Genomic DNA, 60,948 nt, shown 5'->3' on the forward strand with positions numbered 1-60,948 from the left:
GTGTTCCCTTTCCTAGTTCATTCAAGAACAACCCTTCCTGTTTTGTCATTAATGATGTTGCATGAATTCGAAGTAAAACTTACAGAGTTTCCTTTGTCACAAAATTGTGATATGCTCAGCAAATTGTGCATCAAACCCTCGACCAAAAGTACATTTTCAATTGACAGGGAACTTGACCTTCCAACTTTTCCTTTTCCAATGACTTCTCCTTTCTTGTTGTCTCCAAAAGTCACAGTTCCTCCTGAATAGGTCTCAAGTTAGAGGAATTTTGATTTGTCTCCTGTCATATGCTTTGAACAACCGCTGTCGAGGTACCACGTGTTTTTCCCCCTCACTAGGACCTGCAAAAGAACTCATTGATTAGTTTCAGGGACCCAGGTTTCCTTGGGTTCCTTGGACGTTGAAGCAATATCAGATTTTCTAACCCAAACTTGCTTAACGTTCTTACTAATAGATTGTTCCTTCTTATAACAAGTATTCACCAAGTGACCTGTTTTCCCACAAAAGGAACAAACTTTATAGCTAGGTAAATCAACATATTTCTTTTTACCTTTATGCTTAGATCGAATGTATCCTAGTCCTTCAGTTCTTTTGGTTTGAGCATTCTCAATCCATTTAGGTACACCAAGCAGACTAGTGCTTCTTTCTTTTCTGATTGCAAGTTCCTTTTCTAAATTTGCCTTTTCAATTCTTAACTCATCAAGATTGTGTTTCAATTTTTCAAAATCTTCATTAAATTTAGGCAATGATTCAGAAGAGGAACTTGACGATTTAAAGTCAGTACAGACAAGCTTGTATTGAGTTAGTTCCACATTAACCATAATATTTTCATACTTGAGCTTTTCATTCATTTCTTTTAGAAGAAGATTCTTATAAAAAAGATCGAAGAATCTGCTTTAAACATCAGTACGTTGGTTCTCAATCCAGGTACTGTGTTCCTTGCAGGCTCTAGCTTTTTCACATTCATTAAGCTTTTTGATATCAATTATCCAGTCATCTTCCATTTCTCAAATAAAATCAATAAGTACCTCTTTAGGAAGAGTTCTAAGATGATTTGGATCAACACGTACCTCTTTAGCCAATTCATCATTGTAGACCTTTTCATCACGTTTGGCCATTAGACATAAATTGGTTGTTTCTTCTTCAGGTTGTTCCTCCTCATCATCACTCTCAGAATCTCCCCAAGCAGCAATCATAGCCTTCCTAATGTGTGTTTTGTTGTAAGGAGTTTTGTTGCTCTTGTTATGTTCCTTAGCCTTCCCTTTACCTTTCTCAATTTCCCACAAGGGGCATTCACGAATAAAGTGATCTAGGGATCCACATTTGTGACATCCCGAATCGGCTTTTAAGTTAGAGGACTTTTTGGTGAAGTTCCTTGTTCTATTATTTCGATTAAACATTCTTTTGAACCTTCTCACCAACATAGCCGCTTCTTCTTCATCTACCTCAGATTCTTCTTGATCACCAGCTTTGAGAGCTATGCCTTTTCCTTTGTTTCCTTCACTATTGCTTGTTCCTAAGTGCAACTCATGAGTCATGAGGGAACCAACAAGTTGCTCAATGTTGAATTTTGTGAAGTCCTTAGTTTCTTGTAGGGCAGTCACCTTGGCTCTCCATCTTTCATCTTGAGGGAGGCTCCTTAGAACTTTCCTAACCTACTCATCAATAGGTATTTTCTTTCCAAGAGAAACAAGCTCATTAATAATGTTAGTGAACCTTGTTAACATTTCCTGGATAGTTTCTTTAGACTGCATTTCAAAACGTTCATATTTAGACATAAGCAGATCAATTTTAGAGTGTTTCACTTCATTAGTTCTTTCATGTGTTACTTGTAGTAAATCCCAAATTTCTTTAGCATTTTTACAGCCCATAACACGATTGTGTTCATGGGGACCAAGACCACAGTGAAGTAATTTAACAGCAAGTGCATTAATTTCCAATTTTTCAAAATCTTCCTTATCAAACTCAGACATGGGTTTAGGTACTTTAGACACCCATTTTTGTCTCCCCAAAACCAAATCCGGTGATGAGTACCTTTCATGTCGAATCATAATAGAATGGAGGGAAAGTGTGGAAAGTCTAGTGTTGCGGATAGTTTTTAATTTCTTCTCTCTTCTCTTTGTTTTTGAAAACTTATTTTAAGAAACAGCCAATCCAGTTTGGTTGGTCCATGATACGGGTCCAATAGTAGTGTAATTGGGTGGGGCTTTCCAAGAGCTTTCCAACGATATATTATAAGCCCAATTCCGATGAATATTGAGGAAGTTATGGCCAATTTACCAAACTGGGCCCGGTTTGAGCCTTATATGCGGCCCAATGATCTAGGGAAGGGCCTAATATGATTTATCATTCCTAATGCAATAAGAAATGGTTTTAGTCTTCTAGATTCTTCTAGAAGGTTCTTTTCATTCCTAATTCAATTAGCATTGATAAATTGACTTTTGTTGACATTTCAGAGTTTTAATTAAAATCAAAAAGCGTTGGAAAGCTCTTTGCAAGGCCCTCCCCTAGATCATTGGGCCGCATATAAGGCTCAAACCGGGCCCAGTTTGATAAATTGGCCATAACTTCCTCAATATTCATCGAAATTGGGCTTATAATATATCGTTGGAAAGCTCTTTGCAAGCCCCATCCAACTAAACTACTATTGGACCCATATCATGGACCAACCAAAATGTATTGGCTGTTTTCTTAAAATAAGTTTTCAAAAACAGAGAGAAGAGAGAAGAAATTAAAAACTATTCGCAACACTAGACTTTCCACACTTTCCCTCCATTCGATTATGATTCGACGTGAAAAGTACTCATCACCGGGTTTGGTTTTGGGGAGACACAAATGGGTGTCTACAGAAGCCCCCACTTTGACTGAGTTTGGAGAAACGCAAGTTTCGAAAACAAAAGTCAAAGTATTAATAGGGACGGAGAATGATTTAGAAAGTTCTGCAATCCTAAACCACTCTTGTAACGCTGATACCTGCAAAACTAGCGTTAGTTAAATAGATAAAAGAGTTAAGAAACGCGTATCTTGCACCGTCGAGCACACGTCTTTAACCGATTTGCTGCCGCTTTACTGTCGTTTTGATGACCTTCTGCAAGCTAGAGAATGCCATCCCGCTTGAAAACCGCTACGCCCGTAACTTCTTCCAAATTAGAAGATTGCTTCGCCTGAAACGATCTTCCTCCGCTATGATAGTATTCCACGTCCAAGGAAATACCATCGAAGATTGCTTCTCTTGAAACAATCCTCATCCGTATTGATAATATTCCACGTCCAAGGGAATACCATCGAAGATTGCTTCTCTTGAAACAATCCTCAGTTTGTTTGTGACAACTCTCCACAATCTAGGGAATGTCACCTTGCTGTTTCGATGTTCACTCGTCTTTGAACAAAGAGCTTCTTTTTGATATGTTCACCAATTTCCGCTGTGATAGTCTTCGAAAAGATCACTGCTTTTTTAATCCTTATATGCCAGTACGTCGACGCTTTGCTGCTTGTGAACCAGTATGTCGGCAATCCTCTTTTATTTGGGAATAGTTGCCAAAACAACTCTTGTATGATGTATGACAATCCGATTTAGGGAAAGTTGTCAATGCTACGTAACAATCCATCCTTGGAAATGTTGCTACGATGAAGCGACAATCCGTACCTCGGAAAATATGCCAAATTCCAATTTTGGGAAAAAGTTGCCAACGCTTCGTAACAATCTTTCATAAGAACTTTGCTACGATCGACAATCCACATCTTGGAATATAACTCTTGAAAGCAATCCACCTTGGAAATTTGCCAACGCTATGCGACAATCCTTTTTGGTAAAATATTGCCACTATTGACAATCCGCGTCTTGGAACCATTGCAAAAAAAGAGTCGACCGAAAATCAATTTTGGGAAAATTTGCCACTTACTGAAATGAATGACAATCCACGTTGAGGAACTTTGCCGAAATTTATGATGAATAGAGACCTACAATAATCCTTTGGGAAATTTTACCATAGGAAACTGGGTGTATGACAATCCAATCTCGGAAAACTTGTCAGCGATTTATGAATGTGTGACAATCCGAACTTGGAAAAATATGCCAAACAAAGAAGGAGCACGACAATTCACGCTTGGAAACTTTGCCAGAGATGACGATCCAATCTTGGAAAAATTGTCGTTTAAGAAGATGCACGACAATCCATTTTTGGAAATATTGTCAGTTGGGGATGACAATCCAATTTTTTGAAAACTTTGTCATTTAATAAGAATGCGCGACAGTCCATATTTGGAAATATTGTCGTTTAAGTTCTTGCTTTTGAACCGATTGTAATGAGCCAGTGTTTTAGGTGCTTAAGCTAAGTGAGTCGATTTTTTGTCAGGTCAATCACTTACTACGATTGTAATCGAGCCAACTACTAATCATGTCAAATTGCTTATAGGGGCTAATTGGCGTACCAAGGAACCCGAAATTGCTGCATGAGGTCGAAATCACCTTTCTGAGAGGCTTCGAGCTCTGTCGTTGCTGAGATATTTCTGGCGCCAGGAATTGTAGTAGGGTCCTCCCTATTCTGCTGCACCTGTATTTATTTAGACTATAGTTCTTTGCTAATCTTTTTAATTATCTTAAGGTTGACCTAAGGTTTAGCATTGCTTGACTCATTGACTTGACACGACTCAAGGTATAAACTTGAGTCACTGTGATTGACTAACTCGAGGTTTACTCGACTTGATGTGACTTGTGTGTGCGTAGTGTTGACTCATGAAACTCGCTATGTATATGACTCGAAATGCAGAAAAACAAAAATTTCCGACATTTATGTGGAGGGTACCGACTTTCTCCCGAAAAAGAAAGACGCGAAAAAAGAATCGAAGTGTTTGAAGGTGCATGTTGAATGAGCTTAGTCAAATGTTGTGCAAGGATTAATTCATCCTAGGCTTTCTCAATTGTTGACTCCACGATGAAAGTATTTGGGTAACTTAGGCACGGAGGCTAAGCACTTCATACTTCGTGATGCAACGATGATTGATAAGTGATGAGCGATGTGACAAGGCATGCTTTATGTTAAGATTCCATGACAAAGGGTTCTTAAGGGAAGTATATTTGGTCATGTATCTGTGCATTGTGTAAAAGTGACACTAAAGCTAGGCCGCAAAAGCTAAGTGTGTAGGGATCAAGCCCCCAAGTCTAGCTCTAAGTGAATAGGGATGAGCATTGGAGATCCCTTGATATGATCATGGTGTAAGTGTGTGAATGTGAATGTGAATGCATGTTTATTACGGTCGCACCTCGATGTGAGGTTGCCTACGTATCCGTTAGGAATCAGGCCGAACGTAGCTCTAGCCGAACCTCGCACAAGTATGTGTATACCTCAAAAAGGTATTTTTAAGGGTTGTAACGTGGTTAGGCTAAAGGTTATAGAAGAAAGGGATAAAGGCTCAAGACCCTAGATAAGCCCCCAAGGTGTGCAATCTTGCTTTTTAATCTTTATAACTTTAAACGAAAACAGTAAACTAAGTCTAACAATTTGAAGCTAAGCAATGCTCCTAATCTTTCTTTTCTTTTCTAGCCCTTTTCCAATTTTTGTCTGCTTCCTCCTCCTCATCCATAACTTTAGCTAGTAGGCATCCTTTAGAGGACCTACATTCAATCTTAGAATAGATAGTCTCCCCTTCAGCTAGTATTCCATGTTTCTTTTCTACCCAAGCCTTTTTATCTGTGGTGTCAGCTTTCCTTTTCCCTTTATCTTTGGTAACACCTTTCTTCCTAGGCATTGCAGGTGTTTTGAATTCAACTCTTGCACCTAGGCGTTCCTTGGCAGGAATCACCCTGTCACGTAGACGACTCTTCACATCAATTTTACCCTGATCTTTCTTCGAATCCTTCGAAGGCTTCTTCAGCAACCACTTCTTCACATCATTGGGCAAAGAAGGAGGAACCTTTTGAGTAATCACTTCCCATAAAGGTCTAGCACTCCAGTAAGCATCACATCTGTCTACCTCTTGAGAAACAGGGTACTCATAGGGAGGACAAAGATCCCCGGAAGGAATATTCTGAAGCAAGCCGTATTGTCTTTTTACCCTGTAGGGGTAATAATAAGTCATACGAGACAAGCTTGGAAGACGGCAGGAAGGTTGCTTGTTGACACCAACCATCCTTTCTATTTTCCACCATGGGACGACCCACTTGATAGCAAAATCACGAGATTCGAAGACCTTTCTCCACGTTGCCCAATTTTAGGGAAGCGTTTCTTCCTTCTCACGAAACAATTGGGAGTATACTTCTCAATATCGTCCGGAGGGCTAATTAATCCTAGCCTTTCCATTAGCCACATCTGTAAAAAAAAATTGCAATGCAAATAAATTATTAATACAATACAAAAATATATTTTTTGATTTCTGTAATAAAAATTATTATTTTTCTACCTGTAATAAAATTGGAGAGCCGCAAAAAGGTGCTTTTGGGTTCCTTTTCAGTTCATCAAGACTAATTATAGTCTCTCCAACTATCAATGGCATTGGATTTCTCCCTGATTCAATTTGTTCTAGTACGGTGGTTATAATTGATTGACCTTCATTATTTTTACCACTACTAAGAAAAAATTGATTAAGCATGCAAAATACGAACGCCCTTCTTCTATATATATGAAAAGATTCAGAAAGAGGTTTATCAAAATAATGGCGTTCAAATTCTTTCAAATTCACTATGTTGTCATCTAATATTTTTGATAAATCCCTTTCTTTTAAATTAAAGAAGCGCTCAAAATCCTTATAATAGTATGCATCTACTCTAGGGATTACTGTGAGGTCTATTTCAGGGAAGCCTAAAATAGCACCAAATTCTTCTGGCAAAGGGCTAATCTCATCATACCCTATTCTAAAGCAATGAGTATCAACATTCCAAAATTCTAGAGCGGTATGTATGAAATCTAAGTCAAGATCTACCCATTTGATGCCATAAATTCCCCCCAAGTGAAACAAATCTAATTCTTTTCTGTCTCTAACATTAAGAGATCCACACCATTCATGAGTGTATTGGGTGAAAGTTTTGGTGACTAAAGACATGGTATTATTTTTCTAAGGCAAAGAATTATTTTATTTGATGGAATTATGAGAAGAATCAGCTGGGCAGGGGGATATTTATACACAAATTGCGAGAAGTTTTAATCAGAATGAAATACGGAATCAGCGCCAATTGGCGTCGGACTCCGTAATTGGCGCTACGCGCCATTGCGTGGCGCCAGCTGGCGCCAAGTTGCCACATCAGGCGCGCTTGCTTAAATTGCGTTTTTATCCTAAACTCGAGTCGGCTAATGACTTTACAGCTCCGTTTATCTTTTCTAAACATATTTTTATCCTTTTTTTAATTAATTAAAATAGATACTATATTAATCATATTATTCCTTTTTGGATTTTATTTAAATTAATTTCCAAGTTTTTCTTTTTTTATACACCCGAAATTTATTTGATTATTTCCTTTTTTATTTTTTCTTTTTTGGGGAGAGAGTCTGATACCCTCCATCAATAATAAAAATGACGGAATTTTTGCGCAAATTGTTTGTCACACTTCTCTTGAACACACAAACATACACATAATAATAGCAAACAAAATAAACTCATAATAGCATAAATATACAAAATATGTCTAAGAAAAATAGTGAGTCTACGGCAAAGTTCTATGAAAAATAAAAATAAAATATACACCGGAACAAACTACGGCGCCGGAGGACGTATACCCATCATATCGTAAAATTGCGCCGTACGGGGAGTTACCTCTCCACCAGCTCCAGCTCCAGTCTCCGCAGGAGGAGGAAGACACAATGTAGGTCCACTCCACCCAGGATCAACCTGAGGCTAAGACTGCGGAGGCTGCTGCGATGACGAGCCTACCTCATACATCCCACCACCTACCGGTGCAGCATGAGCACCCTCAAAAGAAGATCCCGAGTCCTCTGCAACGTCAGCAGGAGCAGCCTCAGAGCGACCACCTCTACCCCCTGACGTAGTACGACGACGTCTCGAGCTAGACCTCGCCGGATCCCTCCGCACCTCAGGTCTCGTGCGGGTATGAGAAGCAATAGGCTGGCCTTGCAAAAAGAATGAAATAAGAAACAAGGCAAAATCGAAGTGTTAATGCAAAAAATATATATAGAGAAAGACTACCTCTCGGATGACGTCATCCCGACGGCAGGTGGCCGCATTCCTCATCCAGACGAGCTGGCTCCGGAAGACATCTATACATCGTGTCATCGCCGAAACTACCTCACGCGAAAACTATTAGAGAAATAAGTCAGTAAATATGCATGATATATGAACAATTTTTTTTTGAATAACTAGGCTTACTCGAGTCTGGTGGCGAGGAATCGACCGCTCTACGAAGCGCTCGCCCTCGGGAGCCGTAGGAATCATCTCCTCGATCGGCCTATATGTCCCCTAGTAGTGGATGGACATACGGGGTGGCACGAACTTAGTAGCACCATCCTGATAAACCAAAATAGTTAATAAAACATTACTTGGGGGCTACTTGATGGAAAGTAAAAGCTGAAAAATCTTACCCTCACATCCTCAGCCGGTACGGGGGCTGGAGCTAACAACGGCAGTAGCTCCTCAACATAGCACCGCCCAGGGATCACGTAAGACCGCCAAGGGGTACCAGCTCCCTCGGACATGCTCAACAACCGTGCGTCGTCGAACATATGACGTGGTGGAGGAGCAGGAACGACGAAGACAATAGAGGAATGTTGTCTAGCAACCCTCTCTCCTAAGTACGCGATCGCCCCATAAGTCCCCAAGAAGTAGCGACGCTCAGCAGAATATTGTGCGGCTAACCCAGGGACTATCCAGCCGCCCCACGGCCGGTACACCACCTCAGGCCCTTACAAAGAACATCAATCAGGCGAGAGTGTACCTAAAGCATCTTTAAAAAGCAAATAAATAATAAAAAGTCGTACCTCGATGATCCAGTTCCGGACATGTGTAGTAGACATATCCACATGGCGGCCGCCCCAAGAGGCGCTCACTGGAAATCCGCGCGGCGATGGTCTCGCCGGCGCAGCAGAGGGGAAGTGCTCGTAGAACCAAATCTACAAGGAGTTAAAATTGTGAGTAAATGCTAACTAAAATGTAGAGCTAAACTTTACAGGGAATAATGTTTACCTATACAAACTTCCAAAAGGCAGACAAAGCGACGTTCGTCCCAAAGGACCGGTGTCCACACGAGTCCCTCAGTGCACGAACGAAGTCAGCATAGGCCAAGCTGGCCCAGTCATAAGTCCCGATCCGGTGAAGATCGCGGACAGCAAGAAGGTAGTAAAGCAACGCCCTACTACCTTTGTCAGGGGAGAACGTCCCTAACAACAACATCAGCGCAAAGATGCGCACCCGCTGCTCTCGGGTGGTCGCATCGTCATCAAAAGCCGCTGCCAGCGTCGAGCGGCGAGTTCCCCTAGCACTAAACTGAGTCGTCTCGACCTCAGCTCGGGCCCGAATAGCGTTCGGCCCCAACAGATCCTCGACCTCCGCAGAAAAGACGTCGATTCCACTCTCGAACGGCAGTGGCACATAGTTGAACTCCAGTCCTGTAATGAGACTGAAGTCCGTATGGGTGACCATCATCTCGCCCCAGGGGAAATGGAAAGTGTTGGTGATGTCCTAGAAGAACTCCACCAAAGCGCGCACTATATGGTGACCACCACTAGAGGTAACCATAGCCTCGGAGGTCTCGAACAGGGTAGCCAGTCCGCAAGACTCCCATAGGAGTCTCGTCTCAAGATCCCCGGCGATGTACATCTTGTACAAATCGCCCAAACCATCACAGCCGGAACCGTGATAGCGCGTCCTCCCGAACGTGATGCCCCGTCTCACCCTCTCGAAATGTGGTGGACGGGGGCGAAGAACAGGATCCGCTCATCCCACTCCGGGAGTCGACCAAGCGAAGTGGAAGGTGTGACGTCATCCTCTACGGGCTCATGCTCCCGTCGGGTGTTTCGGGACCGTGAACCCGAGCTTCGCTGTCTAGCTATACTACATTGTGCAAAATCATCATAAATTAAGGTTCCATAGTATCTAAGCTTCGCCTAGCCGCATGATAATATGTTCGCAAAAAACAAAGTATGTAGTACTAAAACAGAGCACAAATTCAAATTGAGCATAACTGCATTTTTCAAGCAATCACACAATTTCTTGCAACACTATAGTAATTATTGTGACAAATTGGACAAGAATTGCTAGCAAAAACATCAAGAACAAGTCACATTGTTCTTCACGACCTTAGGAGGTCCAACAATGGCAAATTGCTCATTTCTTCACCAAATTGAGTCAAACAAGTCTCAAATTACTCCCAAGGCAATATATAAACATAATCAAGCAATTTCATGGCATAAAACTTGATAAACAAAGCGAATTGAGCATTTTTAATTTCGAATTTACATGAAATTCGTGAATAAACATGCCAAAAATTCATAAAAACTAATGTGAGTTTGAAGAAAACTTACATAGATCGGGAAAGTAGATGAAAAGAGCTTTGATTTGCAACAAATTTGAGTGAATTTGGTTGAGAAACGAGCAAGAACGAAGCAAATGAAATGAATCCTCGTGTTGTTTCGCGACGAGCAAGCAGCAAAATGAAGAGGAAAGGGGTATTTAAGAGAATCCTCGTGTTGGCGCCAAGCCCTAGGCATTGGCGTCAAAAATTAGGCTTGGCGCCTGGCGCCAATCTCAGCGCATGGCGCTAAGGCTAATTGTGTGGCGCTGATGGCTTTTCAGCGGCGCCAGAACACCCAGCCACTTGGTGAGGTTGTTCTACCTTTCTGCAACATATTTTGGGTTCCTTGGTACGCCAGTTAGCCCCTCTAAGCAATTTGACATGATTTAGTAATCGGCTTGATTACGTAAAGTGGTCACCCTGATGAAAGATCGTCTCAGTTAGCTTAAAGCGCCTAAGCATTGGCTCATTAACAAAAAAAAAATCACTGACATATAGGTTCAAAAGCGGAGCACCAACGTACAGGTTCAAAGCAACAGAAGCGCCGACGTACAGGCATAGCGGAAGGAAAGTTCAAGTGAACTTTTAAAGATCGACAAGCGTGGGTCTTCGGTAATTTCCTTTGGAAAATTATCGCATCAAATGAGGATGACTTCAAGCGAGGATATCTTCGACGACATTCCCTAGCTTGCGGAGTGTTGTCACAAACAGCTGAAGGTGATTTCAAGAGAAATAATCTTCGATGATACTCCCTTGGACGTGGAATATTATCATAGCGGAGGAGGATCGTTTCAGGCGAAGCAATCTTCTAATTTGGAAGCAGTTACGAGCGTAGCGGTTTTCAAGCGGGATGGCATTCTCTAGCTTGCAGGGGTCATCAAAATAAATCGGTTACTTTCAGAGATGTGTGCTCGACGGTGAAAGATACACGTTTCTTAACTCTTTTATCTGTTTAACTAACGCTAGTTTTGCAGGTATCGGCGTTATAAGAGTGATTTAGGATCGTAGAACCATTTGAATCATTTTCCGTCCCTATCGCTACTTTGACTTTTGTTTTCGAAACTCGCGTTTCTCCAAACTCAGTCAAAGTGGGGTCTTCTGTAGACACCCATTTGTGTCTCCCCAAATCCAAACCCGGTGACGAGTACCATTCACGTCAAATCATAATCGAATGAAGCGAAAGTGTGGAAAGTCTAGTGTTGTGGAAAGTTTTAATTTCTTGTCTTTTATCTCTGTTTTTGAAAACTTATTTTAAGAAAACAGCCAATCTAGTTTGGTTGGCCATGATACAGGTCCAATAATAGTGTAGTTGGATGGGGCTTGACAAGAGCTTTTCAACGATATATTATAAGCCCAATTCCGATGAATATTGAGGAAGTTATGGCAAATTTACTAAACTGGGCTCGGTTTGAGCCTTATATACGGCCCAATGATCTAGGGGAGGGCCTAATATGATTTATCATTCCTAATGCAATTAGGAATGGTTTTAGTCTTCTAGATTCTTCTAGAAGGTTCTTTTCATTCCTAATTCAATTAGCATTGATAAATTGACTTTTGTTGATTTTTCAGAGTTTTAATTAAAATCAAATAGCATTTTCGAGGAAATTATATAATTTTATCCTCCACTACATCAAACTTATCTGATTTTCGAAAACGCGTTAAAAATAGGCTTGGCACCTGACTCCAGGCATTGGCGCCTGGAACCAGGCTTGACGCCTGGCGCTAGCCATTGGAGCCTGGCGCTAGTGTTGGTGCCTGGCGCTAGTTAGCCAGGGTTTGCGCCAGCTCTGTTTTTTTGTGCGTCAGACTCTGTTTTGTTATTTTATCTTTTTTGGATGATTTTCTCTATAAATAACGTATTAAAAACTCCGTTTTCATTCACCAATAATTCTCATCATTCACGAGTTATCATCTACAATTAGTTTTAATTAGCATTCGCCTACAATCAGTTTTCATTCAATTAATTCTCTCATTCATCTTTCTTTCTTTCTTTCTCTAAACTTTGTTTTTACATACAAAATTCCGCATTCATTAGATCTAGAAACACCTAGCCATATTCGAAGTTGCCTTCGCCCTAGACGTGAAAGGTTTAATTTCTGAGGGTTTGGTCCCAAATCTCTATTTCGATTATTTAATTTAATTGTTTTAATTATTATTTTTCTTGAAATTACTAACGTGTGTATTTTGTTATTAGAAAGAGGTACGAGGCATCAAAGTAAGTGCTTTAATGGATTTAATTGATATTATGATGTAGAAATCATGTTTAAATTGTTATTATGATCATGTCTAGGGTATTTTTAATATTAAATATGATTGCTATGATGCCTTTTATTCTCTTCCTAATATTTATGATTGTTAGTATCATGTTAGGGTTAAAGATTTGATTTTTATTGCTTGGTGACATGCTAGGATTTGTTATTAATCTTGTTAGTATCATGCCTAGGATTTTGCTATTATTATGCCTTAATATAACATGAACATGATAATTATGATAATTTTAATAATGTATGATGATTATGAATATTAATATTATTATTATTATTTTAATAATGATTATTATTATTCATGTTTATTCTAATGATTGATTATTTATTATGTTGCTTGATATTTATTTTTATTGCTTGATCACATCTTTTATGCATGTTTAAAGGGAATTTGGTATTTGTAATCACGCTTAATAAGATAATTAATAATCTTTTTTAGGGTTAATGTGATTATAATTCAAGTGATCGCCAATAATAGTTTATTTGTGCATTAAATTCAACCAACATAGATAAACAGGTTTAGGGTTAAACCTAATGATTGCATGTTAATCAGAAAACGCACATGAATACGATCAGAATAAAGTAGAGGCCTATTTTAAGGGCAGATTCAATCTCTTTTAGGTTGCATTTGTACCATCATCCCCTAACCCTTATTTGGTGCTAGACCTTATGGAGTTGACGATCTCTTGGATCGTTAAGGGGTGTAACCTTCATCCTATGAACGGTTTACAAGTTCCTAAAACTTGTTGGCGACTCTTTTGCTTTATCGTCTTCCCTTTTGGACGCCACCGTACTTTAGTGTATGATCACAGTGGGGTTCAAGCTAGGGGTTAACGCATGAAATTATTTGTAGACACCCATTTGTGTCTCACCAAAATCAAACCGGTGATGAGTACCTTTCACGTCAAATCATAATCGAATGGAGGGAAAGTGTGGAAAGTCTAGTGTCGCGGATAGTTTTTAATTTCTTCTCTCTTCTCTCTGTTTTTGAAAACTTATTTTAAGAAAATAGCCAATTCAGTTTGGTTGGTCCATGATACGGGTCCAATAGTAGTGTAGTTGGATGGGGCTTGCCAAGAGCTTTCCAACGATATATTATAAGCCCAATTCCGATGAATATTGAGGAAGTTATGGCCAATTTACCAAACTGGGCCCGGTTTGAGCCTTATATGCGGCCCAATGATCTAGGGGAGAGCCTAATATGATTTATCATTCCTAATGCAATTAGGAATGGTTTTAGTCTTTTAGATTTTTCTAAAAGGTTCTTTTCATTCCTAATTCAATTAGCATTGATAAATTGACTTTTGTTGACTTTTAAGAGTTTTAATTAAAATCAAAAAGCGTTTTCGAGGAAAAGATACGATTTTATCTTCCAGTACGGCAAACTTATCTGATTTTCAAAAACGCGTCAAAAACAGGCCTTGCGCCTGACTCCAGGCATTGGCGCCAGCTCTGTTTTGCGTGCGCCAATCTCGTTTTGCGTGCGCCAAGTGCTCTGTTTTGATATTTTATCTTTTTGGTTGGTTTCTCTATAAATAATGTATTAAAAACTTCGTTTTCATTCACCTACAATCAATTTTCATTCGCAATCAATAATTCTCTAATTCTCTCTTAATCATTCACCATCTCTCATCAAGATTCTCTTGATTACTTACTCCTTCTCTCTTTTCTAAACTAGCTTTTCATATACAAAATTCCGCATTCACAAGATCTAGAAACACCTAGCCATATTCGAAGTTGCCTTCGCCCTAGACGTGAAAGGTTTAATTTATGAGGGTTTGGTCCCAAATCTCTCTTTCAATTATTTAATTTAATTGTTTGTTTATTATTTTCCTTGAAGTTACTAACATGTGTATTTTGTTATTAGAAAGAGGTACGAGGCATCAAAGTAAGTGCTTTAATGGTTTTAATTGATATTATGATATAGAAATCATGTTTAAATTGTTATTATGATATTCCTGGTATCATGTTTAGGGAAAAGGTTATAATATCAAATATGCTTATTATGATTCCTGTGATGCTTCCTATGTTCTTCCTAATATTTATGGTTGTTAGTATCATGTTAGGGCTAAAGATTTGATTTATTGCTTAGTGACATGCTAGGGTTTGTTATTAATCTTGTTAGTAACATTCCTAGGATCTTGCTATTATTATGCTTTAATATTAACATGAACATTATTATGATTATAATTGTTATAATTTATGATGATTATGAATATTATTATTATTATTATTATTTTGATGATGATTATTTTATTTATGATGATTATTATTGTTATTATAATTATTATTCATGATTATTATTTATCATGTTGCTTGATATTTATTGTTATTGCTTGATCACACCTTTTATGCATGTTTAAAGGGAATTTGGTACTTGTAATCACGCTTAATAAGATGATTAATAATCTTTTTTAGGGTTAATTTTGATTATAATTTCAAGTGATCGCCAATAATAGTTTATTTGTGCATTAAATTCAACCAACATAGATAAACAGGTTTAGGGTTAATCCTATTGATTGAATGTTAATTGAAAAGCGCACATGAATATGATCAGAATAAAGTAAAGGCCTATTATTAGGGCAGGTTCAATCTCTTTTAGGTTGGATTTGTACCTTCATCCCCGAATCCTTATTTGGTTCAAGACCTTATGGAGTTGACGATCTCTTGGATCGTTAAGGGGTGTAACCTTCACCTCGTGAACGGTTTACAAGTTCCCAAAACTTGTTGGTGACTCTTTTGCTCTATCTTCTTCCCTTTAGGACGCCACCGTACTTTAGTGTATAATCACAGTGGGGTTCAAGCTAGGGGTTAACACTTGAAATTTGTTCCCTACAGGTACTACCTCATTTTCACCAACTGTTTTGGTGATTTCGAAATCACCAACTTCAATAACTCTCCAAACTTGGTAGTTGTCAGCTTTGATAAAAATTTCCATCATGTTCTTCCAATAGGTGTAGAACTTCCCATTGAACATAGGAGGACGCTGCGTAGAGTAACCTTCTTTCAGTTTCTCGTGATTGTTCATGTTGCTTCCAGGAACTTAACTCGTCAAGGTTTCCTAATTTCTTCGAGGAACTGGCTCTGATACCAATTGTTGACTCGAATGAACTATACAAGAAGGGGGTGAATTTTATTGTAGAGGAACTAGGGTAATTTTTGCGAAATTTATCAAGGAACTCGAATAAAAACTAAAAGTGCAAAGAGAGATTTTACGTGGAAAACTTCTTGGCCCTAATCAAGAAGAAAAACCACAACCACAAGGGATTTTAACTCAAGTCTTAATAATAATAGGGCAAACAACCTATTACAAATTAAGACTCTAAACTCAAGTTCCTCTATGAACTTAAGCTCCCTTCAACTGATCCCTTAATCAGTCGAACTCTCAAACTCTCTCTCTTTCTCCTTGCTTCACTCAAAGCAATAAAACACTCTTAGAGTTTCCCCAAACTCTAACCCAATACAACTCAAGGATTAAACTCTAAATTGCTAATTACAAAGACACTCAAGGACTTAAGTGGATTATGACTCTTTTTAAATGCTAAAAGACTGTAATGCTCAAGTGTACTTTTTCCAACTGAAAACCGAGGCTATTTATAAAAGAGTCAGGCAGTTAGATTTTAGTTGCCTTAATCACCACTTAACCACAACTCCTTAGAACAAGGAAGTGTAATTCGTGGGTGCTTGGGAAGCAAGCTAAGCACTTTACAAGGAAGTGGTTTACTGCTTCCTATTTTCTCTCAACTTCCTTGACCAAGTAAAACAGCTGTTTATAAATAATATTTTCCAAATCAGATTTTCCAAAATAATAGGATAGAATTAAAACAGAAAATCTTTTTAACTAACAAGATATTTTAACTCAAAAGATATATTTTGAAATAAAATTAAAACAAGTTAAAATATGGAAAATAAAATCTTTATCAAATAAAATTAAATCCACTTAAATCCTATCAATTGTCAATGTACTTAACATAATTACTAGTAGCCTAAAGTAAAGATAAAATACATTAGACTCCTTGACACTCTGAGAAGCTTCGACTTTGAGGCTTCAGTTCCTCACTCAAGGAACTTTCCTTCGAAGCTTCAACTTTGGAGCTTCAGTTCCCTCCAAGGAACACGACTTGATTGATTTCTTTATACTTTCATAGCTAGCTCGGATCTTGTTCCATGCTCCCTTCTCACTCAAGAATTTCATAGCATAAACTTATCATAAATCAAAGCTAAAAACGAAAGTTAAACTAGCATAGGTTTGCTTAGGTTCCTTGTGTCATCATCAAAACATAAGGTCAACAGATGCTATGATTTTTTTAGATATTGTTGGATAATGTTCTGTTGGATACTATGATTGTTTGATATAATGGTTTTTTGGGCATAATGTTTTGTTGGATATTGTTGGATATAATGTTCTGTTGTTGGATATTGGTCATGGGGATAATGATAGGTTTATGAAGTAATTTTCGATTTTGTGAATACCTTAAATGAGTCCCCCTTGATCTCAATGACCATTTTAGAGAGATCATTTGCTGTTGTTGGTTGATGTCCAATTTTGAGTCCCATTTAGATCTCAATGACATTTAGTGAGAGATCATCAACCACCCTAGATTCCAAATGAAGAAGGGACTCGTTTTACAAACAACATGTTCTTTGATTTGCTCTACTATTTGATCTATGCATTATAGAATCAAGTAGTGTTGAGGTAACAAACAATTGAATGTTGTTGTGATGAGAAAACATACCCTCTGATGGAATTCTTTTTGATTTTTTTGAACCTAAAAGAAGTTATGCATATGTGATAAATAAAAGCAAAACATAGTTTCATTTCATGATTAACAAAAGCATGCTATAACATGCATACAAAGTAGAGAGTCCCACAAAAATAACACATAACCATAAATTTTGAGTCCCATTCATCACAAGATGGTTATAAGTGGCAGTCCACCATAAATTTCATCAACAATACCTCGTTTTTCAGCAAGAGTAAGTTGTGTTCTGTCACTTTGTTGATTCTCATTCTGATTTACATTTTCCTCATGTCGGAGGAGATCTTCTTCCATTAAAATCTGATCTAAGTTGAAATAATCATCACCAGACTCTTCCATTTTTGTGTTTTTTTTTTCCTGTTTTGTTGATTCAGATGTTGATAATGGAGGAGGACCACCACCACTAACAGATGCTGTAGGAGATGAAGCTTGAAGCCTTGACTTTTTGAAAGCTTGAAGTGTTGACTAACATTAAATTAGGATGGTGGATGATTCATTTTGAAGGCTGTATTAAATTAAGCTCTGTACATTTTTTGAACTAAAATGGTGGTGTAGTAAGTGTTGTATTTATAAGTTAGGTTGAAACGAAAAAGTTGGAGGCAACTTTTGAATTTTGGGAAAAAGTTGAAAATTTTAAATTTGGAAGCCAAATTTAATTCTCCAACGAAAATTCTCCCTCCAAAATGTGTAAAGAATTCTGCTAGTTTTTGCATGTGGGGTTTGTTTTTTGTCCCACTTTCTCTCTCCTCTAATATTAATCACCTACCCTTGCTTTTGCTAATACACTTTTATCAAATTTTGCATTGGGAAATGTGAATCTCCCTTTGTTACAGATTTTATGAAACGGAGGTAGTATAAAAATTGAGCATTTATTTTTTTTAAAACAAAAGCTATGCAACCAAAGATTAATTTACAACTTAAGTAATGTTAGACATATGAGATATAGGAAAATAAATGCAACTTAAGATTAATTTACAACTTAAGTAATGTTAGATATGTGATATATTTTCCGTATTGATCTTATTAGGAGAATAATATACTTCCTCAGTTCTTTTTTATTGCATCATAAGGGGTTTCACGCTTGCCAATGCATTACTTTGGCTATTAATATCTTTAATTATACTTTTGTAAAAAATTTAAAAAATTAATATTTGAAAAATAGATTTCAAGACGAATGTAACTAGATCCCACATGACTATGTTTTTCTTAATGGATAAATCACAAAAGATGATAAAAAAAAGATTAAGTGAATAGTGTAAAAGTTCTTATGGTGCAATAAAAGAAAAACGGAGGAATATGTTAAGATCTTATGTAGTTAATATATCTTTAGGACATATGATTATAGTAGCATGTCTTTTGGGAAGATTGTTTTCTATCTATGAGTGTAGGTTTTGTATACATACTCAACCTATTGATGAATAATAATCAAGTAATACAAAGCCATTCTATTTTATCTCTTCTCTAATTTATCATGGTATCAGAGCAAGTTAAATATTGGGAGTGTTCACAAAAATATCCTTCTGCCAGTGAGTTAGAAAATCAAACCCACCAGTGAGATAAACCATTAACCAAAATAATAGTATTTTTTTAGAAGGAAAAAAAAACCTGTCGTGAGTGAATGGAAGACATTTCATGCGTGGCTTTTCTAACCATTGAGATCAAAATTCAGTTGTTGGTGTGTCTTTGACTCTCAAAGATGAAGATAGTTTTTTTTTTCCAGCTCTCTTGTGTCGTGAGACAAGATATTTTTGGTTCTCTTTGTGCCGTGATACAAGGTTTGTGAGTTGACTCGAGCATGATTTTGCTCTTTCGGATATGAGTTTAGTTTTGCTCTAAAATAAAACCAGTAAAAGATTTGAGTGTGGTTTACCCTGAAAGACCAATAAAAGATTTGAGTGTGATTTACTCTAAAAAAAACCAATATTTGATTGGAGTTTGGTTCTGCTCTGGAAAAACCAAAATTGTTATATTTGTAGGTTCGAAAAGAATAACGTTCCGGTTTGATTGATGACTGATGAGTTGGAAAAAATGATCGTTCTCATTGTTGATAAAGAAGAAACAAAAATTGAAGGCGACATCACAAGAGTGTGCATCTCGGCTTCAACAAATTGAAGAATTTCAATTGCAACGTTCATGTTAGTGCCGTTACGATTGTGGGAGGGTATTAGCCATATGAGATATGTGAAAATATATGAGTGATATATTTTCCGTATACGATATATGACTATAGTAGTATATTTTTTAGGAAAATTGTTTCCTATCCTATGAGCGTAGGTTTTGTATAAATACTCGACCTATTGATGAATAATAATCAAGTAATTCAAAGTCATTCTATTTTATTTCTTCTCTAATTTATCAAGTAATAATAACACATTCAAATAAGTTTCATTACGTATTACTATTAAATACTTTGTAAGTTTAAATTAGGTTAATTGAAACCCCCTATATATAATCATTTTAATTGTTAAACTCAAGGAAATCTGGAGAAAACAATTTTGTATTGATATTAATCACAAATATATACTCTATACAATAGAAGACCTAACTTTTCTAAAACTCCTAAACAAGATAAACCTTCCAAATATATAATATTAACATAAATACGGAACCAAACTCTAATATTAATCGTATTACTGTGAAGATTGTTCATTCAAACATAGTAGGTAGATCACTTTATGAAACATTCATGACTTCTTGTCAATGTAGATGTGAACCGATTGTTGTTAACATGCCCTTATATTAAAGGAAAATATAAATATACATAGAAACTATGCTTAGTTTCTCTTTTAGATAAGGTTTTAAAATAAAAGGAGGGGATCCAGTGAATTTTGTAAGCCGGAATCCTACTAGAGGTGATTAACTATGGCCGGTCAAAGCCCGATTCAGCTCAATATAATACGAATTTGGACAAACTTTACAATACTTTTTTAATTTTTTTTGTTAAAATTTCAAACTCAATCCGAAAAGCATGCTTTTACTCGACAAGCTCATCACATGTTTACGGGTTTGAATATGAGATTTAATGTTAAGATCTAAGTCACCCTGACCTGAATTTTGATCACACCAAATTTATTATTTTTGCAGTCATCTTCAAGTTTTATTTATTTATTTATTTTAAAACGAGTAGCTTTATCTCAATTTGGCCCACTATGTGAAGCTAGTTTTCTTATTACATTCTCTTTAAAGAGTAACCACGAGTATTAATTTAATTACATTACTTAACTAATGTAGTCCATTTTCTATAATTTTGATGAAACCGTGGACAATTCAAATCAAGAATAATAAGCTGGCAATGTAGGTTTTGTCATGCAGCATGCATGATGATTCGTTAGAATTGCTATAAAAAAACAAGAGGTCTATCTCATCGTGTTGTTATTTATTGTCAAGGTGATGCGTCGTCTCTGCATAGTGGCCAACTGGTCAAAAGTAGAGGTCCAACAAGTCGTTTCGGTCAAAGCAAGCCCACGAAAAAGTATGTACGGAGTATATAATGTTCAGCCCACGAAATTTCGGTGTAACATACACTAACATATATTCATCGTGGGTTAAACTTTAAAATTTTTGAACATAAAATATCTTCTAAGTTGTAAGAGTACTTTTTAAATTTTATTTAATCGATCCATTTTGACTTTAACATTATTCATATACACCATTTTAATTAATTTTTTACTTTATTAATAAAATTAAATATACTTAGGTGGTCAAATCGGATGTGAAAGACTATTGCCTGATTGTAAAGGAAGGTGCTTTGAGCCTTTGATAGAAACTCCAGAAATAGTGTATTGCTCATTGCATGTGGATACTTGTTAGAACCCTCTCAATATGTATTTTTTAAGTATCAACGTTTTACAATTTAACTTTTCAATAATTAAAGATATTATTTGCCAAAATTATGAATTGACAAATGTCCCGGTCAAACTAAGGCCACTTAAATAAAAACCGAGGGAGTGATAAATATGATATAATCATGTGTGACTTTGTTAGATTCGTCTCATTGTGTATTTTATAAATATCAAGTTTTTAAATGTTAAGGATTGAGGGAATATAAAACATACATATTCTAAAAGCCACACAACCTTTTTTTTTTTTGAATAGCAAAAATATTTCATTAATTAAAAGTCATACGACATCTACAATTGATATTCGACGTTAACAAATACATAAGATATTGAATCAAATAGAATTTTCCTTCATAAAAATTACGATCGTCGAGTAGATCTTGCACTGCGGAGCATATCCCGCTTATATCGCTGAAAATTACAGCCTTGTTGGAGAGACAATCTAACGATTCTTGATAGCCGTGAGGATGTTTTCCTTCTGATTCATCTGTTCGTATTCGATAACGTGATAACTTTTTCACCAACGAAATAATTTCACGACAATCCATTAGATCTGCTACCATGGATTCAAAACTAAGAAATTTCTCCCTCGAAAAGAGGAGAAAAACCTTGTCTTTCGAAGGAGATCGAAAAACCCTTGTCTTTCGAAGTAGATCAGAAACCCTTTCTTTCGAGGAAGAAAAATTCCTCCCAAAAGGAGGAAGCATTATTATAAACCTAAAAAAATAATAAAGAAGCAAGGATTGGGGCTTTCCACCTATTAAAATCGATGGAAGCCCCTTCAAAATTCAACAATGGAGGCTAGGGTTTTTGAGAGGGAAAGGAGGAAAAAGAAGGAGAGGCGAAAGTGTATCATAACATAACATATTATGTGTCTAAAAGCCACAGAACTAATACAAGAATTCAATATTTTTTTAAAAAAAATTCAATTAGAAAGTAGTCCATCTATTTTTGAAAGAATGTTATGTTTGATGGTTTTACACGGTTAATAAGGAAAATAAGATAGTGAAAACCAATTACTGTATTAGATTTCACGTTTATCAAATAGTAAGACATTAAATTAATCTTGTAAATAGAAATATTTGCATTGGAACTAAGTAAATATTTTTGTAAATATGAATATATAGTTGCATTGGGAGTGTGTTAATATTTTGATAAATGAGGATAATTGCATGGTAAATATGTATGTATACATGTACAAAGCATCCCCACAAGACCACAATGGATAGCTACGTACATCCCTTGTAATTTTGGGCTGACTCATCATTATTTTCCAAATTACATCATTTAGGCTACAAACTCCACAAGCTACTACCTTTTGTGACAAAAAAGTAAATAAATAAATAAAGAGAAATAAAATATATCATAAACAATTTTAATTATTTGACAACACATGCTTTCATCATAGCTACAACCTTATACCTCCACAGTGATAAGTTACTAGTTTTAACTAGGGATGTCAATGAGGCGGGGCGGGGCGAATGTTGGCCTTTCCATCCCCATCCCTACCTAACATATTCATCCCCATCCCCATCCTCATCCCCGCGGCGGGTCCAATTTTCATCCCCATCCCCGCCCCACCGGGTACAACTCTAAAACCATCCCCGCCCCACCCCCATTTGGATATCCATCCCTACCTAATCCTCATCAAAGACCCGCCTAATCCCCACCCAAGATCCACCTAATATCCGTATCTCAAATACACAATCTTACATAATTAATACGAATTATAAAATAAAACATTCTATACACATTTTTGTGTTATAATATAAGTGTCGTATAAAGTATTATAATTAATATTGTATTTCATGTAATTATTTTATAAATAGAATAAAAATATGTAATTTTGCTTTATTAGATATATAGATGTGGGTATGAGATGGGGATGGGGCGGGTACGAAGTGGGGCGGGTGGGCGGGGCGGGGATGGGGCGGGTACGACTTAAAATCCACCCCCGCCCCATCACCCATAGCGGGAATGGTTTTTATCCCCATCCCTTCCCCACCACCCGCCAAACCGAGACCCATCCCCGCCCCATTGGGGCTGGGATGGGGCGGGTCTCCTACTTGACCCGCCCCACTGACATCCCTAGTTTCAACTATTAAAAAATTGCAAGAAACTATTTACTACCATTGTGGATTTTCTCAAGCTCAACCATTATATATTTGTGGCATAATATACCTATATCACTACGGGTCTGTTCACATCTACAGAATTGAGTTGAACTGAGCTAATTGGAGCTGAATTAAACAGAGTTGAGCTGAAATGAATATTTTATGAGAAAGGTAAATTAGGAGCTGAACTGAACTTAACTTAACTTAACTGATTGAAGCTGAATTAAACTAAACTAAACTGATTAGAATTGAAATTAAATAAATGGAAACAACACTAAATATCCATACCTTACAATTGATTTATTAACAACACTCGGTAATTTCTTAGTCATTGTAATGAGTAGCCACATGTACCGCTCTTAACTTTCACCACACTAATACCACGTGGTTTTAAGGTTTTCGTGAGGAAAAGTCCTTACGATTCTTTTCTCGTTTTGTATTCTTATTTTCATACGTCGTTTGAATAAAGAAATAAAGGCAAATACAAAACCTTAGTCAATTATAAATGTTACTTTTTTTACTTTTATTAGTTAGATGCTTCGTTGTTGCTTCCTTAATTCCCTGTTTATGTCTTAAGCCCCAAGCTTCATTCTACTAATCCAAAATCCGACTAAGCTAGTCGATGTTATTGACTAACACTTTAAAAGTTGTTAATTGAGATGAACACTACAAGAGGGGGGTGAATTGTAGTTAAGTTCCTAATTACTAATTTTGCAAATATAAAACATGACAGAATAGGAACTTGCAAAGCACACAGAATTTTACGAGGAAACCTTCTAGTGCCCAAGTAGAAGTAAAACCTCGACCCTACCTTAGGGATTTCAAACACAAAAATCTCCACTATAATAGGGCAAACACCAAGTTACAACCTATTATAATTAAGCCTCTACTCACAAGTTCATGAATAAACTTGCTACAGAACAACACCTTGTTCTACCCAGTTTGAGTCCCACACTCAAACTCACCCGTACTCCAAAAGTACAAATCTTCCCCTTCTCCCTAGAAGCTCTCTCACTGTATGCAATAATAAAAATACTCTCTCACCCAAATAACCCCAACCAATTACAAATACAAACACCTAGTATATGATAGGCAAGCTATGCATGAAACCCGAAACTCATATGACAATGTGAAAAGCTTGGCAGACTTACACGATTGTAGCTCTGTAAATTCTTCATGCATAAAACTCACAAAAACCTAGACTCCTATTATTCTCTACTATTCATACAAGTATTACTTGTATAGAAAGTAGGTTTTCATAAAGATAAATAAGTAAAACTTAACTTATCTTAAAACACGGTTTTTGAATAAATCTTTTTGAAGAAAATCTTTTCAGAAAATAAGATAGAAATATTGAATTAAAAAGCATAATATCTTTTTAACGAACTGATTTTAAAAGATAAATATTTAAAGAAAAACTTTTTCTATTTCTATCTTTTATCTTTTCCGATTTTAATTTATTTGCCAAGCTAATTGTCACGCTTCTAATAAATTTCATGCATATCCTACTTAACATATTTAACAATGAATCTAGGAGATAAAATCTTAACTAAAAACATTGCTGCGCTGCACTCTTGTTCTGGTAGGTTTACTTGGGCTCCACGTTTACTAAGTTCCTCCAAAGACCTTAGCCAACAATCTCCAAGTTCCTGTAAAGGAACGTTCCTGTGAGGGAACTCTTCTTTTATATTGAATAACTTTCTTGATAAAGAACTCCTTCAAGTCTTCTCAGCTTTAGTTACTTCTTCCATCTCCAAGATCAATTTCACCTAGGCTACACAAACACTTGAAAGATCTTTATGAGACGAGTTTGCTGTAACTTAAGTTCCTCATCATCAAAACCTTTAAACATCAACAACAGTGTTCATGACCAAGACCAACTAAACATTTTGCCTAGTTCTGACCATTAAAGAGAAAAGTCAAAAAGGCAAAATATAACCCTCTTTCATAAACGAAAGGAGTAGTCCAAAAAAAATGCATGGGGAATTAATGTTTATAAAACCCAACCATTTTGCCTAGTTCCAATAATTTTCACGTTTTCTCAGCTTAGTAATTGTCACAGTAGTTCTCAAGCACGTTGTCACGTTTTCTTAGCCTAGTTCCAATAATTTTCACATTTTCTTAGCTGAATAATTGTTACAGTAGTTCTCAAGCAATCAAAGAACAGAGCAATACTATTTCATTTTGAGTCGTATATAAAAAAAAATTATTTTATTCTTTTTGAGTAAAATTTTCTTTTCTTTTATTTTTACAGTATAAGCCCAATCATTTAAAAGAAAATAAAGGAAATTTTGTTAACAACTACCAATTTAAGCCTCCATTTTGAAAACAACTACCTCTTAAAAAAGATAAAACAACTACCACAAACTTATAAAAAGTAAAAGTAGCACTACCACTCTTAGAAATCCGACTAGAATCTTCGGGGAGTAGGTCCTAATTTATACATTTCCCTCCAATTATTACCATATGAAATTACATAATTACCCCTCATATTATCCAGACCCAATTATTTTCCCTTCTCTTCATTAATTTCCCACTTAATCCCTTTGTGCTCTCCCTCATCTCCATTATCAATTACCTCTGCTATTTCTTGCTGAATTTCTCATTCTGCTCAATTAATCTTGCTTTGACCTTGCAGCAAACAAACCTCTTGATTCGATTCAAGTTAGTAACTTCTGCCTTCATTAACTTCTTCTCCAACACAAGCTGGTTAGTTAGGACTCTTTGCCATTCAACACAAGCAACTTTTTACCTTCATTAACTTCTTCTAGAATTGGTGTTGGTCCAAGAAGTCTCCAATTTGGGGGATCCCATAATAGCACTTAAGAGGAAAAAGATGAGCGGATTCATAAGATGAATTGGACATGATTCTATTCGCAAAAATCCTAGAAATACTTGGATAACAACCAGTTAATTAGCCCTAATTTGGATAAATTAATTCAATTTACCCCAAACACACAAAATTGTGAAACCCTCATTTCCCCATTTTCAAGTCATTAAGAACCCTAATTCACACAGTATATTCTTAAATTGACTTAAATCTAAATACGATAACCTAAAGTAGTGTTCCAAAAATGATTCCTCTTGCTCAATTAGTGAAATTAATAAGGAAGAGATTTGCTCAATAAAAAGTTTTTGGATGGGAGCTCTGTTGTCAAAGAAATAAATATTGGAGGGAAAAATATAAAGTCGGCCCCACTCCCCGGAGATTCTAGCCGGAAATCTAATAGTGGTAGTGCTATTCTAACTTTTTACAAGTTTGTGGTAATCGTTTTTAAAAAAAAATTAAAAGGTAGTTGTTTTCAAAACAGATGTTTAAATTAATAGTTGTTAACAAAATTTCCCAATTAATTTTTTTTTTAAAATAAAAAAACACTTCACACATCAACCAAACTTTTAAAAGTAACAAAACTTTTATTCCATATGTGATAAATGAGATATTTACAATACCTCTTCTTAACAATGATATAATCTAATCTTTATTTTATATCTGTCTTTACTTTGTATCAAATAGCCTATCACATCTACTATTTCTCTCGATCCTTAGTAAAATGAGCCAACTAAGGGTCTGTTCTGGTTTATTGAACTAAGCTTAGCTGAACAAAATTGTTTATGAGAGAAAGAAATTGGAAACTAAACTGAACTAAATAGAACTGAAATTAAGCTGAAGAAAATGGGCCCAACCCGGATCCGACCCAGCGCAACCCGTCTGCAAAGGTGGTTGTGTCGTGGGTCTAAAAATTGTAGCCCAACCCATTTTGACCCAGCCCATTTCAACCCAAGTGATTTGGCCCAACCCGTTCAACCCACTTTGACCCACATGAATCGACCCACCCAACCCACGAACCCACCCAATTCGACCCATCATGCACAGCCCACCCAACCCGCACAACCCACGAGCCCACACAACCTACCAACCCGCATAACCCACAAGCCCACCCGACCCACTAACCCGCATAACCCACCAGCCCACCCGACCTACCAACCCGCATAACCCGCCCAACCCGAAAGTCAATGGACTAATGCTTCTTTTGTTCGCGATGTTTTAAATGCTTTTGATAGTGCAACTCATATTTTCTCTATATCTATGAGCCTAACACTCATTTTGTCGTAATTGAGTGTGTTAAAGTTGTTCACACCATCGAAGAGAATACAAAGTAGGAGTGACAATTTGGGTCAGTGGGTCGGGTTCGGGTCAGATTTCGGGTCAATTTCGGGTTATGCTTAGAAATAATCAAAAATAGTGTAAAACTTAAAATTTAATGTTGGTCAAATTGGGTCGAATTCGGGTTATTCGGGTTCGGATTGGGTCGGGTTCGGGTTTCTCTTAGTAACTTCGAGTCGGGTTCGTTCGGGTTATCGAGTCGCATGAAACGTAAGTGGCATGCTTATTTTAGTGAATTTCCAATTATTTACGGAATTGTTGCTAGTCTTGACCCAGGTGTCAAAGCTGAAGGTTTGGAAAATCTTTTAGAATTAATTATACAAGTTTAGGTATTGATTATGATGTTAGTGAATTTATATTAACAAATGCAAATCTGTTTTGGGAGACCTTTATGATCATTATGCATCTATTTATGGTTTTGATTTAGCAACGTAACACCAACTAATACTAATACTTCCGATTCTAGATTTGGTTTTCTTGATAAAGTTATGAAAAAAAAAAAACTACAAAGCATCTACATCATTCTCATCATCTTCTTCTTCAACACTTGCTAAAAATGATTATTTGTCATATCAACATGAGACCAACAACAGCTTTCAAATCAAAAAATGGTGGCAAAAACATCAAAAAAAGCTTTCCTATATTAGCGAGAATTGCAAAAGATATACTTGCAGTTCCCGCTTCATTTGTTGCTTCCGAGTCTGCTTTTAGTGCAGGTAGAAGAGTGTTAGATGAATAAAGATCTCGCTTAACTCCGGAAAGCATTCAAATTTATGTTTGTAAGAAAGATTGGGATCAAGCTGAAAGAAGAACTCAAGGTTTAAAGCAAGACGAAGACGATGAAGATGATCCTGTGATGATATTGGAGTCGTCAACGGATGATGCAGCTTCCGGGGATCATGATGCAACAAACATGGGTGGCTAGAAAAGTCTTAATCAGGTACGCTAAGAACTACGTGGGCTTTGATTCTTTCATGATACGTAGGCAACATATTTTTCGAAAATTAGAATTTAATTGCAAAATTAAATTTTAATTTTCTAAAGATAGGTCCAAGCCCCAACCCCCCAAATTCCAAAATAAGTAAAATATAAGAATTAGAGATGACAACGGGTCAGATCTGGACCGGATCCGACTGGATCCAGATTAAGATCCATATCCGACCCGGATCCGTCGGGTATCAAAAATAAGGATCCATATCCAGATCCGTTGGATCCTACGGATCCGGGTCCAAAACAAAGCTAGCAATTAATTCAATAATAAGATATAAAATAAACCAAAAACAAATTTAATTTACATATTTCAGTAATTTCACAATACTATAGAGTAGATGTACAATTCAATAATCATATCAAATTTTCGTAATGTATTACTAAAATACCTTGAAATTATACAAGTAAACTAAGTAAGCAACCTTAATTCATAGTAGTTTTTTAAAACAGATCTAAAAGTAAATAATCAACATTATATTACACCTATACAAGTAAAAATCATAATATATATCTAGCTTTTAATGGGCAAATCTAAACTAAGCTCTAAAGCAAGAGATGGATTCGCCACCACCCATCATCGACAGCCTAACGGGGCAGCAGTAGCGACATGAGCAACAGCAGTGGCGATAGTGCGGCAACGACGGGAGCAATAACAAAACCAAACTCTCGCAGGTGTAGAGAGAGAATATTAGGGATAGAGAGAGAGTATGTGATATAAATTTTGGTTTTTGAGAGATGTAGTTAGTGTACTTAGGGGATTGTAGTCTATGAGGTAATTTGTGGGCTGCGCCTTAAGGGATGTGTAGGATATTTAGGGTTTTTAAATTTAAACCAGGTAAACGGATCTTGATCCGGGTATCACGCTTAGACATGTACCCAGATCCGTTTTTTCTCATAGGATCCGGATTCGCGCGGGTTCAAATTTTGAAGATCCATATCCATGAAAACGGATATGGATCCACGGATTCGGATCGGATCGGATCCGGATCCGGATCCATTGCCATCCCTAATAAGAACTATGTTGGTTTTGATTCCTTATTTTGGATATAAGGATACGTAGGCATCTTAATTAAGAGCAAGCCTTCAAATAGTTAATTTTGTAAAAATTAAAACACCACACAACCCATTTAGCCATTTGGCCCACCTGACCCTAACACACGAACCCACCCGACCCTAACACACTAACCCAGATCAACCCAAACCCACCTCGACCCACCCTTTGACCCAACCTAACCCACGAATTCACCTCGACCCACCCTAACCCACCTCGACCCACCCTTTGATTCACCCTAACCCACGAACCCACCCACGACCCGTCTAACCCACGAACCTAACCCTGGTGTGTCCAACTTCTCCGACCTAACCCATGACCCAACCCACCCTACCTAATGTGTGTCGTGTGTCATGAAACCCCAACCCGCGACCCACCTAACCCTAACCTAGCTCGCACGACTCGCATGGTGGACACCTCTACTTGTAGTTTATACTTTATAGTGTACATTTTTATGGGACCAATTTTGTGGCATAATATACCTCCATGTTCATGCCCTACAAATCCACAATTAATTATTTCAATAACACTCTGTTATTTCTTACTTTTTTTAGGGTTTTTTCTCTTCAGTTTAATTTCAGTTCAGTTCAGTTCACCTTCAATGAGTTCAATTCAGTTCAGTTCCTAATTTTCTTTACTCATAAATTATTCATTTCAGTTCAGTTTAGTTCCTAATTTCCTTCTCTTATAAAAAATTTATTTCAGTCCGGCTCCAATCAGTTCACTTCAGCTCCAATCAATTCACTTCATTCAGCTCAGCTCAATTTAGTAAATAAAAATAGATCCTTAATCATTGTAATAAGTAGCCACATGTACCGCTAAACGTGGGCACGGGCCGTGCCGGCACGCGGGCGGCACGGGTCCGACACGACTCCGGCACGGCACGGTCGCCGGCACGGCGGCCCACTTGTGGGCCGTGCCGTGAACACTTTTTTGGAAATCGGCACGTAGCACGGCGGGCGGCACGGTGGCCGGCACGCTGGCACGACCCGCCGGCACGGCACGATGCACGGCCGGGCACTGCACGACACGAGCCCGCCAGGCACGGCTCGGCACGTATTATTAATTATCATTATTGTAAGATTTTTAATTATCATTAATTATTTTGTATTATTAAATTTTCGTACATTCGTATCGGCTACCGTCATATAATAAAATAAGTTATTCTTCAACTTTTTGTGTTTTCGGATTATCGCACTCGTATTTTTTTTTATTATATGCATTGTTGTTTTTTGCTAAATTAATAAAATTGTTTTTATTTGTTTACATAAACTTAAACATAATTATTAATTAGATAAATAATTTATATAACCTAAATTAAAATAAAGTTGTTCAAAAAATGTAAACAAATTATATTAACATTAACATTAACATAAACATAAATTAATCACATATATTAAGTTGTACTAAAAAAAAATATATATCGTTTAATTCGTTTTTTTTCATTTATTAAAAAAAATAAAAAAAAATATTAAAAAGGGTGGCAAGATTTGGCCCGCGGCTCGGCACGGCACGGCCCGCAAGGCACGTGGACCGTGCCGTGCCGTGGGCTGGGGTGTGCCAATTTCAGGCACGGCACGGCCCGCTGCGGAGCCGGCAAGGCACGACCCCCACCACAGCACGGCCAGCGGCACGTAACGGCCCGTTGCCCATGTTTGAGTACCACTCTTAACTTTTCCTATTCACTGATACCACATGATTTTCGTGAGGAAGTCTCCACGATTCTTCGTTCTTGTTTTGTATTCTTATTTTCACACGTCGTTTGCACAAAGAATGAAAGACAAATACTAAACATTGGTCAACACAGTCAATTTATAAAAGTTACTTTTTCTTATTTTATTACTTATTAGATGGTTCGTTGTTGGTTCCTTACTTCCCTGTTTATGTCATAAGCCCCAAGCTTCATTGTACAAATCCAAAATCCGACTAGTCGATGTAATTGACCAACACTTTTACAGTACTCATAATTCATAAACAACTAAATAAATGCATTTTGGTAATTAAAGTAGAAATTTTAGCCCTGTCCGAATTGGCTGAATCGTATCGTCAATACGTCATGTTTATAACTCTCTCTTCAAATAAAACAATGTTGAAAAATTATGTAAAAAAAAAAAAAAAAAAAAAAAAAAAAAACAATGTTGAAAAATTATATCATACAAACTACTCCATAACATCATTGTTATAAAATACTTGTAAGTACTCCCTCTGTTTTTTGTTTATATTTATTCCTTGTAAGTACTCCCTCTTTTTTTGTTTATATGTATTAGTTTAATCGCTACATTTGTCGAGACACTACTTTGACCATTAATATATTTAATTGTGTATTATTAAAATTTGTAACAAAATTATACTCCCTACGTTTCCAAAACTTCGACCCTTTTATAAATTTCGACCCTTTACACAATCAACCCAAAAGGGTCGAAGTTTTAGGGACGGAGGAAATATTATGAAACTAGACATTATGACAAATCTAACTATATATTATATAATAACTTCTATTTATTTCTTAGAGGTGAAAAAATTAAGTCAACTATGGTATGTGAATAGTACAATTATTAAAATGACGCATTAAAAAAAACAGAGGAGAAATAAACTAATACTCCTTTAATCCTAAAATAGTCAACCTTTTTAACTTTTTGGCTATTTATAAACCGTACAAATTCAATATTAGTTTTTTTTTAGAAATATAATGGTTGCCCAACTATTGTAATTGGGTCAATACTAGTTTTTTTAGTAACAAATTAGAATCAAACTTTATTATAAAATATATTGTTAAATAAATACTCCCTCCGTTCCTTATTGATAGTTCTCTATGGACAATTTTCACAGAATTAATAAACATAAATAAGTATTAAAATTAAATTGAAAAAATAAATTTACATTGGATATGCAAAAAAGTTGAGAGAAAGTAATAAATGTATATGAAAAAAAACAAAATTTACATGGAAAAGCTAAATTTACCAAATATTATTGCAAATTTGAGGAAATTTTGGTAAAAAACTAATATTATTAGTTGTTCGAAAATACAAATGGGATGAATATTTTAGAACTAAAATTTAGCCATAAAGGACTATCAATAAGGGACAAAGAGAGTATTAAAAATGTATTACTTGTAAAACAAAACTTTATAATATATGGAGTATCAATTTTTTTTTTTACAATTTTTACTCCGTATTAATATCTAATCATATACACCGTCCTCTGTATATTTAAGGTTAAATTAATGTATTTCAAATTTAACTTATAAAATTCATAATTTAGAGATATAAGAGTAATATTTATTTATTTTGTACTTGTATATCAACTAGATTATTTGAATGAGCCCCTTACCAAAATAAATACTAAATAAATAAATGAACCTCTTAAAAGTCCATCCAAACCCCACATGATCTTTTTCTTAACATTCTTTTTACAATTAAATTAGGGAAATGAACTTGCCTCTTCCATAATCCTACTGCAACACGCAACTCTTTATATACTTCGTATTTGGCTAGCTCCATCACTCTAAAAATTAAATTTGTGAGATCCTATCGTACAAGACTTACTCGACTTGTAATCAAATATGGAAATGTTTTCATCACAATTTGGCTCTGGCCTTGCCGGTCTAATGTTCATTTGGACAATATACCGGCATTACCTCCCTCCCAAATTACATGAAGCTATTGAGTATTTCACTTCTCGTTATACTCACAAATTGGCTAGTTATTTCTCCCCTTACCTCGATATCACCTTCGATGAGTACTCGAATCGATTCAATCGAAACGAGGCCTACGACGCGATCCAAAGCTACCTCGGCGACAAATCTTCAACGGAAGCTAAAAGTATGAACGCTGATTATGATGAAGGTGCCAAGAGTTTGTTGATAAAATTGGGAAATAATGAGGAGATCATGGATGAGTATAAAGGTGTTCAAGTTTGGTGGTCTTTTGTCAAACAACATGTTGAACAAGCAGCTATCTCTTACTTCAGAAACTCCAATGAAAAAAGGTTCAAATCTCTCCATTTTTCAAGTTTATTTTTAATTAGTCATTCAAGAATTCATGATATATACATTAATTAAATTAATTAACATCTCTGTTTTATTTAATTTCTGTCTTAAAGAGTTAAGAATATACCTTTTTTTAGCAACATTTCTCTGTTTCATTTTGCTTCCTATTTTGATCGAAAAGTTGAGGGATTAGTTTATTTTGTTGCTTTTTGATTGCAACCAAACCAATGAACCAATCATTTTAATATCTTCTTTGTCATCCCATTTCTATCCAATGGTTGAAGTATGTCGAAAAGTTCTGGTTTTATTTTATGAAAAGTTGCTTTACACGGCCAATACCCCCCACAGTTGCCATTTCGGCTTGAGTTGATTGGTTAAACACTTTGGGAAGTTGGGGGAAAATGGTAAAATATTTTCGTCCTTTAAGTGAAATTAAAACCGACCTTAAAGGGAATGTTAGATACCACCATTTAAAATGATTTAAACCGCCATTATTTAGTGTAAATGGACAATTATGGCCTTAGTATTTCACCAGTATCTTCCCTCTTGCCACCAATTATTAACACCTCGACATCACCACCCTCATTGACAACTAACACCACCACCACAATGAACGGCGATGAGGACCACCACCATGACCATTGATGACCACCACCCTGACCAACGACCCACCACATCCCCGTTTTATAATGGTAATTTAATTACATTTTATCACAAATAATTGATTTTTAGTCATTTAAAATGTGATTCTTTACTAATAATTTTTATTTGTATTAGATTACTTTTATGCATATTGGGGTAACTTTTATTTATTTTAGGGGTAACTTTTGATCAATCTAGTCTATCTTTATAGTTGATGTACAATAATTATTGTACATCAGATTTTTTTTAAAGTTTGTACAAAACATATACGAAATATATTTGATAGAGTAATATAAATCTGTCCTAAAATTATTTATCAAGTCATATGAGTGATCTAATATTCTTTTTTTTTTTAATTTATTCTTGAAACATAGTGATATAATATTCTAATCACTAGCGTAGTAAGATTTAAAATTTGTAAAAAAAATTATCAAGTCATTCAAGAGATAAAAAGTTTAAAACAGAGCTTATGACTTCATTATTTTACTAACAAATGTTGAATTCAAACAGACACTACACATTGGTGTTTCATGCCAAGCACAGAAAGTTTATAATGGACAAGTATCTACCATATGTTCTAGAGGAAGGCGAGGCCATAACAAATCGAAACAGGAGGCGAAAGCTGTATACAAATGATGATGATGACATGTGGCTTAACTACTGTTTGGGTCCAATTTAGTCCAATTGGGCCTGGTCACTGAATGATCCAATTAAAAGCCCAAGGTTAAGGTTCAACTCTCCAAATATGCTAAAGTCAAAAATCAACATCCTCAAAGCCATGTCAAGGTCAGTCAACGGCCCAATCAGCTTGGCCCAGCCCAACTGACTTCCGGGCCCAATCCGCCTCCTTCATTAGCCAAGGTATAAAAGCCAACAATTTGGTCAATCCTTGGTAAGACAATAAAGCCTCAAGCAACTAAACTCTTGCACAGCTTTCTCTCTCTAATATACTGACTTAAGCATCGGAGGGGCCTTCCTCGGCGTCCCCCCCGAGGCTAGTTTACGTGTATTTGTTGTGCAGGAAACCCTCGGCTCCTGCGTCGTTCGGACCGAGACCAAGTTCCCTCAAGATAAAAGGATCTTCCGAGATTCGATTGTTTTCATCCGAAACAATTTGGCGCCGTCTGTGGGGAACGCTACTAAATTTCGCGTCAGTCATCAAACACTCCGGCAGTCGCCATGACTAAGAGTGGAAAGAGTTCCAAGAAGGCTAAGAAGGGAGGAGGCCGGATTACGGTGAGGGAACGCCAGCCGGTTTATCCCTCCCCGGAGCAAGCCTCTTCCGAATCGGAGGCCCCCATTTCTCCGGAAAGGGAAGCCTCAAGAGGTCCTAGCCTCCAGGAGGAGAACACCTCGCACCACACTCGGCAGCCGGGGCCATCCCCGAGACCGAGTGGCTCAGGTGCGAGGAACTCCCCGCCGCGCCATAGCGTGCAATCCAGGTCACATCCGCGGGAGACTCCTCCCTCCGGACCCTCCACCGAGGAAGTGGCCAGAGCAGTGGCCATCTGCATGGAGTTCCTTAAAGCTCAAGGGGCTCCAATCCAGATGCCTGATGATCACCAGCCGAGAAACCTGAAAAGGAGGATCGGTCAGGATGATGGTGGACAAGTTCCACCACATAGACAGCTCGGCCAGAGGTGGCGAGGGGACACCCGAAACTCCAGTAAGGAGAGGAGGAGGAACCCTCAACCCTCTGACCACTCTGAAGCTCAGAATTCCATGGGGCCCTCCAAGGACCCGGAATTCGCCCGCCAAAGCGTTCACGAACGCTTGGGTTCGAGGGAGGTGAGTGTGCATAGCCGCCTCACCTTCCCAGAGGATACCGGACCCCACCCAACCTTGTCTCAGCCGGGGACGAAAACCACTTCCACCTCTGAGAGAGGAGGGAGCGAGGTCCCTGAGGCTGGGTACAAGGGGAAGGCGGTCATGGTTCCATCGAACTCGCCCTTCCAGAAGTGGATTCTGGAAGAGCATGTGCCAACGGTCAAAATCCCGGCACATATTACTTACGATGGTACCTCAGATCCTAAGGATCACATTGCCTCTTACGAGGGGCACATGTATCTGAACCCGAGGTCTGAGGCTACCTGGTGTAAATACTTTCCTACGACCCTCAAAGGTGTTGCCCAATCCTGGATCACCAAAGGGCTCAAGGAAGGCTCCATAACCGGTTGGAACGACCTCTCCAACAAGTTCAAGAGCAAATTCTCTACGGCCAACCGCCGAGAGAAGACCACTGCAGAGCTAATGAGTCTGCAGCAGGCGGAGGACGAGAGCCTCCGCGACTATCTGACTCGCTTCAGCAACGAGTCATCCGGAATCACAAGCCTGGATCAAGGCCTGGCCGTGTTCGCGCTACGGAACGGCCTCCAAGCTGGAAAGTTCCTGGACTTCATGGTCATGCATCCCCCGCAGACCCTGGAGGAAGCCTTGGAAGCATCGGATAGGTTCATCCGAGCCGAGGAGTGGAACAGATCCAGGTCTCAGTCTCGTCCGAGAATTGAGAAGCCGAAAGGGCAGCAGCCCGAAGTCTCGGCGCAGAGGAAAGGGAAGGCTAAGGCCTCAGAACCGTCCTCTGCTGCCGAGCCGAAGAAGGAAAGACACTTTCCCTACACGGGAAGGTACGATTCATACACTCCACTCTCCCTTCCCCGTGCTAAGATTTTCAGCACGACGAAGGACGAGGGGAGATTCAAAAAACCTCGTCCATTGCCTCCCTGGCATCAGACGAGGGGAAAGGACCAGTGGTGCGAGTTCCATGACTCACCCGGACATCGCACCGAGGACTGCGTCCAGCTGAAGGACCAGATTGAGGATCTGGTCCGCAAGGGGTACCTGAGCCAATACCTCGCGGACAGGCGCGAGGAGAAAAAAGCTGAAAAAGATTCTCGGCAGGACCTCAACTTCGCTCGGAAGAAGGATAAGGGACCTCAGGGCAAGGAGTCCCTCGACATCCTGGTTATTTCCGGGGGAATCTCGCAAGGCACAGCCAAACGCCAACTGAGGGGTCTAACCCATCAGATTCATCAGGCTGAGCTTCGGCAGTCCCAGTCACCGGCGCCGAACATCCTGTTCACAGCCGAAGACTGTGAGGGGGTGGTATACCCCCACGATGACCCACTAGTAATCATTCTGGGCATCGCCAACCGCAACGTCTGGCGGACCCTCGTCGACGGCGGTAGCGGGGCGAACATCCTCTTCCGAGGAGCGTTCGACCAGCTGAGGATGGGAGCCGAGCACCTGGCCCCCGCACCCTACCCGGTGTCTGGATTCAACGGCTCTTCATCGTATCCTGACGGGAAGATTACACTTCCTGTCACCATCGGCGAAGGCCGAGCAGCTAGGAATATCATGGCCGAATTTTTGGTCGTAGATGCTCCATCTGCATACAACGTGATCATGGGGAGACCCCTCATTCACGGCATTCAAGGAGTCGTCTCCACGTATCATCAAATCATGATATACGTTTCAGACGAGGGACGCTCCGAGAAAATAAAGGGCAGTCAAAAAGAAGCCCGCCGATGCAATCACCTCAAGCCATCCACGTCTCGCCGAGGCGACCGTGGCGATGGGGAGGAAAAGCACCGGGACCGAAACGCCAAAAAGCCGAGAGGCTCAGACGTTTCGGCTAATGAAGCCCCAGACAACGAGAAATCTGATGGGGGCCAAAAGGCTGACTCCGCCTCAGAGCCGAACGACTCTGATGGCCAGCCGCGGTCAGGAAAGTCTGCTAATATTGATAGCAGGCCGGAATTCGAGGAATCCAACTCTAAGAGCATGGAGACGGATGACCTGACCGAGTCAATAGAACTGACCGTAGGAGATCCGAACAGATGTGTTAGCATCGGGTCGTCACTGGAGCCAAACACCCGTGCGGCACTCGTCCAACTCCTACGGGCCAGTGGAGACGTGTTCGCCTTCTCAGCCGCAGAAATGCCCGGGATTGATCCGGACTTCGTCTCCCATAGGCTTAATGTCGACCCCTCCAGTCGACCCATTAAGCAGAAAAAGCGGAACTACTCCGCCGAAAAGAACCAGAACATCGCAGCTGAGGTCGATAAGCTCCTAGATGCTGGGTTCATTGAACCCTGTCAGTATCCGGAGTGGCTGGCCAATGTTGTAATGGTTCAGAAGGCAAATGGTAACTGGAGGATGTGCGTTGACTTCACGGACCTGAATAGGGCATGTCCCAAGGACTCCTATCCGCTGCCGAGGATCGACCAACTGATCGACTCGACAAGCGGGCATGCTCTGCTCAGTTTCATGGACGCATTCTCGGGATACCATCAGATCTTCATGCACCCCGAGGACCGAGCTAAAACAGCGTTCATAACAAGTTCCGGGTTGTACAATTACAGAATGATGCCCTTCGGATTGAAAAATGCGGGGGCAACATATCAGAGGTTGGTTGATCAGGTTTTCGCCGAGCAAAAAGGCCGAAACATGGAGGTTTATGTTGACGACTCAATCGTCAAAAGCATAAAAGAAAAAGATCATGTCACGGACCTAGCCGAAACCTTCGCCACCCTCAGAAAATACAAAATGAAGCTGAATCCGAAGAAATGTGTCTTCGGCGTGAAGTCAGGCAAGTTCCTCGGCTTCATGGTCAGCAAGAGGGGGATTGATGCAAACCCCGCCAAAGTACAAGCTGCTTTAGACCTCCCCGAGCCGAAGACAAAAAGGGATATTCAGCGTCTAGCCGGGAGAATGGCTGCCTTGTCCAGGTTCATCTCACGAGCCTCAGACAAAGGGCTCCCTTTCTTCAAGGCGCTGAAGCTCCAAAATTCAAAAGGCATTGAATGGGGAGACGAACAAAAGTCAGCCTTTCAGCAGCTCCGTGAACACCTGGCTCAACTCCCAACACTGGCAAGGCCAGTCGTAGGAGACATCCTATACTTATACGTGGCGGTCAGTCCAGCCACGGTAAGCGCGGTGCTGCTAAGGGAAGAAGAAAAAGTTCAACAGCCGATCTATTTCGTCAGCCACACCCTGACGGATGCCGAGACGCGCTACCCACTGTTAGAAAAAGTGGCTTATGCAGTGGTGGTGGCTGCTCGGAAGTTGCGACCCTATTTTGATTCTCATCAAATAGCGGTTCTAACTGATCAGCCGTTAGAGAAAGTCCTCGGCAAGGTTGAAAAATCCGGTAGACTAGCAAAGTGGGCTTTCGAGCTCACCGAGTTCAGTATCGGTTATCAGCCGAGAACAGCCATCAAGGCGCAAGCCTTGGCAGACTTCTTGGCCGAGTGCTCCTATCAGGAGACTCTGGATGCAAGGAGGAAAATCTGGACCGTCTTCACGGATGGGTCCTCCACCGTGAACGGTTCGGGGGCAGGGGTCGTCATTACCTCTCCCGAAGGCAAAACCTTCGAGTATGCACTAAAATTTTCATTCAAAGCCTCTAACAACGAGGCCGAATATGAAGCAGCCATTGCTGGCTTAGACCTGTGCATATCGTTGGAAGCCGAGCATGTCTACCTCAAGACAGATTCTCAGCTGGTCGCCAATCAGATCCGGGGGGAGTATGAGGCTAAAGAGCCTTCAATGGCAGCTTACCTCACAAGGATCAAATCGACAATTGCGAAGCTGAGATCTTTCGAAGTAGAGCTGATCCCAAGGGGTCAAAATGCTCAAGCGGACGCACTCTCCAAACTTGCAAGCTCGACTCTGACTGAGTTAAGCCGTTCTGTCTATGTGGAGGTGCGCCGAGAAAAGAGTGTAGCCGAAGCAATATCAATCTGCTGCGCTGCACTCGAGCCGAGCTGGATGGATGACATCCTGGCTTATAAACTCAGGGAAGAGCTCCCCGAGGATAGGAATTCGGCCTCCAAGATAAAGCGGATCAGTTCACGATTCCTCGTCTTCGGCGGCCAACTCCTCAGAAAATCCTTCTCCGCTCCATTATTGAAATGCGTGGGTCCAACGGATGCCGACTATATTCTCCGAGAGATTCACCTCGGCATCTGCGGAAACCACATAGGAGGGAGAACCTTAGCCCACAAAGCTCTCAGGGCAGGGTATTTTTGGCCTACAATGATCTCGGATGCAAAGAACATGGTCAGAAAATGCGAGAAATGCCAAAAATTTGCACCGGTAATCCATCGGCCATGCCTAGATCTCCAGCCAACCCCCCATACAAAAGAAAGTGGCTGATAGTCGGAATCGACTATTTCAGCAAATGGATTGAAGCGGAAGCTGCTTCAAGCATATCTGAGCAAACTGTCAGACAGTTCATCTGGCAGAACATAATAACTCGGTTCGGCATCCCAAAAGTTTTTGTGTTCGACCACGGCAGACAGTTTGACAACCTGCCCTTGCGCCGATACACTGATCAATTCGGGATAAAATTGGCTTACTCCGCGGTTTGCCACCCTCAGAGTAATGGCCAAGCCGAAGCCGCAAATAAACAGATCCTTAACGCTCTCAGAAAAAGAGTAGAGGATCAAAAGTCCAAGTGGGTAGAGGAACTTCCGGGAACCCTCTGGTCACTCCGGACAACCGAGAAGGAGGCAACGGGGCATTCACCTTTTCAGCTGGTGTATGGATCCGAAGCAGTGCTTCCAGTGGAAGTGGGCTCAGAAAGCCTACGAGTGAATCTCTTCTCAGCCGAGGAAAATGAGCAGCTCATGAAAGAGTCCCTCGACTTCCTTGACGAGATTAGAGATCTAGCCCGAGAAAGGATGGCTGCACACAAGCTCAGAATGAGCAAGTCCTACAACCGAAGAGTCTATCAACGACCTCTCAGAGTTGGGGATTTAGTTTTGAGGAATGCTGCAGCTGTTCAAAAAAGTCGCATTCATGGCAAACTCTCAGCATCTTGGGAGGGACCTTATGAAATTTATCAAGAGCTTCAGCCCGGTACCTTCAGACTCAAACAAATGGATGGCACCGAGCTGAAAAACCATTAGAATGCCGATGTGCTCAAAAAATACTATGTGTAAATCCTTCGGATAGTACAATCTATGTAAGTACACTGATTTTGTTTACAAAAAGGCCATCGAGCCAGTATTCATTCAGATTGCGTGTATTCTTTAAGTCTTTATGCTTTCTACGGTTTTTCAAAAATTCAAGGTTTCATTCGGCGCTGTCCGGGGTATTGCATAATGATGCCTTGTACCTCGGCAAGCTGTAAAACCTGCCAAAAAAGGATACAAGCCCGAAGTATTGCATAGTGATGCCTTGTACTTCGGAGAAGCTGTTCCTTTGGGCAAAAAGGCCATAGACTTATCCGAAACATAGCCTAAAAAATAGGAACTGATAAAGCCCCGAAGTATTGCATAGTGATGCCTTGTACTTCGGATGAATCAGTTCCGGGTGGTAGTTGCAACTCTGAAGTATTGCATGATGATGCCTCGTACTTCAGATAAACTGCTGCCCCGGCATGGTGTTTCGGATAGTTGTTCCCTTGGATGAATTGAAGAAAGTGTCACAAGAGTACCATCTCTAGAGTGAAAACTCTCAGGTGGGAAATCAGTACTTTAAAAACGGATGTAGAAAATAAAGCAAAGTGTTCAAAGATCCTCGGCTTAGCCGAGAAAAATTATCAGCCATTCCAGAATTCAGAAGACCTCATCTTCAGATTTCTGGGGGGGCAGAGGGAAATAGAGAAATGGCACAACTGATCTAATACCCTTCAGCTCAGCCGAAGTTTGATACTTATGTCAGTTTTTTCACAAGTTGAAAACATCCGAGTACAAACGGCAAAAAGAAGTCTCAGCAGAAATGATTCTCGCTAGCCGAAGTTCTGCACTTAGCAAATATTTGAAAGATCATTCAAAGAAAGCAGTAAAGTGCGAAGACTGGTAAAGCGAAGAAAAAAAAATATACACAAGAAAGCTGAGAAAGTGAACTTCTTTGAAATAAAAATGTTGAATTACAAAAATAGTCGGCAGCCGCCCACAAGCGGAAAGTAACAGCTGCCGAAATACGTACAGGCAAAATAAAAATATAATAAGCTGTTGTACGATAAGGCAAGCTGAAGCAAAAAAAAACAAAAGGCAAAAATTCAGAAAGCGGCAAGTCTAAAGTTGAGCGCATGATGAACCGCAAGATTCTGAAGACGACTGCCCGAGTTCCTATGCTTCAGCCTGAGGATCAGACTGATCAGCTTCATTGGGCCCAATGGTGGTCTCAGCTCCAGCAGCAGAAGAAGCAGGCTTTGCACTCTGCCGAGCCTCCCTTTCTCTCTGCTCAGCCTCCAACTCCATCCTCTCAGCTTCTTCCTCGGCTTCCTCAGCCTTAAGGATTTCAGCTTCGATTGGAGTGGCATACTTCATGTGAGGGTCTTCGGGATCTTGGACCCATTCAGCACATTTGGACCAGTCCAGCTTCGGCTCAGCATGAAGGCAGACCCTTCGGCACACTCTGAACCCGTTTCTAAAACCCATTTCATACTCTTCTTGGGTATAGATACGGACTTTGAGTAGAGCCTCAGCATCGGCCAACTTCTTCTTCGTCTCCTCCAAGTCTTCCTCGGATCTCTTCAGCTCATCGACGAGCTTGGAGGAGGAGCCTTTCAGCTCGGAAAACTCTTGCTGAACCCGGGAAGCCTCGGCCTGAACTTGGACCATTTCTTCCTTCTTGGCAGTGAGCTGATCCTCAGCCTCTTGTAGCTTAGCTCTTTGAGCTTCAGCAGCAGCAGCAGCCTCTGAGAGTTGGACGTCTTTGGCCAAGAGCAACTCTTCAGCAGCCATTCGGCTGGCTTCAAGAGCCTCTAGACGCTGCTGCACTTCAGCTTGTGCAGCAGTTCCTTCTTGAATTCGGCTCTCAATAGCAGCCTTGAATTTGGAGACGTCCACTCCCATATGCTCCTGGAGGAATTTTTCCCCTTCCATCAGTGGGGGAAAAACCTCCATCTCCATAGCATCGCAGAAGGTTTTCAGAGCTTCGGCAGCTTTTTTACCGTACTCCTCAACCTCCTGCTGCTTCTCTTCAGCTGCTGCTTGCTTCAGCTTGGCAAGCTTAACTTCCTCTTCAGCCACCTTCCTTTCGTGCACAGCAGCGTCCACCCTATCTTGTAGGGAATCTATCAGCTCTACAGTGAGAGTCTGATTGTGCACGAACTGAAAACAGGGGCACAAGTTAAAAAAGTAAAAAATAATAGCTGAAAGGTTGAGTTCAGAAAGAAATCAAGGCAAGGAAAATTACCTGCATCATCAGCAGTTGGTTAGACCTGGCTGGGTCAGGAACTGATCTACTGGATTCGCCCATCCCAGCAGTGGCCTTCAGCGACCAGATCCTTGCCCTGTCTACTTCGGACATGCCAGCAAAATTGCCGAAGTAGGCTGCAGCTCCTTCTCGGTTTTGACCCCATATGAGGTCCCAGATGTGATCTGGGATTGGAATTCGGGGGGCCGAGAAACCCATTTCTCCAGAATGCAGAGTCTGGAAAGAAGGGAAGGACGACGATGGAGCTTGATTAGCTTTGGTTGTCTCAGCATCGTCCTTCTCAGAGGAGTCAAGTACTATGACCTCCTCTTCTTCAGGGGTGAGGACGAAGGCCTCAACCTCTCTTGCGATATCTGCCGTGAAGCCTTCAGCACTTGACATCACGACATCTTTATTTCCGTGCTCAGCAGCACTCTCCTTGATTTCTTCTTGGACCCCTCCCTTAGGTTCGGGAGTCCTCTGATCCACCTCCATCTCAGGAGGTGGCGGAGGGGTCTTTTGAGGAGATTGGGGTGTTGGCTGGGGAACCCTCGGCGATCCATTGCCTTCCTCAGGTTCCCTTATTGCGACGCCGATGGTCATCGGCCTCTGCTGAAAGTCATGAGGGCCGATGATGGCCATCCTTCGGCGCCTTTTCAGAAGGGGCTGCTCGTCCATATCTGAGTCTGAAGACTCTTGTATTTGATCTTCGGGACGAACAGGAGCTTTGCCTTCTCTGTGTCTGTTACTCTCTTCAGACTGTAACAGACAGGGGGGAAGAAGAGTGTGAGTAAAAAAAAAAAAAAAAAAAAAAAAAGAAAAGAAAAAAGTTGTCTGAAAGCTCACCGAGGTTTTCAGCAAAGCCTCGTCTTCTTCAGCTGCTCTAGCTGCAGCTTCGGCTTCAGCAGCTCTGGAGGACCCTTCTCCTCCTTCACAAGCCTCAAGTACCCGTGCAACCTCTTCGGCTGTGCGGGCAGCTTCAGCTTCTTCGTTCAGCAGCTGAAACCAAGGGTCTCTCTTCTTCCACCAAGGCTTCTGCCTCTGATACAGAGCAACAGCCTCAATTTGGAAGTGGGAAGAGTCTAGGTGAACCTCTCGGCGCCTTGGTTCAGTGATAGGGGGAGCCCGATCAGTTACGACTCGTTCTCGGCTGACGCCAAGGCGAGCGTAATCAATGCCGACGTTGGTCTCGTCCCGTTCTGAAAAAGAAAAGGGGAGAAGTCAATTCAGTTAGTTCGGCACATCACAAGAAAGCAAAATGAAAGAAGAAAAGAGATAATTAAAAGGCCTCGGCCCCAGCCGAAGAAGATTACCATCCCTAAACTTTCGGCTGAGGCCGACAGCTGCCAGCATATTCTCTTGGAAAACATAGTGCGTATCGGGGAGCCAAGTCTCCGGGATATGCTGCATTCGGCCGCTGCCTCCCCGGTTCGGCAGCTTGCCGAAGATGTTCTGCTGATTAAGGTTCGGGTCTGGCCCGCTATCTTCGGGAGGACCTAAACTTCCCATATCAGGATCCGGCTCGGCAAGATACCGGGGAGCGCTGAAAACATAAGGATGGCTCGGCTCCGTGGGCGCCCTAACCCAAATCCATTGACCTCTCCAGTCCTTGTCTGAAGAGTCGTTCGGCCACATGGTTAGGAACGGGGGCCGAGACTCAATCCGATACCACCCAGAACCATGGCTTCCGTGCCCACTCTGAATATTTGGCACTAGCCGATGGAGCTTTCTGAAGCAGTGCAGGTTCGGCACGTATCTGAAGAATTTGCAGACCCATAAGTACGTCATTACCCTTCGGATGCTGGTGGGGGTCAGCTGGCACAGGGAAATGTTGTAATGGATCAGCAAGTCTCGGACGAATACGTCCAAAGGGAACCTCAGCCCATACTGAAGCTGTCTCGTGTACACCCCCACATACCCCGGGGGTGGACGATGGATTCTATCGGATGCTGAGGGCATTCGGCACCAATATCCATCAGCTTCAAAAATGCCGTAGTGCAACTCAATTTGCTCAGCAAATCGATATTGATCGGCGTTCTCTACCCACCATGAGTAGGGACGGTTCTTTATCATGGCCGAAGCTACTTCGGCATCCTCCCACTCTGAAAACCCTGGGAGGATATCCCAAAGGACAGCGGGAACTTCATCATCCCGTCCTGAAGCTCTCACCCCCTCAGCCCTCTGAGGAGGAGCCGAAGAAATGGGAGTCGCCCTAACCCCTTCAGCAGGGTCAGACTCTGTCCTTCGTCCATTCCAGGTCCCAATCCTGTCCCTGGGATCGGGGATTAGCCTTGCTCTTCTTGGAGCACGGGCTCCACCTCTAACTCCCCTCACCATCGACGAATTTCGAAGGAAAAAGTCGAAAAAGGGGAAAGAGTGCAAAGTCGAGGAAAAATGAAATAAAATCAAAGGAATTTACCTTGATCTGAAGCAAAAGCCGCCGATTTACGAATTGGTAGTGACAGGTCTCAGCTTCTAAGCTTAATGCTCGGGGAATTTGCGAAGTTTTGATGCGGGCTCTTGAGCGTTCTTGAGAATTCTGGGTTTGTGTTGATGAGTGAGTGGGGAGAGAAGACGCGCCTCTATTTATATCTCCAGAAATGGGAATTCAAGGAGTCTGCGTTTCAATTTCTCTCAAGCACCCCACTAAGTAGCCGTTAAACACACGACCTTGCAGTTAAATCGCCCACTACCCGTCCAACTTCCGCAATTATCCACATTAACTGTTGTTATCTCATTAATCATGGGTTAATTACGGTTTAAATTCACATTTTTGGATCAACAAATCATTCACTTCCCTCCTTTTCTGATTAAATCAAACCCGACCCGTCATCCTTCCAAATCGGGTCTGGGGGGCAAGTTGTTTGGGTCCAATTTAGTCCAATTGGGCCTGGTCACTGAATGATCCAATTAAAAGCCCAAGGTTAAGGTTCAACTCTCCAAATATGCTAAAGTCAAAAATCAACATCCTCAAAGCCATGTCAAGGTCAGTCAACGGCCCAATCAGCTTGGCCCAGCCCAACTGACTTCCGGGCCCAATCCGCCTCCTTCATTAGCCAAGGTATAAAAGCCAACAATTTGGTCAATCCTTGGTAAGACAATAAAGCCTCAAGCAACTAAACTCTTGCACAGCTTTCTCTCTCTAATATACTGACTTAAGCATCGGAGGGGCCTTCCTCGGCGTCCCCCCCGAGGCTAGTTTACGTGTATTTGTTGTGCAGGAAACCCTCGGCTCCTGCGTCGTTCGGACCGAGACCAAGTTCCCTCAAGATAAAAGGATCTTCCGAGATTCGATTGTTTTCATCCGAAACAACTACATTGATTTCAAACACCCTGCAAAATTCGGGATGTTGGCAATGGAGGAGGATAAGAAACAGATGATCCTCGAGGACTTACAATGGTTCAAGGGCGCGAAAGACTACTACGCGCAAATTGGAAAGCCATGGAAGCGGGGTTACCTTCTATATGGTCCCCCTGGAACAGGAAAATCAACACTAGTAGCAGCCATGGCTAATCTCCTAGACTACGACATCTACGATCTTGAATTGACATCAGTTAAAAATAACAAGCAACTGAGAAGCCTATTAATCGAAACAACTTGTAAGTCCATCATTCTGATTGAAGATATAGATTGTTCATTGGACTTGACAGGACAAAGAACAGAGAAAAAAGAAGGAGGTGAAGAAAAGGCTGGCGAAAAAGACCCTTTGAAGGATAAACCTGCAGGAGAAAAAGAAGTGAAAGACAAAAAGAAGAAAGGAAGTGAGGTAACTTTGTCTGGTTTACTAAACTTTATTGATGGAATTTGGTCAGCTTGTGGAGAAGAGAGGATTATTGTGTTTACGACTAATCATGTGGACAAACTCGATCCTGCTCTAATTCGGCCTGGTAGAATGGACTTGCACATTGAGATGTCTTACTGTCGATATGAAGCATTCAAGATGTTGGCTAAGAACTATCTACGGCTTGAATCACATCCTTTGTTCGAAACCATTGGGGCGTTGCTAGAGGAAATAGATGTTACACCAGCTGATGTAGCCGAAAATATTATGCCTAGATCAATCAAAACTACTACTGCCGAGGATTGTTTGAAGAAATTAGTTGTGTACCTTGAGAAGGCAAAGCAAGCAAAGAAGTTGAAATCTGAGCAAGAACTTGTGTTGGAAGGTGAAGAGAAGTTAGCATTGGGGGAAATATCTGGTGAAAAGAAAAACATGTGAGAGATTAACATAAATTTATTATGAGTTAATCAATTGTATTAATTTAAGTAGTGAACAAAAATCATGTAATCGTCAAGTTGATTTGATAATCAATTACTACAGAAAATAAACGCGGGTGAAATCAAATCAAATGTAACAAGTATTCAGGGCCGTTTTTGACTTTTGTGAGGCTATGGGCAAAATAACAATTAGGGGCCTTGTGAATTTAATCATGCAATATGCACTAAAAAGTGATTGCAAATGAAGAGTACTTTTTATTAGGCTATTTATGTTATATTTCCTACGGGTTTTTTTTTATTTTTTTATTCCAACTTTTAGAATTCAATCTTATTTACTTACACTCCTTTAATCATCTTTTGTGATTTATAGGTTGGAGAAATAATAATATACCTGACATCTTGTCAGATTTTCTTCGAAATATACTTTTATAATATCAACCTTTTATATAAAAAACCATGTATAAGTTATAACATGTGCATTGGCATGGCAAGCGTGAAACCCCCAACGTTGCGATATATTGCGACAAAAATAGAATAAAGGAAGTAAAAATTAATAATCAATTTCATACAAACAATACTACAAAATATATACTCTAAATATAGCCAATAGGTTTCGAAACCATGTAACTAAATTCTAGGAAATACAAAACAAATCTACACCATTGAACCACTTAGAGTCTGCTCACATTTACTTAATTTCAGTTCAGTTCCGTTCAGCTCTAATCAGTTCAGTTCAGTTCAGCTCAGCTCCAATAAGTTCAGTTCAGTACAGCTCTTAATTTTCCTCTCTCATAAAATATTCATTTCAGCTCAATTCAGTTCAGTTTAGCACCAATCAGTTCAGTTTAATTCAGCTTTAATCAGTTCAGTTCAGTAAATGTGAACAGATCCTTAGTTAATTTTTTTTACAGATTACAGGGAATTAATTTTTATGCATTAAGTACTACGTATATAAACTTTTGCATAAACAACTTTTTTTTTTTAAGAAGTCCTGAAGATACTAATTTTCATTAGTTAAAGTCATACGGTTTTTACAATTGAGACTAGTGAGATTAGACACCCTGACCTCACACTTGAATTTCGGAAGTTTGTCAATTACTCTAAACCCTAACTAAAAACTATAATATGCTATGAACCTTATTCTTATATAGTTAGTCGGTGACATAACCCCCTGTAAAGTGAGCTATCAATATTTACTAATGCCCTTCCAAACATGAAGAGTTTCTTTTTCACTCAGCCGGGCCCAGGTGTGGGCCGTGGGCCGTGTTGTGAACAAAACTTTTTAAAATAGGCACAGGCACGACACGAGCACGACATGCTGGTCAGTTGGCCCATGGCAAGGCCCGCTGGCACGCCACCACGGTATATATATATATATATATATCACTACAAGAAAAAGGGTAATTAGCGACGGCCAACGTAGTCGCAAATCCGTCGCAAAAATGGATTTGCGACGGATTTGCGACTACTTTGGTTTGTTGCCAAAGACCTCGTCACAAATCCATTTTTGCGACTAATTTTTGGACAGTCGCAAATTTAGCGACGGATTTGCAACGCCTTTGCAACTACCATTTAGCGACTAACTTTCAAATTTTAGCAACTAAATTATTGTCCGTCGTAAAATATTTGCGACAGATTAGCAACTACTTAGACCAATGTTTTAGGACTACTTTTGCAACGGATTAGCGACTACAAGACCAAACTTTTGCGACTAAGAGACTAAACTTTTGCGACTACAGAGACTTGTTTAATTGCGACGGATTTGCGACTATTGAGACTAATGTTTTTTGCGACGGATTAGCAACTACATACGAGACCAAATTTTTGCGACTACAAAACTAATTATTTGTGACAGATTAGCGACTACTGAGACTAATGATTTTGCAACTAACCAATTAGTCTCTAAACCAAATTTGCAGTCGCTAAATATTTGTGACTAACTATCAATATTTGAGACCATAATTAAGCGACAACCAATATTAATCACAAAGCAAAAAAGGTACCCACGCATAAATTCAAATAACCAAAATGTTAATTTTATTCAAATATCCAAAATATCAATCAATTTTGTATCAATGTATTAAAAAACAATATTTAACTTATAAGACTAATTGTTCCAAAAGTCACCTCCCATATAAAAAAAAGCTACTTCAAACAAGAATTAATGACAATGTAAAAGACCAGTTGTTCATAAAATTACCACCAAGAAAATAAAAATCACTTAGTTGTATCACGAGAGCGGGTGACTGCAGGCGTAGGAGGCTTATAAGGACGGTAAACTTGTTTTACAAGTGATGCCATTTCCTGCAATGTTTTTTGCATAGCTAATTTTTCCTTCTTGCATGTAGCTTTTTCGATCTCATGATTTTCGATGAATTACTTAGCACATTTCAAGCTCTTTGCCGCTATTTTTTAGCTTTCTCTACCTTGTTATGGTTTTCTTCCGCCATCTTCTTTAGCTCTTCAACTTGAGAACTTAATTGAGAAATCATGGAAGGAGTGGAAGATGATGAAGTAGATTGAGAAGTAGGATCACTCTTGTAATACATTTGTGAAGCACTCCCTAAACCGTAGACTTTTCCTTTCTTTTGCCCACCTACAACCTCCAAGTAGACTTTGTCGGGGTTTATCTCAATTCCTTTGTTCTTATATTCCTCAAGTTTTTCCATATATTCTCCCTGCATTAAGATATGTATTAGTAACTATGATCTCAAATGTTAAAACTTAAATAAACTAAATACATTTAAAAAAAAAACAACTATAATAAAAATACAAGCAATGATTCGGGACATCGTCCGAGATAAAAACTTGTTTGGACTTCTAGAACACAATTTAATTTAATTGCTTTAGAGCAGCTAATAGAGTATTACCCATCAATGATGCAATAACATGAATACAAGTACAGTCAGAGTTACCTCTTAATAGATGTTCCAGATTACAAAGGTACAACTATTGGGAACAGAGGATCATGGGTATTTTTATTATAGTTGTTTTGTTTTTTTTTAAATAAAAAAGGTAACACTTATAGCAAAATAATTTATGTAAGCAGTTATTATTAAAAATTTCGGCAGAGTCTCCTTTGTAAATTGAAGAATCCCCTCCTATAGGGTATGGCTTCAAAATAAACCTGTCTCAATTCACATTGTGCCATACCATATTAATCATATGATTAATGCCGGCAAATCATTCTCATCCTCCAACTCAATCACACAAACAAATAAACAATCTATAATATCTCCAAACATTAACTACCACATATTTTTTTTTTTTTTTTTGTAATCTTAGCAAAATATAGAAGTATACTCATACCATGACTTTTTGAGACTTGTCACCCATCAATTCAACTTCATCATTGCCCACACAAACAGAATGAGTGCTCTCATATACTTCAGCAGTAGTTGGTAAAATTCCATCCTTTTTCTTTGCCTTGTATTAGAAGAAGTTGTTAGCACTAAAAAAAATACAACAAAAAATAGGGGACATAGACTACAGAGCAATTGTAATAAAGACTAGTTATTGTGATCTCTTAGTGGCTAAAAATTTTCTACTTGCTTCAATCTTATATAAAATCACAAGTTAGCTGCTAAATCATACACTTACCATTTTTTTAACCACTTGAGGAGTAGATACGCTACCTTGGCGATGGCCAGGGTCAAACTTCTCTAATGTTTGGCCAGATAACCGATTATCTCTTGCTTGGTTAGAACGTTTCAGAAAATCAGGATGCTTACGCTTATTTATGAATTCAGCTCAAACAGTGTCAGTCATGAAACTAACTTCCTTATGGAGAGGCATTTTGTAAACTTGGTTCAATGTGCCCCTAAGTCGGTCCCCAGCTTTTTTGTCAAATTCTCTCCTAGCCTTAGCATCGAACTCAGTTCTCCAAGTATATGTACGCTGCACATAATTAACATGTAAAGCTTATAATTTTAACTCAAAATAGCATATTATACATAAATAATTTTATTTCTAATTTATAATTTTAACTCAAATTTTGCAGATTGTGGTTGGCGGCAGGAACAAGTATCTGATTAATGGGCACCTTGCCCAACCTAGTAGGGTACAAAACCTCTTCCATTCAGTGCAGCTCAATGTGAATAATCCACATTTTCTAATTATGCAAGGGCGTATTACAAAAGTTTTAAACATGAAGCCTCCTGAAATATTGTCTATGCTTGAAGAGGGTGCTGGGACAAGGATGTATGAAAATAAGAAAGATTCTGCTTTGAAAACACTTGAAAAAAAGCAAACTAAAGTTGATGAGATTGATAAGCTTCTTGATCAGGAAATCTTACCTGCTTTGGAAAATTTGAGGAAGGAAAGAATGCAGTACATGCAGTGGGCTAATGGGAATGCAGAGTTAGATAGGCTTAAAAGGTTTTGCATTGCTTATGAGTATGTGCAAGCAGAGAAGATTAAAGATGGTGCAGTGTTTAATTCTTTGATTTTATTTCTCATTCATGTGAGCTTAGATCAATAATGCAAGAATGAAATAGAAAAGCAATAAAGAACAGAAAATAGACAAAACACACATTAGTGAGCATATGAGTGAGAAACGCACTCCTGTTTGCATCAGAGTGAGATTGAACCAGTTACCACCAGTAAGAATGGAAATGTAGAGCAATTATTTGCGAGGATCGGCATCATAGAATTAAACGAAAGATGTACCGTACCAACTGCAGACAAATGAATGCTACTTTCCCTCTCCGAATCCCCAAACAAACTGATTCAGGCAGGCCGCCCAGCATGAAAACTATGAAAGCTACTCTTTAGTCTTGCAAAAATATTAGCAATACGATCATACATTGACACTGCAGTCATTAGGTCTCTTGTGTGATAAGAAAATTCTGATAAACAGTATTATAAGTGAATTTCAGTATAACATGGGGTTTTAATGTGAGCAACAAGGAAATTACAGCAAATATTAGCTCACGATGGTTGCATTGGTGTCAGGAAAGCAGGGTGCAGAAAGGGACCGTTAACTAAATCTTATCCAATACAACTAATTAACGAAACCCAGAAATCAACGCCGTGAAGACAGCATTGTCATCAAACCTGGTTGCAACTCAACTGTAAGCTACCCTTATGAAACTAAATCCCAGGATTTGAAACGGTTGTATTTTTTCCTTTTCTACGGTACACTAAAATGGCTATGCTTCTCAGACTTCTAGCCTAGTTTCCAAACACACAGGTTTCAAGCTGCCCAGTCTTCTGCACAAGTTCAGGCATATTTTACAAGCATACATGCAGAAAAACTGAACTCACCTGAAGCTACAGCAGATTAATATTAGTATGAAAATGAAAATTTGAAGCGTTTGCTTGCATGACAATTAGTTTGAAATAAAAGCCAGAAGAAAGTAACTAGGAAAAGGTTTCTCTTTGGCTAAAACATATTTTGTTGAGTTACCCACTACTCGATCTATTCTTTCTCACCTGTTTTCACAATTTATCATAAACTTAGAATAGGAAGACGAATGAGCCATCCTAGATCATTCACTATGACTCCAAACTGAACTACAGCCAAGAAGCAAAATATTCTTCAGAATTTTATGTCAAATTCACAACACTGCACTCATAAATAGCTAGAAAAACTAGAGTACGTAATGCTGCTTATTTACTGCAAATAAATAAGTAACCTAATCAAGACATAAAATTGAAGCATTCTCCTCATATAACAGATTAAATCAGCAACAACCCATATTACATTCAGAGCAAAACAATGAACACTTCTTATACAGTCAAAAAATTCAAAACACTTCTAGTGTATAGGCAACCCCCGCTTGCCCTACAGCAATTTCAGAAAATCAAGCGAACCCTAGAACACAACCACCAGAGTTTTCAAACAGTTAGCAATGATGCAGCAAATAGGAGCAAGAAAGACAGAGTTTTCAGCAAGATCCTACAACGAAATTCGAAAGAGCGTGCCCTACCATAAAATTTAGAGGTTACACATTTGGATTGGTACTTAAAATTTCTTAAAACAAACCTGGCATGGCTGTTGGAATACACGAATGTTGTCTCTGGTGGGGTTAGAAGTGTTGCTGCTGTGGGTTGTGGCTGTTGGAGGTGCCCTGCTAACATGGAGAATTTGGTAACATGGGCACGCTAAAATCACTTGATATGATAAATTATTATCTGAGAAACACATATTTAAACTGATGCCCCGTCTGTTTTGCTGACGATATAATTTGACTATGTGAAGCACTACAATCAAAGGTGGACATTTCATTTTCAATCTCACACTCAAATCTATGGTGTAGGACCATTAATTATGAGTAAATTCAAGTCAGATTCATATACAATTACATAGAAAACTAAAGCAAAGGACCATGAACACAAATTACAAATTGTATGATTTATAGCCTTGCATACAAAGATTGTCAGCATGACTTATCACTTATCAGTCACACACAATAGATTTAGCAATGAAATACCCACCATAATTCGCAGACCAATTACAAAATTTCATCCAACAAATTCATATTTACAAAAGAATTAGCAGCAGGGCTAATATTCAGATTGTTAAGGGTTTGGTTATTGTTGACAAAAATCAAAATATATTCCCAAATTCCCAAATAAAATTGGGAAAATTGCAGAAAAACAGTTTCTTTTTCACTTTATTTTATTCTTAATTTATTTATTTTGTTATTTATTTGATTTTATTTATTTGTATAGTTTTATTTAATTTTTATTAGTTTAGTGTTATTTCTCTTTTTCTATTTCACTTTATTTTATTCCTAATTTATTTATTTCATTTTTATTTGTCTTGATTTCTCCTCGGTTTTGTGTTTAGGGTCCCGGATTTCATGTCAAGTGAGTTCGGAGATCAGAGACGAGTGAAAGTGTGTGCAATTCTTTACTTTGATGGATGCTGCCCACCTCTTATCCATCACCCCACCTTCTTAACCTCCACTACACCAATTCCCCTGCTCCCTCTCGCACACAGCAGCCCACCAAAACCTTGCTGCAACTACCAACCACATCAGCCCACCAAAACCAATCACATCCCCTGCTCCCTCTCCTTCACTCACGCATCAAGCCATCAACCACCACGCATTCCAGCCTTACCACCAACAACACCACACACACCAGCACCAACCACCGCCAAAACCGCCAGCATCTCCTAAAACTAATTAGCCACACACTTCTCAGCCCACCAATTTCATCCATCATCCACCAGAGCAACCCAACTGCTACAGCAACAGCAGCCGCACCACCACAGCCCAAACCAGCCACGCAATCACACCTCAATTCTACCACCATCACCCAATTGCAGCCGCACCACCACCTTCACGCGCAGCCGCAACAACAACCCAATTATCCCCTGCTCCAAGTCACCTCGCAATAGCCCCTGCTCACCCTCACCAACACCAGCAGCCACCCAAACCAAACCAAAATCACCACAGCAGCCCCTCACCAACACCACCGTCAACAACCAGCAACAATTAAGCAATTCGGCCCCTCAATTAAGCAAAATTTACTCACAATTTGCATAATCATTAACCAAATTTCACGAAATAAGGTTAGTCCAATTGCGCAAAAAACCAGCCACACATGATTCAATTATTCGTTACCAAGAAAAACTAAAGTAGCTCGATTGAAATTTCAGAACAGGATCCAAATAAGCCTTAATTAAGCACACATAATTGAACCCAATCTCGACAAAACGGAATTCTAGCACCACGATTTCACTAATCAAAAGCATGAGTAAAAACCTAATATATCAAAAGCAAAATTAAGCTTATGAATTAGAAAACAAACCTTAAATTGATGATCAGTGGAGAACGTAAACTGCACTAAAATAGAGATTCAGCGCACAAAAATAGCGATAAATTTGATATTTTTTTATGAAGAGCAGTAAAGAGAAGAGTATGTAAAGAGAATTAGCGATAAACTGCACTACAATAAGGAGTTATAGTTCTTTTTTTTTTTGGGCGGCAACAACTTTATTATACTAAGGGTTTTCTTTAATTCTTTCTTAATAAATTAAAAAAAAAAAAAAAAAGTAGCGACAACCGTGTTAGTTGCAATAGTAGTGCAATTTTTAGAAAAAAAATGATTTCAAAATTATTAACACTGGCAACTACAATTTAGTCGCAAATTATTATAAGAGTGTCGTAAATAAGCGACTGCATAACAACTATTATAAAATCGGTTGCAATTTTTTGCGACTACTCGTCTATTTCAGTTGCAAAAATACTTTTAACGACTGATTATTATGGTAGTCGCAAAAATCAGTCGCTAATTAGTGACCGCATAGCAACTACTGCAAAATCGGTTGCAAAATTTGCAACTACTCGTCTTTTTCAGTCGCAAAAATATTTTTTGCGACTAATTATTATGGTAGTCGCAAAAATCAGTTGATAATTTCCCTTTTTCTTGTAGTGTATATATATAGGACCCGGCACGGCCCTCCAGGCATGCAGGCTGTGCCGTGTTATGGGCTAGGGTGTGCCAAAAATTGGCATGGCACGGCCTGGCACGAGCCACCCCAGACACGGCACGATGCCTACCTTTACTTCCTTCCTAAATTGTATTAAACAAGCTTGAACCCTCATTCACCTTTACTATTTCCTTTATAAAAAAATAAATTCATTGAGAATTAATATCTTGCACCTAATGAATTTGTAAAAGGATTTTTTGTGAAAAACTACCTTTTAAACTCCAGATTTTGCGAAAAACTACCCTAAAAACAAAATGTTGTAATTAACTACCTTATAAAATATAAAACGTTGTAATTGACTACCCTCTACCGGAATGACACATTTGACTTTTATTTCCCGACGTTGACCATGTCACGTGACTCTGTAATGACTTAATTCCCCTCTTTTCCCCAAAATTTCCCGCTTTACACCAATTCAGCCCATGTAATTATCAAAGGGGTTGCAAATAAACAATATAAAATATGAATAATCGTATTGTTATGGAAAATAGTTGGTATAAAGCGGGAAATTTTGGGAGAAAGGGGAGAATTAAGTCATTAAAGGATCATGTGTCCCTCACATGACATGGTCAACACCGGAAAATAAAAATCAAATGTGTTATTCCGGTGGAAGGTAGTCAATTACAACATTTTATACTTTATAAGGTAGTTAATTACAACATTTATACTTTATAAGGTAGTTAATTACAACATTTTGTTTTTTAGGGTAGTTTCTCGCAAAAGTCAAAGTTTAAAAGGTAGTTTTTCACAAAATATCCTTTGTAAAATAATTTTTTTGTTGTATACTAAATAAATTGAAGGGTAATAAACCTGCACTTAGCTATTCAGAAAACTCCCTCGAAAGAAAGGGCGAACCTACCTCGAGAGAAAGGCGAACCTACCACCACGCTTGTGGTGTTTCTCCGGCCAATATGGCTAACGAACTAGCTGAAAAATACTTGAACTTGAACAATGAAGACGATGAGAATGAAATTGTGGACGTTGGTGCTGTGAATTCAGAGGAGTCGGAGGCTAGGGTTTTGCTTATGTTAGTCGGCAAACTCTTGACTAACAGAGGCGTTAACTTAGAGGCGTTCAGGTGAACAATAACCCAATCTTGGGGGATGGTGGGGAAGGTAGCAATTCGACCAATTGGAGCGAATACCTTTGTGTTTCAATTTTTCCATTGGCGAGACAAAGAGAAGGTTATGTCGGGTAGACCTTGGTGTTTCGAACAGAGCCTGTTAATCCTTAACGGTATCAATGGAGATGAACAGCCTAATGATGTGACTCTTACCCATTCCCCTTTCTGGATTAGATTGGAGGATCTCCCCTTCAATTGCCGATCTGATGACCATGTGAGAACTATTGCTTCGAGAATTGGCGATGTAATTTAAATTGAAAATGATTTGTTGGGCATTGGGAAGAATCGAAGGGTGAAAGTCATGTTGGACGTTAATAAACCTTTGAGAAGATTTCAGAATGTTAAGAACAAGGAAGGCGCTATTATTAAGATTAAACTGAAATATGAGCGGCTTCCTTTCTTTTGCTTTATGTGTGGAATCATGGGACACAGTGAGAAGGACTGCGTGAATGTCCCAGAGGAGATGCAGAGTCATGGGTTTGGGTGGGGGACATGGCTTAAGGCCTCTCCTAGAAGAGGAAGAAAGACAGAGGTTGAAGAAGTGAAGGACTGGAGTGTGTCAAAGAAGCTAGTTTTTATACCAAAGTCTGAATTTGTACCTTTGTTGAGATCCCAAGAGAAGGAGGATGGGGATAATAATATGGAGGAGGAGGTGAATGAACTCTCCTTGGAGCGTACAAAGTGTGGGAAGGATATTTCTCAAGAGGGAAGGAATAAGGGGGTGAGTATGATATTGCCTTCTAAGGATAATGTTGTGCAAGAGGACTCATCAGAGATGGACTGTGATGATGACAGTAATGAAAATAGTTTCAGTGTTGCACCTTTTAATATAGGTGTCTCACAAAAGAATCTAGTACATGGCAGGAAGGTGAGAAAAAAGATAAAACAATCTCTCATAGCTCCTAAAGTCGGAGGAGGGAGCCTTGAGGTCTCTGAAACATGTGGACAGAAAAGAAAGAGCACGTGTGATGGTGAAGGGGACAGTGATGAGGAACTTGTAATTGGAGAAGCCTGTAAACGGAGTAAGAACAATATGCAGGATTCGAAGACTAATATTTTATTGACGGCGGTTGGCAATGACCAACCTCGTCAGGCATTATGAGCATTTTATGCTGGAAATGTCGGGGAATGGGCAATCCCAAGACAGTTCGTAGACTCTGCAAATGGAGTAATTTGATTGCCCCTGATCTAGTTTTTGTCTCGGAAACTATGATCAGTAAAGATGCGGCGGAAAAAGTAAAAGAAAAAATCGGTTTCTCGAACTCATTTGGGGTGGCTAGCCGAGGAAAATCTGGTGGACTTTGTGTTTTTTGGAGACAAGAGTATTGATTTTTCATTAATTGCATACTCTCAAAATCATATTTGAGGGGATGTAAAGAAGGGGGATGTGGTGTGGAGATTTGTAGGTATGTACGGATGGCCTGAAGAAGCTAACAAGCACCGCACTTAGGAGCTCATTGAGAAGTTATGTAGGGAAGCTCCGGGTCCGATTATTTTTGGCGGTGACTTCAATGACCTGCTCTCCTATGAAGAAATACAAGGGGGAGCTGCCCGTGAAAGGCGTGAAATTGCCAAATTTAGAGAGACCTTGATGTTTGTGAGTTGCGAGACTTAGGCTTTGAAGGCAAGTGGTGGACTTGGGAGCGAGGTAATACGATGCAAACTTGTGTTAGAGAGAGGTTGGACAGGTTTTTAGCTTCTCAATCATGGTTGCAGTCAGGGGCGGACCCACCTTTAGTCATAGTGGGTCCGGTGACACAGTATTTTTTTAAGAAAATAAAATATCAAAGAGACCCCTTATTATAAATAGGAGGTCCCTTTGATGCTGCTAGTAACAACAAACAATATCAAAGAGACCGTTTATTAAGATAGGAGATCTCTTGATGCTGCTATTGCTACAAAAGACTTGGTGTGTTTTTTTTTTATATATTAAAGAGACCTGTTATTTATATAAGAGGTCTCTTTGATGCTGCTATTGCATTTCACAATTTTTTTTGCGTTACTTTTTTTTCATTAAAGAGACCAGTTATATTTAATAACTGGTCTTTTAAGTTATCTCACTTTTTTTTTGTATAATTTTTTAATAATTTTTTTTCCCTTTTTATATCTTATATTTGTACAACCAATTTTAATATTTTCCCATAAAGCTTATCAATTAACTAAAAAATCATAAAGTTAATTCAATATAATAATTTTATTGTACCATTGGTTTATAACATGTTATTTGTAGTATTTTCGACTTGTAAAATTGTATTCTTAAGTACTGTATTTGGTTGTGATATGAATTTTTGTGTCCTATTTTTGGATTGAAATCAATTTGGTATATGTATGTATATATACATATATATATATTTTATACATATAAGTTTTGGATTGAAATTAATTATGAACAAGACATGGAAAAAAAAAATTGTACTTTCACAAATGATCAATAATTGATGGTGACACACTATCTCGGAAATCCTGGATCCGCCACTGGTTGCAGTTGTACCCTCAAGCAAATGTAGAACACTTGTTGCGATACACATCCGATCACACACCAATTGTGGTTCGATTTCATTAGCCGGCAAAAAGAAAGAGTAAACATCGAAGAAATTTTAAGTTCGAAACGGCATGGCTTCTTGATGTGTCTTGTGAGGCAGTAATTAAGAAGGCATGGGCAGCAGCTAGTACTCTTGATATGATGGGAAAGTTGGGTGTGATGGGGAGAGATTTGATGGAGTGGAGCAAGAAGAAGTTTGACGATCTTGGGGAAAAAATTGTGAAGGCTGAAAATAGCTTACGGGAAGTGCAGGGGAAGCCTATAACTCACGAAAATTGTATGAAATGCTCAGAGTTGGAGAAAACACTAGATGATCTCCACGCTAAGCATGAAGCATATTGGTATCTTCGCTCCCGTGTGCTAGAAGTAAGGGATGGGGACTGCAATACTTTTTATTTTCAACATAAGGCTTCTCAAAGAAAGAAAAAGAATAGAATTAAAGGGTTGTTTGATGAAGGGGGTGCATGGAGGAAAGAAGAGGAGGAGCTCGAAAAGGTAGTATCGCAATACTACTCGAACCTGTTTTCTTCCTCGGAACCTGATGAGACTAATATTCATGAAGTGCTTCAACATGTGGAGGCTGTCATTTCTAGTGATAGCAACAGGGAGCTGCTACCGCCTTATACAAAGGATGAGATTTTCTTTGCTTGCAACAAATGCACCCATGCAAAGCCCCGGGTGTAACACCCCGTATTTTTGAACCATTATTTTATGTGTGTTTCAACCTATAAATCCTAATTTCTAATTTAAATATCAATTTCTAAATTGAAATGTTAATTTAATTATTAAAATCATTATTTGATTTAAGGGTCAACCCAAGCTTTTGAAAACCCTTATTAAAATGTTTTAACGAAACGATTGAAAGTTATTTAAAAAGGTTCTATATTTAAATTTTTAATCATTTCAACTGTATTTGACTTGTCTGAATTGATATTAGCCTTAAAGGGTGATTCCTTTAGCTTAACCATTAATTAAGTAAGTGATACTAAATTATATATAATTTTGATATTTAACCTATTGCGATTGATACGGGTCGTCATGGGTGATTCCTTGACTAAAGTACCAATCTAATAGGTATAAAATGATTTTTGGAGTTTTAAAAACGTTTTACGTGCAATCGTATCAATAAAGATAAATAAAGTTGTATTGGGTGATTTCCGTCAACTCGTTTATCAAATTGGTATTGTTTATAAAGTATTCTT

The 60,948-nt window shown here is 39.1% G+C and overlaps 2 protein-coding genes across 5 annotated transcripts; one reads left to right on the forward strand and one right to left on the reverse strand.

Annotated features, from left to right (window-relative positions):
* The first annotated feature begins 33,035 nt into the window (after positions 1–33,035).
* On the forward strand, positions 33,036–47,908 carry LOC110735228 (AAA-ATPase At3g28580-like). The gene is made up of 3 exons (XM_021915411.1): positions 33,036–33,626; positions 34,780–34,924; positions 46,731–47,908. Exons 1-3 carry the CDS (start codon positions 33,202–33,204, stop codon positions 47,637–47,639), a joined length of 1,479 nt encoding a protein of 492 aa, XP_021771103.1. The 5' UTR covers positions 33,036–33,201; the 3' UTR covers positions 47,640–47,908.
* A 1,740-nt stretch (positions 47,909–49,648) lies between these two features.
* On the reverse strand, positions 49,649–55,554 carry LOC110735230. Of its 4 annotated transcripts, XM_021915412.1 has the most exons (5): positions 55,400–55,554; positions 53,625–53,709; positions 51,239–51,535; positions 50,948–51,064; positions 49,649–50,316 (listed from the first exon to the last, which is right to left on the reverse strand). In XM_021915412.1, exons 3-5 carry the CDS (start codon positions 51,239–51,241, stop codon positions 50,044–50,046), a joined length of 393 nt encoding a protein of 130 aa, XP_021771104.1. In that variant the 5' UTR covers positions 51,242–51,535; positions 53,625–53,709; positions 55,400–55,554; the 3' UTR covers positions 49,649–50,043. The 4 variants fall into 4 exon arrangements, with proteins under 4 accessions (XP_021771104.1, XP_021771106.1, XP_021771105.1 ...); XM_021915414.1 differs by lacking the exon at positions 53,625–53,709; XM_021915413.1 differs by lacking the exon at positions 55,400–55,554 and having other exon boundaries at positions 53,625–54,247.
* Between the last annotated feature and the right edge of the window lie 5,394 nt (positions 55,555–60,948).

This window comes from Chenopodium quinoa, unplaced genomic scaffold, assembly GCF_001683475.1.
Source record: "Chenopodium quinoa cultivar QQ74 unplaced genomic scaffold, ASM168347v1, whole genome shotgun sequence".
NCBI classification, from domain to species: Eukaryota; Viridiplantae; Streptophyta; class Magnoliopsida; order Caryophyllales; family Amaranthaceae; genus Chenopodium; species Chenopodium quinoa.

Bases quoted from the DNA above. Each gene is read 5' to 3' on its own strand.
- LOC110735228 (XM_021915411.1), top strand. From the start codon at position 33,202: ATGGAAATGTTTTCATCACAATTTGGCTCTGGCCTTGCCGGTCTAATG. The intron at 33,627-34,779 runs GTTCAAATCTCT...GAATTCAAACAG, and splicing joins AGAAACTCCAATGAAAAAAG to ACACTACACATTGGTGTTTC. The intron at 34,925-46,730 runs AACTACTGTTTG...TTCATCCGAAAC, and splicing joins ATGATGATGACATGTGGCTT to AACTACATTGATTTCAAACA.
- LOC110735230 (XM_021915414.1), bottom strand. The intron at 50,317-50,947 runs GTATGAGTATAC...ATCTTAATGCAG, and splicing joins ACAAGTCTCAAAAAGTCATG to GGAGAATATATGGAAAAACT.